We start from the raw sequence: 72,089 nt of genomic DNA, 5'->3' as shown, positions 1-72,089 counted from the left end.
CCTTAAGAATGCCCATGCTTATCAACTTAGTTTGTTCCATCATCAAAATTTCATTGAAAGCATCAAATGTAGGCATTTTGTAGCTTGAACCCATTGTCATCCTATGAGTTTGGAAACTAGAAACAAAAGCTGCATATTCTTGTGGAAGCTTCCCTATCAAGTTGAATATCAATTGAGTATCCTTTTTATCAATGCCACAATCTTTGAGTTGTGCCCTCAACTCATTTGCCTTAGTGACATAATCTTGTATAGTATCAAAGTTCTTGGGATCTAACATGGTGAGATCACTATCAATTTGATATCCCCTAATCTCATCAACTTGACCATACAAGTCTTGAAACTTTTGCCAAGCATCCTTGATTAGAGTACATTTCTCAATATGAAAAATGAGATCCTTTGATACATACTTTCTTAAGGTACCAATTGCCATGATATTTTTAGTGAGCCAATCTAAGTGACCAACTGGATCAGCCTTAGGATCAGCTGGAGCAACAATAGTTCCATCAATGTAATGAGTGAGTCCTTTTTCCATAAGTTTACTCCATGCATCAATTTTCCAAGTAGCATAGTTATGTGGAGTTAAGAGAGGAAACTTAGAAGAACCCATAGCAGCAAAAAGGAAAGAACACAAGAGCACAAAAGAACAAGAGACACCCCCCAAATTCAATCAATCAAAGTACCCCCCCAAAAGTGATGACTTTGGCACTTTATACTTAGTGCGATTACAATGAGCCACTTGCAAAACAAGGCAAAGTGGACTTATGATGCAAATTTTACAAATTCTCAAATGAGATACAAGAGACTTCAATCAATAGTGCAATGAATCTAACTAAGACTCAAGCAAATATACAAGTACCAAGATAGCCAAAAATGGCCAAAATCTGAAAGCACAATTTATACTTACAATGACATCAATCTAATAGCATCATGTGAAAGTAGATGAAAAAATACGCACTTTCAAAAAAAATGGCACCTAAAAGGAGGTTGGATGACCCCAAACGAAGCCTCTGAAGTTGCAAAAACTGGGATTACTCAGGGACAGTCACCAAAAACTGCATTTTCTGAAAAATCCATGCATCAAAATCAAAAAATTCTTTCATCGCTGCGGAGAGCACAAAATTCTAGCCCATTTCAAAAAAAATTGTACCCAAAAAGGAGCAAAAATGAGTAAGTTATGGCCATTTGAAGTTGAACTGCAAAATCAAAAATGCAAATGAGAGGGGGTCCAAAAATTTTCAAACCCTGCTGATGTGGCACTGACGTCAGCAAAACACTGTGTTAAATTTGACGGTCGTATGACCGTCGCCAAAACTTCACACCTATGCTGACTGTGTTGTCCGTACTATACGGACAGTTGGCTGTGCGATCCGTACTGTACGGATGCTGATGTGGCAGGGTGACTGGGCGATGATGTGGCACGCTGACGTGTCACTGTACGGAATAGCTGACGCTGCGTACGGAAGAGGTTGTCTGTCTGTACGGTCCCCCACGTGGCGAAGGAGCTGACCTGTCTGGACGGGCGGTGCTAAAGGCGGAGGGCGCCGGCGGCAACACGGCACGGAGGACGGGCGGGTGGCGGCGTTCGTGGCAGCGCCGCTGGGCGGAGGGATGGTAGAGCCGCCAGCGGGGAGGAAAGGACGCAGGAGTTCCTGGAGACGGCACAGCGGCGGACGGGGGGGCCACCGTCGGGGAGGAGACGCCGGGAGCGTGGCACGGCGGGCGGTGGACTCGGCGAGGATATGGTGCTGCCGGAAGGACGGACAGTCTGCAGAAAGCGGTACACCTGCGACCTACAGGTTACGGGAGTACGGGGGGGGTCTGCGGACCCCCCAAAAACCAAAAGTTTTTTTTGATTTTTTTTTTTTTCGAATTTTTTGCTTTTTCAAATTTTTTCAATTTTTTTGATTTTTTTTGAATTTTTGAAAAAACAATTTCAGAAATAAAGAAATTTTTTTTTGAAAAATATATGAATATTCGAAAAATCCGTACGATTAGCAAAATTGGGGAAAAAAAATTTTCTCACCAAAATAGGCCAACTTTATAACCAAAATTCATGGAAATGGCCTTCCGGACGCAATGGAGAGGTCGGATCTGGTCTAGGACGCCTCCAAATGATGCTGCTCCTCAGATCTGCCTCTTGACGTCACAATAATGCCTCTTCAAGACGAATCAATGAGACTCCAAGAGCTCTGATACCATGTTGGATTTTGCCAAGATCAAGAGGTCAATGAAATGTACAAGATAGAGACATAATATGGGACAAGAATAAACTGTATTCTCATCAATAGAAAAATGATCAACAATCAACTGGATTATTGTTGTTTTATACAATGTAGATGAGCCTGCTTATATAGGCAAGGCTAGGGATATGTATGAGCACACAAATATGATATGTGGCTCAATAAGAAACAAGGGTAGGTAGGAAATATGTGTGGGTAGGTAGGAGAAATAATATAATATTCCACATGAGGTGGATCACCCACCGAAGGTGGAATTATCACTCCACAATAAGTGGATATGATAGTGTAATAACAAGATCAACACCATAAGAGGTGGAATTTCTCCTACACACACTATCCCAATGTGACACAAACACCCAAGTGTCTCATATCCAAACTACTATGAAATGCATTATCCTAAGTAAACTTAAGTAAGTGTAATAATATCCATGATGAATAATTATTTACACCAACATATATTAAACATATATATACACATGTAAGTGTATCGTCTCTCCCTCTCAAATGAATACAAGGTCTCTCTCTCTCTCTCTCTCTCTCTCTCTCTCTTCTTCTTTCCCTCCATACCCCACTGCAACTATGTCTGCACTTCTATAGAAGTTAGTGAATTTATTTCTTGTCTGCAACTTCCTCTTTGATTTTTATCATGTATTCTCTCCTAAAAATATTGACCGATGGATTTTTGTGTGTATATTGAATAGGAGGAATAGGGTTTGAAATTGAACCACAAGTGTATTACTGTGACAAACAAGGAAACTTGTAGCAATATTCTTCTCGAATGTGTTTTTAATGAGCAGAGCAGATGTGGAAAATAGTGTCAAAAAAGCAACATGATGAGTCAGAGTACTTGCAATATGTTTTTCAAAAGAAAACAATAGGTAGGAAGAGAAAGAGGGAGAGTAACACAGATGATGTCCTGTAGAATGATAGTGGTGGGTATGTGAGAGTTCCCATGTTGTTACACAACACCTATCACCTAAAGAAATTAAAGTTCATTTTATGCATCACAGTGGTAGTATATGATGATCATCACTTGTCAAACAGCTTGGAATGGTACATACCCATGAAAGAAATCAAGTGTGTAATTCCTATAGTCACAATCAAGATCAGTCTTATAACCTTGTAAATTTAATAGCATCATATGTTTTAGAACTTAGGTAGTACTCTTAAGGTTAGGTCAAGCTCTTACACTTGCTTTTTAGTGAAGCCTCGTTGTTTGTTCACTTGGAGTCTCGTTGTATGATGTTCTATTCATAACTTTAAATTTAATATATCATTTTATTAGCCCACCATATGACCCCTTAGGTGTCATTAGAGGTTGTATTGTTTCCTAGGAGGTCATATGGTATCCTGTGAACCCTTAAGACCCATCCTCTTTCTCTCCCCCCTACTCTCCCCCTCTCCCTCTCTCTCTCTCCCTCTCCCTCCCTCTACCTCTCTCCCTCTCTCTACCTTCCCTCTCTCTCTCTCTCTCTCTCTCTCTCTCTCTCTCTCTCTCTCTCTCTCTCTCTCTCTCTCTCTCTCTCTCTCCCTCTCCCTTCCTCCATAACCCTTCTCTCCCACACCCCCTCTTCTCTCTCCATCTCCCTCCCTCTACCTCTCTCCCTCTCTCTACCTTCCCTCCCCCGTCTCTCTCTCCCTCTCTCTCCCTCTCTCTCTACCTGCAATATGTTTTTCAGAAGAAAACAATAGGTAGGAAGAGAAAGAGGGAGAGTAACACAGATGATGTCCTTTAGAATGATAGTGGTGGGTATACGAGAGTTCCCATGTTGTTACACAACACCTGTCACCTAAAGAAATTAAAGTTTGTTGTATGCATGGCAATGGTAGTATATGATGATCATCACTTGTCAAACAGTTTGAAACGGTACATACCCATGAAAGAAATCAAGTGTGTAATTCCTATAGTCACAATCGAGATCAGTCTTATAACCTTGCAAATTTAATAGCATCATATGTTTTAGAACTTAGGTAGTACTCTTAGGGTTAGGTCAAGCTCTTACACTTGCTTTTTAGTGAAGCCTCATTGTTTGTGCACTTGGAGTCTCGTTGTATGATGTTATATTCATAACTTTAAATTGAATATATCATTTTATTAGCCCACTATATGACCCCATAGGTGTCATTAGAGGTCAAATTGTTTCCTAAGAGGTCATATGGTATGCTATGACCCCTTAAGATCCCTCCTCTTTTCCTTTCCCCTACTCTCCCCCTCTCCCTCTCTCTCTCTCCCTCTCCCTCCCTCTACCTCTCTCCCTCTCTCTACCTTCCCTCCTCTCTCTCTCTCTCTCTCCCTCTCCCTCCCTCTACCTTCCCTCCTCCTCCTCTCTCTCTCTCTCTCTCCCTTCCTCCATACCCCTTCTTCTCTCCCACCCCCCCTCTTCTCTCTCTCTCTCTCTCTCCTCTCTCTCTCTCTCTCTCTCTCTCTCTCTCTCTCTCTCTCTCTCTCTCTCTCTCTCTCTCTCTCCCCCTTCCTCCATACCCCTTCTTCTCTCCCACCCCCCTCTTCTCTCTCTCTCTCTCTCTCTCTCTCTCTCTCTCTCTCTCTCTCTCCCTCTCTCCCTCTCTCTACCCACCCTCCCCCCTCTTCTTTCCCTCTCTCCCTCCCTCTACCTCTCCCTTCCCCCCATCTTCTCTCACTCTCTCCTTCTCTCTCCTTCTCCCCTCTCCTCTCCCTCTCTCTCCCTCTCCCCTCTCCCTCCCTCTCCCTCCCTTCCCACCTCTTCTCTCCTTCTCTCCCTCTCTCTCCCTCTCCCACCCCCTCTCTCTCTCTCACTCTCTCTCTCTCCCTCCTTCCCTCTCTCCCTCTCTCTCTCCCTCTCCTCTCTTCCTCTCCTCTCTCTCCCTTCCTCCATACCCCTTCTTCTCTCCCACCCCCTCTTCTCTCTCTCTCTCTCTCTCTCTCTCTCTCTCTCTCTCTCTCTCTCTCTCTACCTTCCCTCCCCCCTCTTCTCTCCCTCTCTCCCTCTCTCTCTCCCTCTCCTCTCTCTCCTTTCCCCCCTCTTCTCTCCCTCTCTCCCTCTCTCTTCCTCCATACCCCTTCTTCTCTCTCTTCTCTCTCTCTCCCTCTCTCCCTCTCTCTACCTTCCCTCCCCCCTCTTCTCTCCCTCTCTCCCTCCCTCGACCTCTCCCTTCCCCCCATATTCTCTCCCTCTCTCCCTCTCCCCTCTCCCTCCCTTCCCCCCTCTTCTCTCCTTCTCTCCCTCTCTCCCTCTCTCTCCCTCTCCCTCCTTCCCTCTCTCCCTTTCCCACATCCCCTCTTCTCTCCCTCTCTCCCTCTCCTCTCCCTCTCTCCCTCTCCCCCTCTCCTCTCCCTTTTTCTCCCTCTCCCACCCCCCTCTTCTCTCTCTCTCTCTCCCTCCTTTCCTCTCTCCCTCTCTCTCTCCCTCTCCTCTCTCTCCCTTCCTCCATACCCCTTCTTCTCTTCCACCCCCCCTCTTCTCTCTCTCTATCTCTCTCCCTCCCTCTACCTCTCTCAAGAGCATGTACGAGGTACTGAAACTATTAGTTCCCTTCCCTACCATAACTTTTTTAAGGCTTAGTAGCACGTACGCGGTACTTATTACTCATAAGCATGTACGGGGTACTATTCCCATTATTCGTTACCCTGCGATAACATTTTTAGGCTTAGTAGCGCATATGTGCTACTTATCAAGCCAGAATGGGAAAAAGGAATATCATTGGGCTTGTCAACATTTTATGGTCTAACAGCGCGATCGCGATTATTAATGTAGCGCATATGCGATTTATAGACATAGTTTTAGTTTCCCAAGAGCCTCAATGGCCTCAAAAGAAGTTTTTGAGGTTGTTGAAGGCCCCACTGGAACTATGTCTGCACTTCTATCACTGTTGTATACATAAAAGTAAGTGAATTTTTTATTTTTGCATGATTTTAAATGATTGAATTGTTGTTTTTATTAGTTTTTTGTTTTCACATGGTTTCAAATGATTGAATTGTGATTGTTTAATAGTTTGATTCCAAAAAATAGTGATAAGATGCATATTTATGGTTATTTATTTATTTTTGAACTTTTCTTTACATATATATGTAATATGATTCTATTTAGGTCAACTGATCTCAACCATGGGAAAGAACAAGCGAGGAACGATGGAACAACGAGAGGCTCAAAAGGAAAGAAAAAGGCAATGTATGAAGAAATTGCGTGACATAACAACAATGGGAGAAGAAGGTATGTCAACCTCAACATCTCAATTCGATTTACCAAATGAATATAATGCACCTAATGCAATTGAAGAAGAAACATTTGATAATTTACCATTTGAACCTAATGCAATTGAAGAAGAAACATTTGATAATTTACCGTTTGAACCTAATGCAATTGAACAAGATACCACATTGAATAATCAATTAAATGATGAACATATTACACCTTCTCTACTTGATGAATTGAATGTACATAATGCACCGATGTTAACACCTCCTAGAATCATTCGTAGGAAACCAAAGTATCTAATTGACATTGATGAGAATATATTGAAGTCAATGCCAAATAAAATGAATGAACGAATATGTAGGAGAATGGTTAAAAGAATTGGAAAAGCTATTTTAAAAACTTAAATCAAACTGCAAGATGTCAATTAATTGTTCAAATGATTAAAAATTTGAATTTTAGAGAAACAATGAAAATTCTAGGCCTAAGATGATCTGAAAGTAACAGTGAAAGAACTTTGTCAGAAATCTATTTGATGCATATCAATCTATTGGTTCAAAATCACATAGTAAAGATTCTAATGCCACTCAACATGTCATTACATCAACCATAATGAGCAAGAAAATAAAAAAAGATCGTTTGATAAGCAAAACAAGTAAGTCATTAAACGTTAGTAGAACAACATTAAGTAAAGCATTAAAGAGGCAAGAACAAATAGAGGAACCTAACAAAAATTTTCTTTGGGCATTCTCGGGTAGACTACCATGCAAAGACAAGGTTGTTGTAGATGCACTAAAAACATTAATTAAATTTTTTTGGCATGACAACACAAGAGTATCGCCCAACCAAAGAGATGTTAGATTGCAAATTGGGTCTAAAAATCATGAGCCACATGCGAAACACTATTTGGATATGACTCAAACTAAATTTTATGAAAGATTCCTTCAAAAGTTTCCTCAAATGAAAATTTCTCAAAGATTTTTTGAAATGGCAAAACCTTTTTATTTTAAGATTAATCATGTACGCACCACGTGTTGTTGTAGGATGCATATTGAATTTTCCATGCATTATGATATTTTTCATCATATTTGTTCTACTTTGCACACTAACGATGTTTTGCAAGAATGTAATATACAAGCACCTCCTAAGTCAGCAAGAGAATTTATTTCAAGTGTGCTATGTAATAGACATGATGGTTGCATTTATTATAAGATGCCTTTTTTGGAAGGTTCTTGTGCTATATGTGGTGGTTTGCAACATTTACCAAGATGCATACATTTGGAGAGCACACATGAAATTGGTACGAAATTAGTTTCTTTTAGAAAATACAAGACAGTCACCTATGGAGTTAAAGATGGAAAAGATTTGAAGAGATGTGAGCTAGTGAAAAATGATATATGTGTAGCTCAATTTATGAAAATGTTTCAAGAGAAACTAGTTTATGAGTACATAATGCATACACATAGAGCTCGATGGTTAGATGAGCAATTCAAGTTATGTAAGGACACATTTCCTCTTGGTACCATTGTCTCTATCATTGATTTTGCTGAAAATTATACACTACAACCTCAAAATGAAGTGCAATCCATGTATTATCACTCTACACAAGTTTCTATTTTTGTACACATAGCATTCATGCATGCAGATGATAGCATAGAGGAGGATAGAAAGGTTGTAAGAGAGTATCACTTCTACATAAGTGATGATCATACTCATTCATCAGAGTTTGTACAAGGATGCTTTAAAGTTTTCTATGATAGTTTAAGGGAAAGGACCATACGATACAACCGACACTTAATATGGTCAAGTAATTGCACCGCACAATTCAAGAATGCAAGGATGTTTTATTGGTTGACAAGGATGCATGTGACAAGTGGTGTACAATATTTTTGGAATTTCACTGAGGTTGGACATGGTAGGGGAGATCACGATGGTGCAGGAGCATGTGTGAAAAGAGCCCTAGCCAGGGAAGAATTGAAGTATGAAGGTTATGCATAAATAATTGTGCGATGGTGTAAGTCTACGATGGGTCCAGGTAATCCAGGTACCTCATTGGTTCATAGATATTTTTGGTTGATTACTGAATCTAACATTGAAAGCTATCTAGATTGTTGTACAGTTGCAGGATCAAGTGACATGCACTCATTTATGAGTTCAAATTCAAGTTCATTGGTAATTTATACAAGACAGATGGTATGTTTTTACTCTTCATGCATGTGTTGTTTGTGGGAAGAATGTGAATCAGAAGAGTGGGTTGACAAATGGTCTTGTAGACCATTGGTTCCCATTGATTCATATCAAATTCCTAAAACACTACAATTGATCCAGATGGAGACATCAGTGGATTTTGACCATGTATTCGACCTAGTGGATTCAGGTGATTTTTTGAGTTAATGTTTTTGCAAGTATTCTTTTTGGTTCATTTTGTTGTACATCATACTTTATTTTTGGTATTAATCAACACTATAAAATGTAGGTCATGTGTATGCAGTTGCTGCAGAAGAGAACAATGAAGAAGGAACAAATTACTATTTGTGTCATTGTGTTGAGTCTAAAAGAAAATTGACAACCACAATCATTGATGGAGAGGGTATTGAGTACCCAATAGGGTCTGTTATCGTGACAAGAACATGGCTTCAGAGATACCCTATCAAGAATTATGATGTTTGGTTGTTTGAGGACTTTGAAACACATAGATATATTCTTCATTTTTCTAACCTTGTTGTTGCAACAAATATTCATTTAATGAAGTATCGTGGTAGACCTCATAACAAGATTTTATGGAAAGTTCGTGAATCTAACCACGAGGCAATACTTGACACAATACGGGTTAGAGCCAATCCTGAAGGCTCATTTGATTGATTCTACGGTTCAGAGTAGAATGATTTTGAGAATTTTGTATAAATCATCGATGAATTGTTCTATATTCATTTTTTGTATATATAAATGCCCATGAGCTGATTTTTACATGTTTAGGGGCATAATTTTGTATATTTAAGTGGCAATGAGTTGATTTGTACATATGTACATGCCAAATTTTGTATATTAAAATGGCGATGAGCTGAATCGCACATATTGTAATGCCAAATTTTGTATAAAAGCCCATGAGATGATTTGTATATTAAAATGGCGATGAGCTAAATCGCACATATTGTAATGCCAAATTTTGTATAAAAGCCCATGAGATGATTTGTAAGACAATTTTTTGTATAATCAAATAGCCAAGAGCTGATTTGACCATATTTAGAGGCAAATTTTTGAATAATATGTGACTATTTTGTGTGTCAATGTTCTGTGACTATGTTTTTAGTATATGTGATGTGCCCCTGGTCAATCATAAGCATTCTTGATTCTTGTATAATCATGGATAATTATTTGAGTCATTATCGGGTCATGGGGGTCATAAATTGAGACTAGATACAATTTGAGCAAAAATTATCATTGTTGTCAAAAAAATTGTCAAAAAAGTTGTCAAACAACTTCTACATTGTGTCGGTAGGGTATGACTCTCGATGTTCTGGTGCTTTGGGATGCACAACAGGGCCATGCCTAGTGTAAACCTACTCATCTGGACTCGCTCGCGATGTTGGTTTGTGCATAAGATGAACCGAATCAATTCTAGCCAATCTTGCAACTTTTCCTTGCAAACAACTGACGGTGTTTGGAGCAAGCAAAAAAATGCTACTAATTGAAAATAGCTCCCAGTCACCAAAAACTGAGATAGGCCATTATAGAGGAGCCTCACGCGACCCCACAAGATCAAACAGGTTGACCGTATGTGTCGTGGATTGGAAAAAATAGTCCATCAAATTTTGACAATTTTTTGAACTCGGGGCACTTAAGAGATCACACCGGTATGGTATGACTCTCAATGTTCTGGTGATTTGGGATGCACGACATGGCCATGCCTAGTGTAAGCCTGCCCACCCGGATGTGCTCGCGACATTGGTTTGTGCACATGACAAATAGAATCAATTCTAGCCAATGTTGCAACTTTTCCTTGCAAGCAATTGACGATTTTTGGAGCAAGCGAAAAAATGCTATTAATTGAAAATGGCTCTGATTCATCAAAAACCAAGATAGGCCATTGTAGAGGAGCCTCACACGACCCCACAAGATCAAACAAATTGATCGTATGTGTCATGGATTGGAAGAAACAGTCCGTCAAATTTTGACAATTTTTTGGACTCGGGGTGCTTGAGAGATCGCGCCGGTAGGGTATGACTCTCAATGTTCTGGTGCTTTGGGATGCATGATAGGGCCATTCCTAGCGTAAACCTAACCACCCAGATGTGCTTGTGATGTTGGTTTATGCAAACGATGAACAAAATCAATTCTAGCCAATCTTGCAACTTTTCCTTGCAAGCAACTGATGGTTTTTTGAGCAGGCGAAAAAATGCTACTAATTGAAAATGGCTCCAAGTCGTCGAAAATTGAGATAGGCTATTGTAGGGGAGCCTTACACAAACCCATGGGATAAAATAGATTGACCATATGTATCATGGATTGGAAGGAATAGTCCATCAAATTTTGACAATTTTTTGGACTCAAGGCACTTGAGAGATCGCATCGGTAGGGTATGACTCTCGACGTTCTAGTGCTTTGGGATGCACAACAAGGCCATGCCTAGTATAAACCTGCCCACCCAGATGTGCTCATGATGTCCATTTGTGCATAAGATGAACCAAATCAAATCTAGCCAATCTTGCAACTTTTCCTTGCAAGCAACTGACGGTTTTTTGAGCAGACGAAAAAATGCTACTAATTGAAAATGGCTCCGAGTCATCAAAAACTGAGATAGGATATTGTAGAGGAGCCTCATGCGACCCCACGGGATCAAACAGATCAACCATATGTGTCGTGGATTGGAAAAAATAGTTCATCAAATTTTGACAATTTTTTGGACTCAGGGCACTTGAGGGATCGCACCAGTAGGGTATGACTCTCGGCATTCTGGTGCTTTGAGATGCATGACAGGGCCATGCCTAGTGTAAACCTGCCCACATAGATGCACTTGTGAAGTCCGTTTGTGCACACGACGAACAAAATTTGACCATTGCGAGCATGAGGGTGCTCTTGCACCAAACATATTGTTGTTTATATTCATATTGTTGATTACATATGCAAATATTCATTTAAATTTATAAAAGGACAACCACAAAATACAACGAATACAAAATAATAAACTCATTACACATTTATTGGATCGAATATCGATATTTATATATATAAAAAAAGGCATGTCTGCCAAGTCAATACAAGTATTACAAAAATGCGGCATATGCCATGTCCAAATCGATATACAATAAAAATGTAGAATATATATACATGTATTGGTCATTCTATGACCAAAACTAACACTATATGATCCTAAACTTGTGGTGGGTCATCAAAATCAAGCCTCTTCGGTGCAGTACACAGCTCTGTAGATGGCTACAAAACCACAATTCAAAAGCCAAGTTAGAATTCTTTTGTAGAAAATAGTTCACAATTAACAACATAACTATGCATTTAACTTTAATTCCTTTGCAATTGAATGTAGATTACCTCATCGGCTGATCCAGGAGCTAATGTCTTCGCTCTCCTCTCCTTGTCACTCTTAGGAGTTTTCTTGAAGACATACTTAAATGGATCCACGTTATGGTCGTACTGCGAAGGAGTCTATTGTAGATTGAATGTACAATTAATTCAATTTACTAACATAAAAGATCAAAAATACTTAAAAGCTATAATATAGAGAACAATGACGTACCTGTCCCTGAGATGCTTCTCCAATGGACTGAGGATGGCTCACCATCGATGTAGAAACTGTCGCTATTACCTATACAAAAAATGTACAAAGATTAAATACAATTAATATAATGATAAGTATTGAAGGTTGAAAACAATTAATTTTACATATCAAACAAAAGTGTACCGGATCCTGAGATGCTTCTCCAGTGCAAGGAGGAGGGTTTGCCATTGACAAAATAAGTATGGATATTTCCTATATGAAAAAATTATAAGATTATAATATATCACAAGTTCACATGTACGTGTGCATATAATCATGAAATCAAGAAAATAAAGTAGAGATACATACCTCTTCCCTGTCTTGATCCATGGGCAAATCAGGTGCATTCAACATATCCACAAAGCTCAGTGGCCATTGTACATGTAAAATAGACAAAAAACACTAATCAATCTACAAACCCCAACTAATAATTGATTTCAACATTTTCAAACAATTGTACAACTAAAAATATGTTCAATTACCTTCTTCACATGTTTTGGCATCTTTGAGGAATTCTTTTTCTTAGGACAAACCCTAGACGTGGAGGGGGTACCCTAAAAACACAAAATTAACATGAGATATTAGTACAGATATTAAATTAAACATAATTTTAAAAATCTAAAATGAAATGACTTGCATATTCCATCAAAACAATACATAAAAAGAGTTGTACAAAATATGATACCGTATAGCCTTGTAGGCCAAAATCGATCACTGAGAGTGTGATGTCATCAATCTAGGACATTTTGTCCCCTATCAACACCTAAAAACCAAAAATTGGACCAAGCATTAAAGATAGTTAGTATATCTTGTATTTTTTGAATTCAAAGTGTACTATTCTATTTTAACATGTTACAAAATTTATACCTCAGGCATCGAAGTTGCAGCTATGGTAACTGGGGGAGGCATATGGGATACCACTGCTACATCTTGAAATGCTTATTATTTGTCTCAATTTAAATCGATGTATAAATGAAAATTCATTTATGTAATTACAAATTTAAAGTGACTGATAAATAAAATGTTATGAATTCAAATCAACACACCTGTGTCTGTGGCTCATGGGCAAACACCATCTCCATCAACTCATCTATCAGTGCGACATCCTCAACCATGTGAGCCTGACATCTACAACCACAAATCGTGCACAAATGATATGAGTATCCATCTGCAGTGGCTGCATCATCTATCCCTGAGCATATCCCCGAGCATCTGGCACACATATGCTCGATGGGCTCTCCATTGCCCTCTAACGGCTCATCATCCAATACAATAGGGTGTGCTAATGACGTCCCATGCTGGATGATGGCACCAGTCAATGTTGTGGCCACCTGAAGAGTCTGTAGCTCCATCGACTCTTTCAGCTCTAATGGGACAGCCTAATGCACCTTGGGTTTGGGTGCTAGGGGGCAGCGACTCTCTACAGCTAATCGCCTACGAGTTCCAAGTCTATCTTGGGCAGAGAAACCACCTCTACCATGAAACTCTCTCATGTCAAAATTGTTGGCCGCACATTGAGCACAAACTCACAATATATTTTTCTCAAAAAAAATAATGGCACCTCATAATTATTACAAGGTGGATCATCAAAGACCATCCACCACCTCTGCCAAAAAAGATTCTTCATCTGCGCATTGGTACACCAACGTATGGAAAACCTCTTTGCATTAAGAGGTAATGACTGGCCAGTTTTGGGATCAACAAAAAGGGCACATATTTGTTGTTTAGAAATATTTTTGTTTTTTAACTCCATCGTATGATAGCCCATTGACATAGAATTGACGACACCTCTCCCTAAAGCTTCCCCATTTGGTAATTTATGTGGAAATAGCTATGGCGCCACTAGCTAATGCTTCTAGGCTAGTGGGGAGGGATTGATGATGGTCAAGTTCAGAAGTTTTCAATTTTACAATCAATCTATTGATTTTAGATGTATTTTGTCCTAACTGGTTAATTAATTCTTCCTATGTTTCGGTTGTGCGGTCAAAAGGAGGAATTGGGGGTTGTTCTTGTGCATTTTCAGGAGGTGCATTTGGTTGTTCTTATTCTGGATTAGAAGAATCTGGTTTTTTAAACAAAAAATAAAAAAACTTAATCAAAATTAATGAAATTAAATTCAAAATGTAAAACAAATTGCATAAACCGAAAAGAAAGATAAAAATAAACAAAAACTAACCTTGATCCATAGCTTGGAGGACAAATTTAGCACCCCATTCGTGGTTTAGGTGAGAAAATGGAAAAAAAACAAAGTTAAAAATGCAATTTATGGGTAAATGAGACCCAGTTTTTTTTTAAAAAAAAATTTACCAAGCACCGCGTATGCAGTTTTATTTGGATTATTAGTGCGTACGCACTCATTTTCCTATGAGTAGCGCATACACGCTCATTTTCCAAGGCGTAGCGTGTACATGCTCATTTTCCTAAAAGCAACATGTATGCACTACCTTTTCTAGGCTTGGGAAGAACAAACCTAAGCGCGCATGCAAGAATGTGAAATTTTAAAACCGCGTACGCGCTACTTGTTTTTCCAAGTTTTTTCTGGGTAGTGTCCACTTTTCTGACCACCATCTTTGTGCACACGCCCATTGATTGATTAATTTTTCCATGTGACATTTGATGATTTTAGAATTAATTATGTGCTCAAGATTTATTTAATTGCCTTTGGTTAGGACCTTGGTGACGTTGTTGAGATTAGAGGCTCATGGTTTAGATGACCATTTTTAGGGTATTACACTTAGAGTGTTTTCAACCTCACCATTGCATCCGGGAGGTCGTTTCCATAAAAATCGAGTATAAACTTGACCTATTTTGACGAAAATTGGTTTGGATGAAACAAAAGGAAAAACTGACTTTCTTGGACCTCCTCAATCCAATGGTGACCTCAAATTTGACCCATCAAGCTTCAATAATAACCTGCAATAGAAAACTCCAAAATACACAGCCCCAAATAGCATCAAATTTCTTCATGGTGATCTTGATGAGGAGATTTATATGGAGTAGCCACAGGGTTTCATCCAGATACTTCCTTGGTTAGCATACTAAGGAAATCTCTCTATGGCCTTAAGCAGGCCCCCAGGGCTTGGTACACCAAGATGGATTCCTTTCTTCTCTCAGCAGGGTTCACCAGGTTTCATTCTGATCTGAATGTCTATATTTTGTGATAGGCTGACTCTCACTTGATACTTGTGCTCTATGTTGATGATTGGATCATTATAGAGAGCACCACATCCATCATTAGCAAGGTCAAATCTTCTTTGCATGACAGATTCGCTATGACTGACTTGGGTCTTTTGCACTACTTTCTCAGGATAGAGATTTTGCAGTCACCTTCTGGGATTACACTATCACAGCCCAAGTATGCTCTTGTTCTACTTGCACGCTTTCATATGGCTAATTGTAAGCCTATACTAACTCCCTTTCTTTTAGGAGTCAAGCTTGAGGCTCAATGTTCTTCTCCACTAGTTGATGCCACATTGTATCATCAGCTTGTGGGTAGTCTCATCTACTTGACTCGTACACGCCTTGATATTTTATTTGCGGTTGGCATGGTTTCCCGCTTCATGCAAGAACCACATGAGCTTCATTGGAAAGTCACCAAACGCATCCTTCATTACATCCAAGGTACACATCACTATGGGATTTGCTATGCAGTAGGCACAGGACTTTGCTTAGTTGGTTACACAGACTCCGATTGGGTTGACGATGTTGATGATCGTAAGTCTACTTTGGGTTACAGTTTTCACCTTGGTTCAGGCCTCATTTGTTGGCAGAGCAAGAAGCAACATGCTATTGCTCTCTCTTCGACTGAGGTTGAGTGTCGAGGAGCTATTAACGCAGAGACTGAGACCATTTGGCTTCAACAGATTCTCACAGAGTTTGGGTTCACCACTCCATGACCAAAAATTCTATATTGTGACAATCAGAGTGCTATTGCAATCTCGAAGAACCCGGTCCAGCACCAGCTGACCAAACACATCGAGATTCATATGCACTATATCCGAAAGCTGATTCAAGAGCAGGTCATTTATTTGCAGTATTTTCCTACAGTAGAGCAGGTTGCTGACATATTCACCAAACATTTCACCGAGAGTAAGTTCTAGCAGTTGTGAGCTCTCTTGGGGTTGTGGGATGTATAATTAGGGGGGGTCAGCTAACTTCTCCTTTCTCTCTTATGGGGGGGACTTTTTCCTCTTTGAGGTTTTGTCCTTCTTCTTTGAGAGTCTTTTGTACATTCATCTCTCTTTTGGGGGGGAGTTTTTTCCCACTGGGTTTTCTCCCTTTCTTCGTTTGTGAGAGATTGCATTGCATAGTTTTGCTTGTATGTGCATATTGTACATGGGTACCTATCATGGCCTAGTATTTGAGACCCATCTTGCATTGTTGACTTGAGTCTTCATTTCCCTAAGTTGCACTTAAGGGGGGGTGTTGGTGTAAATAAATATTCATTATGGATATTATTACACTTTACTTAAGTTAACTTAGGATAATGCATCTCTTCATAGTTTGGATTTGAGACACTTAGGGAAGTGTGCACATAGGGATAGAGCTTGTAGGAGAAATTCCACTTTTTGTGGTCTTATTTTGCTGTTACACTCCACATTCGGTGGGTCATCCACCTCTTGTGGAATATTATATTATTTATCCTACCTACCCAAGTATTTCTTACCTAACCTTGTTTCTCATTGAACTACATGTCATGATTCTGTGCTCGTACATCCATATGGCCTTGCCTATATAAGCAGGCCTATATTCATTGTATTGGTGAATCCAGTTGATCATTTGCATATTGATGAGAATACAGTTTGTTCTTGTCATTCTTTTGCCTCTCTTTTATACTTTTCATTGTGCCCTTGATCTTGGCAAAATCTCACAAACATACCACCTAGAAGGCCGCCATGTAAAGGATAAGAAGACACATCAAATTAAAAGAAGGGGCAAATCACAACACCATACAAGCACATCAAGAAGTTTAGAATGACACTAATAAATCTATCAAGGAGATACATGACATAGGACATAGAAGGCCTAGTTTAAGACAATTGGCTTTTTTCGTGGTGTTGGTAAGGAAAATGGATGGAAACCTACAATTGCATCGACTACCGAAACTCAAAATAAAAAAGAAACAAGGGCTGCGTTGCAGCTCGAGTCCTTGCCATTTGCAAAGAAATTGTGATTTGTAATAAGGGTAGGTTTATAGTTGCAGCTGCTGGGGCAGGTGTGCAATATCATTGATGATAACATTCACACTTTATCATAAAGATGTTAACAGTGTCCAGGACAAAGCAATCTAAGGCAGCAATTAATAAATCTTTAATGACAGGGATTCACACAATGAACAAAAAGGATGACATTACTATAAGCAATTAAAATACAAGGAGTTTGTAGGGAAGACTGTTTTCTTACATCTCAGAGTTCAAACTGTGCATTGAAAACTATTTTTCACATTTTCTAACTTTATGCAAGGATCCTTTCACGTACGCTCTGTGTTCCTCCACGTTTTGCAAAGCTGTTAGTTCTCTTTCTTGGTTTGGTTTGGATGTTGGCGTGAAACCCTCTATGCAGCAAAGGAATTGTACCTCTTCTTATTAATAAATATAAAATCTGTTTCCATCTGCTATAGCAGCTATGTTAATTTTTTTGGTCTCTCTGCCCTACATAGGTAACTACCTCAATCAAGTTTTATTTATTGTTCAAATAACCCAAGCCTCTATCTGATATAAGCATATTTCCAACCTCGATCTAGCAGATTGTATGCATAAATTGATATAGTGTTATGATAATGAGCGTCTACACATCTCTTGTTGTGAATGGACTGGTGTATACAAGGAGCTGTAATTACTATCATCAATTACCCCTCTGACAGGGTCACAAAGAGTGACCTGAAAAATTAATACAAATTATTTCTATATGCAACTTCTCCTGAAGCTCTTAATTGTAATAAGTAGAGACTGCTGAACCTTACGGTCAAATGATACTCCTTTGAAATAACCTTTATTGATAACAATATAAACAATCCACTCAACTAATGACTGTTAATATTAATTTCTCAACTATTCTTTGTGTGCAGTTCTTTCGGTGCATTCAAACATTTCAATGTAATCTATTTTTAGTTTAGTTTTTTAGTTTCCTATAGGTGGTTAATCAATCTGCATGTATCATGTATGCTGAAAATTCAATGCTATTTCCTAAGTTTAGAACTGCTAGCTTTTTAGCTTTCTTGACCGATCAATACTTTGAGTAACTCATCTATATGTGTACGCTGTCTATACAGCTGTTTTCAAGGAAAATACAGATCAGTTTGTTTGTATTTCTCTATGAACAGCTAAAGCATTGAATTCTTTATTTCTTTATTTGAATCTGTTATCCAGTTGTCTATTTCTGATTTAATCTCTTTAGTGTAGTGTAGAATCCTAAAACTATCGCGAAACTCCATATTTAGATCTCCATAAGACATGTTATGTATTGGAATTGGGTACTTGTTGCATGGTACCGGATGGAAGACAGAGGACTCTGTTTGAATTTCATCGCTGGGAATTGGTTAGATTACTTCCCAATCGAAAAGATATTAAAGTTGACTACAGTACCGTATCAATGCAATACTTGTCATAATAGGCTCTTTTGAAAGCCCGTAACAAACAGCTCCATTTGAATTTTCTTTCATATCAAACCAAGTTTTTTACAATAACTGTGCTGCTTGTTTTCTGTTGTGTTTATAACACAGGTTTTAATTTTATCCTAGTGGAGATTTAGAACACTAGGCTAAGAAATTCAAGATTAGTTCAATATCCCAACCCTGACCTATACAAAAGAAAGTGCTTATTTGACGACTTGCCTTTCCATTGGGAAGAAAGATATTATCACCAATTGAATTAATCTTTCAGTCAACTTATCAACCAGTTAGTCAAAAATAAGTGTTTTTAATTGACTAAGTTTTCATACCAGACATTAGCATGTAAAAATTAATATTTAAAAGACCAAATGTTTTCCTTAAATTGAACCTTGACTAAGTATGAAATTACCTAATCTGAGTTCTTTTTCAACAATATCTTGTGAAGATATGGAGTACAGTGTAAAAGAAATCTGGCACAAGAAATATAGACCACTGAATATGAAAACTTCTAAAAGTTCAAATTTCTTTAGAATGCTCTGCTATTTCTATGGGCTCTAATTTAAACGAATAAAACCAGCATACAATTTACAACTATAAATACCATTTATAAAATATGAATTATGATTATGGACTGTTGAATCTTTTGAACTTCAAGTACAGAACTACAAACCTATCATTAAGGAAATTTTTGTCTGAGTGCAACCATTTAAGAGTTAAATATTTTGAACTTCAAGTACAGAACTACAAACCTATCATTAAGGAAATTTTTGTCTGAGTGCAACCATTTAAGAGTTAAATATTCAAAAGACCTAATATTTTCCTTAAAATGAACTTGACTAAGTATGAAATTACCCGATCTGAGTTCTTTTTGTTTCAACAATATCTTGTGAAAATATAGAGTACAGCGTAAATATGAAAACTTCAAAAAGCTCAATTCCTTTACAATGCTCTGCTCTGTTTTCACTTTGGTTTACATGTACATTATACTGTCCAGAAGTTATTTGAATTGTGGCAAGAAATTTTATTTCCTTTGAAGCCAGTGTATGCATTAGCATTAAATTTAATTTAATTGACATAATATATTTTATGTATCACGACACCATATTATAAAACAAAACAAATTTTATGATTACTCTATCTAATAAGATTGCAGATTACTTGGCAAATTTAGCCATTGATAGTAATGCTAATCAGCGAGAGATGGGTTTTGAGGAAATTCAGAGATGGGTTTTGAGGAAATTCTTTCTAGGGTATGGGAAGGTTTGCAGCAATAGTTATGTGATTTTCTTGAGTAATGTTGATGTAAAATTTTATGATGATAATGATTCTCGCTTTCCCTTTCATTTCAAGTATTCATGTTCGTTGTCTGAAGGAGTGTTCGAGCTCATGGTATTTGATACAGGCACAGGGCTTTGAAAATTCTGTCTTCTTCCATTGAAAGAAACTGTGGAGTCTACATTTGAAAATTATATGGGCTCTATGTAAAACTGATATTATATGTGTTGTGACCGCATTTTGTATGTGGTTTTGCACGGGGTGTATAAACTGATCTGCTAGATACTATAGGTTTATTTTATGAGCTGTGACCAGAAGTTTTCTTCCTAGGGTTCTTTCCTCTAGTATGCTCTTTAAATCCTATGTAAAAAATTAAAAAAAAATATTAATAAAAAAATTTAGTGGAATAATCCACTTTTATTAAAAAAAAAAGAAGACATACCATGTCACTAGACTACTTTTATTTTATTTTAAAATGACAAGCTCTCAAACAGGATTTGAGATTATGTAAGAATTAGATTACCTAGCGATTATTTTAAATTTTAGGTTAGGAAATCGTCGATAGTTGGTACCTAAGATCATGGATTTTCTGTGCAGAAGAGCGGCCTAGCTTTGCACTAGGTGAGAAAACATTGTGTTTTTCCTAGTTAGTTCCTACCTGTAGCGACTATAGCCGAGGCCTCTTTTGTTAACTAATAATTAATCCAATTGCAATGGGCGAATCAGAAATCAGTATTTGCAAATATTTTCCTCTTGCCTAATGTCAGGTTGTTCAACTTGCATATTATTTAAGCAAAATGTTTTAAGAAAATTTTGTGGCGATCTCTGATTGGCATTGCCCGCGGATGACAGAGGCATTCAGAGCTATTCACAGGTTCCCATAAGAGAGAACGCACGATTAACAAAGGTTGGCAGATCTTGGGGTATTCGCTTCTGAAAATTGCAAGGCAGAGAAGATGCGTGGCCTGCATGCAAATAGAACACGTCTTATCTATGTTTCCACATTTTCTATTATAGTTATTACATCACCAGTTTCAGTGGGCCAATGGCGCCTCTGATACAGAGTAAGAAACTGAGAATGCGGAGAAACTGAGAATACGGTTTGAAGCAATAATTGTTTCAGTCTGCAACTTCTACCACTTTGTACAGAGACTCTGATGCCCTCAGCACCATGGGTTAAAAACGTGAATTCCTTTGTTTGTTTTTCATATTTAGTGCTTTGTTGGTCTGGTTTGTGCATTTAGGGCTTAACTCTTGCCACATTTAGGGTTTGTCTGGTTTCCAGGATGTTTAAGTTATAGTAGCTTTATTGAGCTTTCTTGTTTCATTTTTTGTTTTATGAGCTTTGTGCGGGTTTAAGTTACAGTAGCTTTATTGAGCTTTCTTGTTTCATTTTTCGTTTTATAAGCTTTGTGCGGATGGCAGGATTCGATGTAATCTTTCTTTTAGACATTTTGTGTTGATGGCAGGGTCCCATGTATTCCTAAGTAAATAGAGTGTTAATGAGGACTTTTGTTTTTATGCCGAATTATTTTCAATGGATGTTTTTTGTGTTATGAGAATCACACTTTCTTTGATCAGGTTGTGGATGCCGGTAACCGCAATTTGTGCATCTCTGACTCTTCCTCCCGTCCTAAACTTTTTAATCAATGCAGAATTTGCTGGCAGACGTCAAATCTAAAGCACTCAAAAATGGGGGCATTGCTACTGATGAAATTAGTGCCAAGGGTTTACCAACGACCATTTATGGACTGGCTATGTGCAGGCCAACACTTGGCACAAATAGCTATGATGTCTGTCTCTAGCACACTCCAAAGCTCGTAGAGCAGTGCTTTTCACTTCAGGATGGAAGGGGCCTCGATGCTGGTTGTTTTTTGCGTTATTCCACATATGCTTTTTTCTTTGCTCCTTCTTCCTGTAAGTCTCTGCAAGTTTGTATTTAACTGTATTTGTAAGTTTTATGTGATTTTCCAGAAAATTGTTCAAAATTTTAACTATTAAAAGGTCAGTTATTATTTTCAGACTGATTTGCAGTCCGCACACTTTACTTAATTTAAGTTAATAGCACATCAATCTTCAAAGTAGTTCGCTGTGGAGGGCGGCGGGCTCCAGAACTAAATGCGAGGCACTAGTGTTTGGAACAGTTATGTATTCAAACTTTTATCTGCTAATGACTTGTACTGGCTCTTCATTTTTATACATTTGCAGCGTGGGATTAAAGGTGTGCCAAAAAGGGAAGCATTTCACTAGATTTGATCAGGCAGGGACTATAGCGGAGGCCTCTTTTGTTAACTAGTAATTAATCCAATTGCAATGGGCGAATCAGAAACGAGTATTTACAAATATTTTCCTCTTGTCTAATGTCAGGTTGTTCAACTTGCATATTATTTAAGCAAAATGTTTTAAGAAAATTTTGTGGCGATCTCTGATTGGCATTGCCCACGGATGACAGAGGCATTCAGAGCTATTCACAGGTTCCCATAAGAGAGAACGCACGATTAACGAAGGTTGGCAGATCTTGGGGTATTAGCTTCTGAAAATTGCAAGGCAGAGAAGATGCGTGGCCTGCATGCAAACAGAACACATCTTATCTATGTTTCCACATTTTCTATTATAGTTATTACATCACCAGTTTCAGTGGGCCAGCGGCGCCTCTGATACAGAGTAAGAAACTGAGAATGCGGTTTGAAGCGATAATTGTTTCGGTCCGCAACTTCTGCCACTTTGTACGGAGACTCTGATGCCTCGGCACCATGGGTAAAAAATATGAATTCCTTTGTTTGTTTTTTCACATTTAGTGCTTTTTTGGTCTGGTTTGCGCATTTAGGGCTTAACTCGTGCCACATTTAGGGTTTGTCTGGTTTCCAAGATGTTTTAAGTTACAGTAGCTTTATTGAGCTTTCTTGTTTCATTTTTTGTTTTATGAGCTTTGTGCGGGTTTAAGTTACAGTAGCTTTATTGAGCTTTCTTGTTTCATTTTTCGTTTTATAAGCTTTGTGCGGATGGCAGGATTCGATGTAATCTTTCTTTTAGACATTTTGTGTTGATGGCAGGGTCCCATGTATTCCTAAGTTAATAGAGTGCTAATGAGGACTTTTGTTTTTATGCCGAATTATTTTCAATGGATGTTTTTTGTGTTATGAGAATCACACTTTCTTTGATCAGGCTGTGGATGACGGTAACCGCAATTTGTGAATCTCTGACTCTTCGTCCCGTCCTAAACTTTTTAATCAATGCAGAATTTGCTGGCAGACGTCAAATCTAAAGCACTCAAAAATGGAGGCATTGCTACTGATGAAATTAGTGCCAAGGGTTTACCAACGACCATTTATGGATTGGCTATGTGCAGGCCAACACTTGGCACAAATAGCTATGACGTTTGTCTCTAGCACACTCCAAAGCTCTTAGAGCGGTGCTTTTCACTTCAGGATGGAAGGGGCCTCGATGCTGGTTGTTTTTTGCGTTATTCCACATATGCTTTTTTCTCTACTCCCTCTTCTTCCTGTAAGTCTCTGCAAGTTTGTATTTAACTGTATTTGTAAGTTTTATGCGATTTTCCAAAAAATTGTTCGAAATTTTAACTATTAAAAGGTCAGTTATTATTTTCAGACTGATTTGCAGTCCGCACACTTTACTTAATTTAAGTTAATAGCACATCAATCTTCAAAGTAGTTCGCTGTGGAGGGCGGCGGGCGCCAGAACTAAATGCGAGGCACTAGTGTTTGGATCAGGTATGCATTCAAACTTTTATCTGCTAATGACTTGTACTGGCTCTTTATTTTTATACATTTGCAGCGTGGGATTAAAGCTGTGCCAAAAGGGAAGCATTTCACTAGATTTGATTGCCTGAATGAATAATGGGGGCTTGATGAATGTCAATGACATTATTTTGTGCAAATGTTTGACAGTTTTGCTTAAGTCATAAATAACACAGAAGCTCCTGTGGTTCAAATCTTACCAAATTACTCAGGAGCACTTGCTAACGTATTCCACAAGTTGGCGATTGCTGTGTACAATGCCTGTCACAAGTTTTCCCATTTTTTGTGGGAAGACTTTGGAAGAAAAACCTAAGTTTTTTTTGTCTTTGTGTATTGCAGGGTTAGAAATGTGGAAGAATTATATTGTTAGGTTCTTGCCGCTGCTGGACAATGTTTGATGTAGGACATAAACAAGCATGGATATCTGCAGGGAAAAATAAAGAAGAAAATGACAAATTTGCTGGCACCTTATTCAGATATCTCCCAGCAGAATGAGTTTCTGTTTCTTACTGATTCAATCATTTCATCATCAATTGATTCTGAACCCAATTGTAGCAGCAGTTTGGATTGTATTAACGGTCTTGATTTTCTGATCTGAAAAAAATGATTTCTTAGTACTTAGGCTCGAACTCACAACAAGAGCAGCAAGAAGATAAGTATGATGGATTTCAGAACTGTCAATTGACAGTTTTATTAGATTCTGAACCAGACTCTTTTGGATGAACTTCTGGAGCCGTCAATTTTATTAGATTCTGAATCAGACTCTCTTTTGGATGAGCTTGTGGAGCCTTATACCAGATTTCTATGATACATATTCGCTTACTTGGAATTGTTTTATGTATTGTGAACACCTGTTTTGATTTTGGGACATTTATTCCATGCCCCATTTTAAGAATTAACTGTATGCAATGATGTGAGCATTATCTTGAACATCATATGAAATTCTCTTTTTTTCTTCATCCACGGTATATTTCACATAATTCTTTTGGTTCATATCATCCTTTTATTTTTCCTGAATCTGACAAATCTTTATTGATCTTTTATTTGGTATTCTTAGAACAGCCAGCCAAAAAACATATAAGCTTTCTTGGCATATTTATCTTTTTTTAATATGCCATACATCATAACCAGAAGTTAATTCTATATCAATGTCTCCATCACTTTGTTTCAGGGTTGGACATACTATGGAGCTAATTGTTGTCTTGGGGCATTTTGGGGGTTATGGAAACTATATCGGTGGCATCTTTCCACCAAACCTATTAATCTACCACAAAACTAAATCTGTTCTTCCAAGCATTGGCAGGAACTACGTTGCTTGCAGCCCTTGTTCTTTTAGGAGTGTGTATAGTAGCTCCATTTATATCTCCTACGTACTCAAATTATTATACCCAAACTAAAAGAACTGTATTTCCATATTATTAAAGACATTTTGAATGGTTCTTATTTTTTGAATTTCTTGTTTACGCCAGTTGAATTGAGAGTGTAATAAGGTCATTAGGTTTGACTTGACTGCACCCAGAAGCTTATTGAAACAAATCACTTTGTTGGAGTGCAGGGTTAATTCACGATGCCATACAAAGTGCAACAAATGAGGAGCATTTTCAAAGCTTAATTGACTTCGTGGAGATAACAAAGCCAAGACCTATCTTAGCCACGATTTAATGTGGAGGAGATGACATGGAATCATCCGGACCCGAGACAGAGGCGATTGAGCCCGCGATGGCTGCTAATGCCTATGGATTTATATCAACACCCAGTACAAATTTACAGACAACAGATCAATCAAGATTTATGACCTAGTGAGGTAAAACAAAAATACAAATAAAACCCTAAAGTTGAAGGTTGACGTGACTTTGAATATCCACGGCAGGAAGGGCAAAAGGGGAGGAAATAACTTCAGAGCAATGCAGTTGCAGAAACCGCCAGAAAATCCCTAAAATTTGGAATGAAATGATACCTGAATGCCTGCCGAAGAATGTTTGCTCTTCTTTTCCACCTGCGCATAATAGTTCTGTTTGAAAAGGACAGAAAGACAGGAGATTTAATTTTTTTGCTAGGCTGAATAGACGTAGGGATCGACGAGCTCGCGGAAATGAAACCTGCAGTGGGCACGCTTCCTTCTCTGCAGAACGCCATGCAAAACCATTGCCAGCTACGAAGACAAGGATATGTGAGCCCTATTTTTGAAATGATTTTCAGGCTATGGAAAAAGAAATACCACCAGGAAAAAGCCTAGCAACCAATCAAAAAATAATAATATTTATGAAGAAATCACATTTAATAGCAACATTCTTAAAACCATAGCTTAATTGTTGTATGCACGATTGTCGAGGGTAAAATTGATAAAAAGGAGCCTAGCGAAAACATTAGTCTCCACCTTAAAGGCAGGGACTAACAATCTAAGGTTTCTTGTGAGAAAGCAATTTCAAGGAGGTGGAGACTATAATATCCCCGTCCAAATTCTGAAACTAACCAAGCAAGAGGAACCTTGTATGATCTAGGAGTTGCATTCCTTGGACACTTTCATTTTAGTCAGTAGCAAGAAATGGATCGCTGTCAAGGAAGGGAATAAAAAGGTCAATTCTAGGCATAGGATCATCTCACATTTAACCGCTGTCAAACAAGACACTACATATTGCATGGACAAGTAAATAGTCTTCTGCATAATCATTGTCAAGGAAGTAATATAGATCGTCTCCTAAACAAGAGATTATCCTCTACCTTATTGCTTTTCAAGGAGGAGAAATCCAATCTGCATTAGTTGATTAACTAATTTCAAATTAAGTCATAGTGAAGAGGTATGAATTAACATTTGTTACAATGAGTTAGATCGCCCAAACCTTTCATTAGACGTGAGGAGCAACATAATTAATAATATCGTTGTCTCAAGAAAAAACAAATCAGATTGATCAAAGGGGTAATTATTCAAGTTAATATTATGGACCATAAGCAAAGGGATCAATTCTGATTAGAATTATGATTAGTTAAAGTCATTGAAGAGAGATGATTGAGGAGATACAACTCCTCAATTCATGACCGTCTGAAGAGATATTAATATAGGATCATGAGTTCTTACAAGGCATCGAAGATTTGTTTTTCATATACTTAGATTCAGATTTCAAGTGCTCAAAGAGCCATTAAGCAACCATGTAAGGTGGTATTGTTCCACCCATTTACAAGGCTAAGAATGCATAAGTAAAGAGTCATTTGAAGCAGAGATGGTGTCCAGACATTATAGGGTTATGAGGGAATAATACTGGTAGAGCGATCAGACATAACAACCAGATCTGTACGCATGGTCATAAGGAAGTATTCAGGAAGAGCGATTAAAGTTTGACAAATATTAAGAAACAAATCAATATCTTCTTTAACTAACTACAAATATATTATCCCCATACGAGTTCATTATCTAAATCCAATCACACCTATCTTAAAGTACAATGATCTAGCTAATTATCAGTTGACTTGCTTGTATAAGCTATTAGTTCATTGATATCGTACATTATATTAGTATTTACTCTTTAGGCATAATATAATCATTACATTGAATAAATTGAGTTCCGCAAATTTGATTATTCTTGGATTATCTAAAGGTTTGTGGCAGTCATATACACCGTACTATCTTAATTGTATTATTCCAATGTAATTCCCAGTGACAAATGTCCCGATTGCGTATACAAATCAACAAAACAATCTATTCAAGATTAGCTAAAATACCAAAAGGATCTACAAGGGACATTATAGTTGTATCAAAGATAGTAAACCTACCAGCTTATGAAGGTTTATTAGTGAGTGAGACAAGATATTATAGTAGGGAGATAAGAAGATAGTGGAAGCATGCCCAAGTTTTTCAGACTGAGATATAATTTCAAATATTTTGGTGTGTGGGGTGATAAATGATGATGACAAATTATTGCAAAATCACAAAGATCCAACCACAAACAATGTTAGTCCTAAAAAAAAACATTTACCATATATCAATGAAGATGCCTAAGAACATCTAAATCAATAAATTGAGCAATAATACCATTCACATGTTAAGTAGGTTTTAATTTCCATTGTCTCCTATCTCCATTGATCTTGTTTGATATATTTGCTCTCAGATTTTGTATGTGTACAAGAGCTCAACAAAGATTAGTAAGGGTTGTGAAAGAATGAGAGTATCCTCTTATATAGAAGAGACTCTAGAAAATGAAGGGACAAGATTAAGAGGTGAAAGAAAGAAATAGTCAGCTAGGATTAAATGGTAGGTAGAAGAAATAACAAAATATGAAGGGGGTAAGTAAAGGAAAATTAAGAGCTAAATGACATGTGTCATAGAGGAAAAAGCTAATGGATTAATTAAATAAATAAATATTTATTTAATTAATAGAACAAGTGGAGACCAATTAAATATATAAATAATTTATTTAATCCAGGGAAAGATAATTTAAATAAATAAATAAATTTATTTAAATGAGAAAAGGTCTAGAAGAGGATAAATGAATTAATTAAATAAATAACGATTTATTTAATTAATAGGAGAGTTAGGATAAAATAATAAAATATTTATTTAATTAAGCTAGGACAATTTTAGGTGTCTACACTTGGATATCCACCAAGGATCATCATTGAACAACAACACTAATAGTCCTAAATCTTCAAGTAGTGAACAAAGAAGCATAAATATGGTAGATATTTTAGATAGTGTGGATTGATTCATGGAAAAACAACGAACAACTCAAGAGTGAATGATGCAATTAATAGACATGTTGACTCAAACAATGATAAAAAATGATAACAATCACAACCAAAATAACAACCAAAGTGGTAATAAAGGGGGTAGGTATGGAAATGAAGACAATTCAATCCACAATAGAACTCCAAATAGATGTGTGCCTACAATATGCTCTAGACCAATGATACCTACTTTCCCACCCAGGGTAGAGCATCTAGAAGGAAATGAACCTATGTTGGTAGATTGACCAAAGGGGTGATTAGTCAAGTTGATATTATGGACCATAAACAAAGGGTTCAAGTTTGATTAGAAGCATGATTAGTTAAAGTCTTTGAAGAGAAATGATTGAGGAGATATAACTCAATTCATGATCATATGAAGATAACTTAAAAGAGGATAACAAATACCACCATGCATCAAAGATTTGTTTTTCATATTAAAATACATTATATATAAAAAAATTTAGTCCCATACATCAATTCATTATCTGAACCCAGTCACACTTATACTCTTATGTGGATGTCTGAAATAGACTCACCATTATTTATTTGAAGAGTCTTGAAATCAATATGAAGCATACCCACTACTATTCTAGGAAAAATGGCCTTTGTCAAAGGGGTAAGTGCACCAAGATGGTGAAAAAAAAGGGGCCTATAAGTGGCCACCTTTTTTATGAAATCAACTAAACCTAAACTCAGAGGAGCTATTTGAGACTCACCCACTCAAAGTTTGAAGATACCAAAAGAACAAGAATTATAGTACTCTATATCTATATTCCAAACTACTAAAGGTTTTAAAAAATGGATGATATTAATGGGGTCATATATTTCACACACATAAAAGTGTTTAATTTTTCATCAAAACATAACATAGTGTTTAATGTGTGCATAAAAAAAGTTATAGTTGCATTTAGTATTTTGAAAACCCCTTTGGTAGAAAGATAGTTAAGAGTGAGTACTAGAAGTTGTGTGCTTTTTTTTTACTTTTTCTCTAAGTATTTATTTTTTTATGATTTTTCAAAGTGGATGCATCCTAATCATGTGCATCACATAACTTGCACCAAAATAATAAAAAAAATCATTCTTTTAAAAGTATAGATAAGTAAGTGTAGAATAATAATATATAATTTGTTTCAAATCTGGAAAAGTAGTTCAAATGTTATTAAAAAAAAGGTATGCACGTCTTTGAGAACTTTGGAGACATTGGTAAAATAAATTAAAAATTAATTTGTTAATGTTGTTCAAATCTAAAAAAATAAATGATTAGAAAGCTTAGAAGATGGATGAAATTATGGTGGTAATTTTACTAATATCCACTTGATAACAAGTAAACCTAATGATAATGAAGTTGAGAAACTAGATTAGAAGAAGAAAACTCGTAAAAAGGAGGGAAATGAAGCTCCTATCCTAAGACTTGTCATCCAAGGCTGAGTACAAGGAAAAATTTGTGCATTTTATTTTAATTAATAACATGTGTGTGTTATTAAAACAAAACATGTGTATGCTTCTATGCAAAAAAACATGCACACATAGTAATGCTTACATGTTATGGTTAGTAAGCAAAATGCCTATGCATTTTGGTTACATTAAGCTACAAAGGGAACATAGCCTGAGATGTTAATTCCTTTGGCCTTCCCTTAGCTTTTTTGTCAAGATATATACATAAAATATAACATTTAAGAATAAGTTTGGTGCCTTCAAGAAGTTGAATCCACTTCTTGACCAAAAAGTGGAAGTGTTTTCCTTGTTTTTTAGAATTTTTCCTATTTGACCTAAAAATTTGAAGCACTTAAAGAATAAATTTTGAAAAAAGATAGTAATAGAAAATGTAGTGCTCGAAATCTAGTTTCCAAATATGTAATTTATTTTAATACTCAGATCTTAAAAATTAAGTTTGAATAGGCATCACTAAAACTTATAGTGTAGAAATCACTTTTTCAAGAACATACCATGCCCATGTACGCAAAGCATAATTTGACCCTAATGAAAGTATTTTTTTGAATCCTTCTGGTAAAATATTTTTAATTGATTCACCTTTGATGAGGATATTTTTTTGTAATTTTTTTCTACATATTTTTTTTGTTAATTATATTTTTATCGGGCATAATTGCTATTTTGAAAAACCCTCGGGAAGCATAATTTGATCTAAAGTTAATAATTTTTGAAATTTTTGTAAACTATATAAAATTGTCTCTAGTTTGATACCATTTTTTTTTTCAAAAAACTTAAAGACAAAAAAAGGTTATTAAAAAACTAAGAAACATTATTTCAAGTTTATGGACCTCTTTCAAAAGAAATTATTATTTTAAAAATTAAAAAATGTGTCTAATTTAAAAAAAAATTACATCTTTAGAATCTAGATAGTCTAGACTGTAATGGGTTTTCATTGTTTTAAAAAAATCTGCAAATTTGTTGTTTAGATATATTTTTGAAGTCATTATTTGTATGGAGATAAATTTGACCTTCAACTTGCGAGTCAAACCAGGGTCAAGCCAAAGAGTTGGCAATCCAAGCCAATTCCTAAACCAAAATCCAAAGGAGATACCAAGCCACAATTTAGATTTTTTACAAACGAGATACCATTTAGAATACGTGATCTCATTTCGCTTTTTAAAATAATAAAAAAAATATTTATAAAATGAGGATACCATTTTTAAACTAAACGAATCTCATTTTGGATACGGGATCCCATTTTTTGAAATTTATTTTCAAAAAAAAATTATATATATATATATGATTTTTAGTAATATAACATGTCCTTTTGTATGAGCTTTTTATGCATTATTTTATGATCTAGTTGTCTTATGGATGCTATTTTTTTGCAATTTTATATCCATTGTTTGAAGGTATCAATTATTGCATAATTTTCTAGTCATGGAATCTAAACAACATCAAAAGAAGAAACAAAGGAGGGACATGACTGTAGAAGAAATTCAAGCACAAAGAGATGAGGCCAAACATCAAAGAGATAGAAGAATGAGGATTCGATAAATGAATAATCTTGATGCTTCTAGATCCACAACAATGGAAGAGAGAAACATTCAAGATGATTCCTTGGGGGGATAAGATTGCAATTATGGATGATGTTGACGTGAAAGATAATATGATTATGGAGACTAATCCAGGTAATATATCTTCAAATCTAGGTACATATTCAAATCCTTCTTTGAAAGACATGGATAATATGATTATAGATGATATTCATGGTGATGATTTACTAGAAGCTAGATATAACAATGTTGAGATTGATATTGTTCATGACAGTAGGAAACAAATTAGAGATATTGAAAATGAAAACCCTCGTGTTGGTAAAGATGAGATTATTTTGAATGTTGAAAGTGAAAATCCTTATGAACATGGAGCAAATGAAAATTCTCCTATTGTTAAAGATTATCACAATTTTTTTTTTATATAAATTTTTTTAAAAATTTTTGGATAATATTCTTGGTAAGATTTCTTGGAGATAGATAAGAACTTATGCCAAAAGAATATAAATAGAGTTTTTTAATCACAAAAAACTTAAAATTCAGTGTCAATTGAGGATGCAATTGAGGAGAATGTGGAAAATGAGAAAAGTGATGAAAAAGTAGGCATCTTTGTGAAACCAACAAAAGAAGATGAGTCACTTAAGCATGCTATGTCTATTGTTGTAAGTGCCATTGAATCTATTGCAAAAAATAATTGATCTAAAGATAAGAATGTGGCACAATGAGCCATAACAACTACTATAGTAAATAAAACAACCTTGAATAAAAGGATGGTAAGAAACATTAGTGGAATTTTAAAGATGCATCGTAAAACATTGGTAAGAGCAACTAAAAGAAGAGAAAGTAATGAAAATAATCCAATCAACCAAAGTTGGAGATTTAGTGGTTGACTTCCAAGGTCAAATATGAAATTGAATATTGAAGTGAAATCTTGGTTGAATTTTTTTGGCATGATAATACAAGGGTATCATCTAATGCTAGAGATGTTCTAAAGTTGAGAGCGGAGTTGAAAATTCATGATCCTCATCTAAAACACCTATTAGACACAACTCAATCTAATTTTTTTGGATGATGTCATGTTACTTGGAAATATTACCATAAGTCAAGGATCATTTGAGAAATACAATTCTTGGTATGTGAAAATTAATAAGCAATGAATCTCTTGTTGTTGTAAAACACAAGTGTAATTTCATTATTATTATGATGTTTTTCAACATATACATTGTGTTTTGCATAGTAACATGCTTATCTAGGAATATGGTATTGATATACCACAAAAAACAATCAAGGAAACTGTAGCAAGTTTATTTTGTGAAAGATATAATAGGTAACTATTTTATTTAAGTTCGTGTATCTCTAGACAATGTTCTAGTTGTCATAATTTTTCATTATTAGTAGAATGTATGCATGAGAGTAGTGAAAATGATTTTGGACAACTAGTGGATGTTAGAAGATTTAAGAATGCTGAGTATCCTTTAAAGGATGGGAAAACTTGAAAGCATGCCAATTTAATAACAGAAAAGGTTATTGTACATGCATTCGTGTCAGAATTTAAGAGTAAGATTGTACCAAATATATGACACAATCTCAACATGCCAGGTGGTTTGATGGTCAATTTCGCACATGTAGAAATGCATTTCCAATTGGAAGTATACTATCAATGGTGGACTTTGCAAAAATTTATACTCTTAAGCCACAAGAGGAAATTAAATCTCAATATTACAATTCCACTCAGGATGCTATTTTTGTTCATATTCTTTTTAGATATGCAAATAATAGCACTAAGGATGATATAATTTTTTTAAGGGAGGAGTATTTCTATGTGAGTGATAATTGGATGCATTCGTCAAAGTTTGTTCAATATTGTTTCAACATATTTTATACAAATTTAAGAGAAAGAAGAGTCCAGATGACAAAACATTGTATATGGTCAGATAATTGTACAAGACAATTCAAGAATGCTTGAATATTTTATTAGTTAAGCAAGGCTCAAATGGAATACAATATCCAACATATATGGAGTTTTTTTAGGTTGGACATGGTAAAGGATAACATAATGGAGCTGGTGCATGTGTTAAAAGAATTCTTGCTAGAGAGAAATTGAAATTTGAAGATAATTTATAATTTAAATATGCACGTGCAATTGTGGATTGGTGCAATACAACATTATCCACTAGATCAAGTGTTAACTCTACAATTAAATGATTCTTTTTGTTAGTTGAAGATGATAACATTGTGCCTATAATTAATTATGAGACAATTAGCGGATCAGCATAATGGCATTCATTTAGGAGTTCAAATGCAAGCACATAGACTATCTAGATAAGGGAATTTTCATGTTTTTGTCAGTTTTGTATTTTAGGTTCTTTTGATATATGTGAGTATAATAAATGGGTTGAACAGTGGAAACAAAGATCATTGATACCTACTCAAACACAAGATCAGATTGACACAACAATTGAAGATAATGATCAACTGTTTGCATCAAATAATTATGATCATGTTTTAGACCTTGTACAATAAGGTAATTTAATTATTTTGTATGAAATTTTGATGAACGTGTTTAATTAATTTCTTTTTTTATATTTAATGTAGAAATTGGTGAAATTTAATTAAAAATTGATAAAATTAATTTTGTTTGTAGGACATGTGTATGCCATTGTTGCACTTAAGGACAATGAAGAGAAAACATAATATTGGTTGGTTCGACGTGTTGAGACTAAACACAAATGAGTTAAACCTCAAGAAGATGATGATGATGACTACCATTATCCAACTGATTTAGTGGTGGTTGTTACTACTTGGCTAAGGAAATATCTAACAAGGAAGAATGGTTTGCCTACTTTCAAAGATTATGAAGCACATGTAAGAAGATTATACACTACTCACTTTGGTTGTTGTAACAAATATACAACTAGTTAGATATCGTGAGAGACTTTCTAATCAAGAGTTGTAGATAATTTCTATGGAAGATCATGAGACAATTATAGATCCTTTGAAAAAAAATGAGGATACAGATGGTACAACGGAATAAGTATTTATAGAGGTATGTATATATATAGTTTTATTATTGTTCAAGATATAGGTTCACATGTCCTATATATATATATATATATATATATATATATATATATATATATATATATATATATATATATATATATATATATATATATATATATATATATATATATATTATTACCATTTGATCCATATTTTTATTATTGTTTCATACATAATTCCATCCCCTTAAGTACTTACTTGATGGTACAATGGAATAAATAAATAGAGGTATGTATAAATTTTTAAATCGAAACAATAGAAAGTGAAATATATGTTTTGAATTTTGAAATGATGTAAACTAATTAAATGTATAATTTTTCTGTATTTTATTTTTGTAATTTTTTTTAAACATTTTAAAATTATTTGAATATACTTTCGTATAAAGTAAACACTATAATTTAGTTGTTGATAAAATGTTGAACTTGAATTTACATGAGGCGTGACACTCTACATAGTAAATTTTACCTTTTTTTCTTTAATTTTTTTGTGTATATTGATAATTTGAAACTTTAGTGCAAAAATATATTTTTAACTATTTTTATGTATATATATTTTTTAATAAATTTGAAAAGTTGTGTGTAGTAAAAAATAATTCTTTCCATTTGGCATTAATTTTTTCTTAATTATTTATCCAAATTAGAAAAGAATTATATCATCTTGACATAGACTCTTTTCTCTAGTACATTTATTTTTTTCAAAAAGTTTAAATAAATTTTATTTTTTTTCCTTTACAAGATAATCAATCTTATATTTTAGTGTTGATGACCTAATTTTAATAAAAATAAAATATAAAAACTAATTAAAATATTAAACTATATATATTTTGGAAAATTCACTTGCAAATCTATAGAAGGGTATTTTTACATTTCAAAAAAAAAAAAATTATTTATAAGAGTAGGAGCTATTGAAACATCGAGTGTTTCAAAATAATTTTTTTGGGGGGTAAGTAGACCCAAAGTGGTATAAAATATACATTTAGTAGACAATTCCAATTCTAAAAGTTGTGGCTCATATATAAGATAAATAAAATGAATCTTTATAGACTATATGTTTGATTAAAATTAATTTTTAGTTAGAATTACTTAAATTCACTTGTACTCATAAGTTAGCCTAAAACATGACACAGTTTTGTGGATTTACTCATATTTATAATTCATTTATTGTGACCATTTTGTACTTTCATAGATTCTAATTTTTCTCCCTTTAAGCCATGTCCTAATTAGTTTAAATGATCTCATTTTAAGCCACGTGTCCCAATTAGTCTGATCCCCTTAAGCTCGATGTCCTAGTTAGGCCCATCCCCTTAAGCCATGTCCTAATTATTTCTTGAATGAGCTGCTTTTAAGCTACATGTTTTAATTAGTTTGATCCCCTTAAGCCACATTTCCTAGTTAGGCCCATCCCCTTAAGCCATGTCTTGATTAATTCTTGAGTGATACCCTTTTAAGCCACATGTCCTAATTAGTTTGATCCCCTTAAGCCATAGGTCCTAATTAATCCCATCATTTTAATCCATGTCCAAATTAGATTGACTCCCTTTTAAGCCAGATGTCCTTTAATTAACTTTAATTTCCCCTTTTAAGCCATGTCCTAATTAGTTTCATCCCCCTAGTTTCTATTTTTATATACATATCTAACTATTTTTTTTTTGTAGGTTTATCATAGTGATTTTTTGTAGGTGGCACGTTAACAAGTTCATGAATTTAATTATTTATCAATAATTCAAATTAATTGGTAAGCACCATTTTTCTTTAAATATTTAATTAGTTTATAATTTTAGCATGTATGTTTAATTTAATTCTAATTAATTCATTAAATTTATTGCATGTAGGTCTCCTACAATCCAGAAAATTTGTCTCTATGAGGATCTAATTTATAGATCTTTCAAGAACCTAATTGTCTCTATAGGGATCAATTTTAATGTTAAATTTCCTAGATTTAAATTGATTTTTTTAACAATGTAGGTGAATTTTAAACATTGAGTTGGATATTTTTACTTGATGTGGATCAAAATTTTAATGTTTTAGATTGAACCATAGATCTATATATCATTCATTGCTTCATATGTACATTAATGCTATTTATTGCTTCATGTGTGTACACGTTACTTATTGCTTCATTTATAATAGGCATGTTATTCATTGCGTCATTTATAACATGTATGTTTATGTTATAATTTATCAGCTTCATATGTACATGTATGTCCACCCCCTTAAGCCAAGTTCTAATTAGGTTCGTCCCCTTATTCCATGTCCTACTTAGGTCCATCCCCTTAAAGAAAGTCCTGAGTAGGTTCATCCCCTTAAGCCATGTACTAATTAGATCCATCCCCTTAAATCAAGTCCTTATTACTAGGTTCATCCCCTTAAGCCACATGTCCTAATTAGGTCCATCCTCTTAATCCAAGTCATAAGTAAGTTCATCCCCTTAAGCCATGTCCTAATTAGGTCCATCCCATTAAACCAAGTCTGTATTACTAGGTTCAACCCCTTAAGCCACACCCTAATTAGATCCATCCCATTAAGCCATATCCTAAGTAGGTCCCCTAGCTAGCCATTATTGACATGAGTTCATGTCCTAGTTAGTTCATCCCCTTAAATAAGCCATGTCCTAATTAGTCCGTCCCCTTTTAAACCATGTGTCCTCATTTAATTGCATACACATATTATCTAATTTATAGAAATTATAAATTATTGATTTCTTCATGTAATTTCACTGTGTTACAATATTTTATTCATTTAAATGTGTATATATTAATTAATAAATTTACATATGTTATTTATATTGCTTCATGATTTATTCAAGTTCATGTTTATATTATTTATTTCTTAATATGTGTATATTAAATTGATTTTGATTCATGTTGTTTGCTTAATGTGTACATACATTAAATTATGTTTATTATTTGTCAATTGCTTCATTTATAATGTCTTAATGTGTGGATATTATTTAAATTAAATTTGTGTATATTATTTAAAAGTTATGTGATTATTAAATCTATATTTTTTTGAATTTGCAATCAAGGTGCATACAAGCATTTTTAGAAATCAATATAATTTAACACATGTACATTTAAGAAGACATATAATATATTATAAAATCCATACATACATAGAAGAAAGTACTAGAAAGAAAGAATTTCCATAAATTTACATGTGTAGAAAGCACATATATATAATGTCCATGAAATAAGTATAATTTGTATGTGTGATGTGAAACATGTACTAAAGCACATACAAGACATGTACTAAAAAATTCCATGATGAAACAAACAAACAGTGAAATAAGTATAAAATGTAGGTCCTCAAATGTAAAATAAGCCCCTAAACTCAAGAGGACTCCCTAAAATCTAGACTCCTCTTCAAGCCATGTGAACTAGTTCGAAGAGAATCACTCTGCAAGATATTAATGAACATTCAAAATCAAATATAAATTAAAAACTATTTAAAATAATTTTAAAAAAATTATTCACTTTAAAATTTAAATTATAACTTATCAAAACTAGAACTAAAATGTACAACCACACATAAGTTTGGTCATCTCCTCTCTCGACCAAGTGCTTTGCATCTCCAATTGCTACAGGGACTGTAAAAATCTGTCCTCTCTCATTCTATAGGACCATAGCAACTAAAAATTAGAAATATTCAAATTTTTAATGAAATTATAAATAAATAAAATTCTACATCCTAGAAATTTTACTGGCATGTCCTAAAATTAGGTCAACTTTAAAATTTGTAAAATCAGATATATATATATATATATATATATATATATATATATATACCCGATCATCTCCTCCATGCACATCCACATGGTCTTCATCAATATGTGTAGGTGCTATGGTCTGAGTGGTTGTAATAGCAGGAGAAAAATTTGTATTAACTAGTTCATACAAGGTCAAAAAGACCACGTACATTAATGTGTATGGGCTAAAATTTATATCTATGCATGCATATAATATTATTTAAAAATATTTTAAAAATTTAACCTAAAATGCAACCGATGTTTCTAGAATTTCACCAAGAGGACCACATGGGTGTGAAAACCCCATCCTAATAGTCATGTTCACTTGTTTACAAAATTCAATTTTTAAGTTACAACTTAAGTTCTAGATAATTTGTACCTGTGTATATATACATGTGTACATGTTTTACAATATATAATTTATATCTAGATACAAAATTGAAAGGTTATTTTCAATGTACACTAACTTCAAGCTCGTCTATAACAACTGATGCTAGAGGAGCACTCACCACAACTGCAGGTGGATAATCCAATGTGGAAGTTGGTGTCACGGTTTCCTTTTAAAATTTCATACATACCAACAAATTAATATATATACATGTAGACATTTTAAAAAGTTACATGACTTAAAATCAATATTTGAATTTAAAATCAATCAAATTTAAAATATCACCCCAAAAGGCATGCTGAGATCCAAGGTGTCGATAGTATACTAAATCAATCAATAGATCTAGTCGGTGTGCCCACAACCATGGCCTAGAGAGACAATTGACACATGTATGATAGTTTATTTAAAATATATATTTAATTTATATATTTAAATTTATATTTAATATTGAACAAATGATATCTATATTATGTACTTGTCTATCATGGTGATCCATCAGATGATCACCAACACATATGAAATCAACATATCAACCAATATTATCATGATCATCAGATGCTTCCTATGCAACAACTAAAGAGGATGGATCATGATGTGAACTGGATGCACTTGATCACTGTCAAACACATAACATAATCGATGAAAACTAGTAAAAAAATGGGGCGTTGTTGTACAGGGTATGGATGTAATGTCATCATCATCTCATCTTAATGCTTGACCAACATTAGGGCTAGCTACCAAATTAGATGTCTGGTAAGGTTAGTAGTGAGCGAAGTCAATGTGTCCAACGCCAAGATCATAAAATGTTGGTGAATAGGAATAGGTATAATAGTAGAAGGGGGATCCAGGATGGATTACCGAGGAATAGGTCAGTTGGGGTCAATATGTGCCCCCAACCTATGTTGTGGAATGCCACCTCCAACACCATGGAATGATCTCATATCAAAATAGTTGGGTTTTAAACCTAGAATAAACTCTACATATAATTTTATGAAAAACTATAAGGGGCACTCTAAGTTAGTGTGTGGTGGCTAGTCAAAGACCATATACAACCGGTCCCAAAAATTATTAGCTATCAACAAATGTATACACCACCTCATCGATATGCATGATTTGTTCGGAGGAATCGGATGGTTTGTAACAGGATCATCAAAATATGGAGTTAAGTGGGCTTTAGTTATTTTCAAGTCTAAAATATCCATATAGGAGAGGCCATTCGAATAGAACCGATGTCTCTTATCCCTCAATGCATGATATAAGTCAAGTTCTACATCAATGGCCCTAATAGCATCAAAAACTTTTTCCATCTTCAATAAAAAATACACTAGATGGGAGGAAATGTATGGTGCATTAAGGATCTCATTAACTCTTTCTTGAATGGATCCAATATTTTCATTGATCCTGGCTTGATATCGAGCCTCGCCAGATCTAGGGGGTGGAGGTGGAGGTGGAGGTGGAGGTGGAGGTGGAGGTGGATGTGGGGTTATCTAGGAGGAGTGGAGGTGGTGGATTAAGTAACTCATCAATGTTAAATTCATCCATGATATCTAGATGTGTTTGTGATATATGGGTAAAACATCTACTTATATACACACAAACAATAAATATATGTACAGAAATTTAAAAAATGAAATTTAAAAATTGACATTTAAAATGAATCCTAGAGATCTATGTACACATATATATTTAATTTAAATTATTAAATAAAACATAATATTAAAAATTCTAGGTCCAAATGTACACGTGTAGATTAAATCCTATCTTGATCACATACATACACATGTTCAAACTGCATATTGAATGTATGAAATATATACACATGTCATGAAGTACCTATATATTAGTTAACATTTATACCATGGGTTTAATATTTCTGCAATATATAATTTGTTTTCAATTAATATGTTCTCAATGGGTATGTGCACCAAGTTGTGGTACCAAAAGGGTGTCTTAAGATGCCACTTTTTTCTAAAATCAGCAAAGTCTGAACTTCAACGACAAATTGGAGATAGTTACACTCCAAATTTGAAGATGCAACAAGAACAAAAATCAGAGTGCTTTGAGTCTACTTTCTAAACTACTAATTTGTTTTGAAAATGGCAGAAATTAAGGGCTTAAAAAAGGGGGGCCACAAAAAGTGGTCCCATTTTTATGCAAAAAACATAACATAGTGTCTCTTGTGGCCCCCTCTAAAATGTTAACTTTTTTTTAAAATTTTTAAAATTGCTTTAGTGAAAAATTATCTAACATCTTGTAGTTTATGCCAGATTTTTCAGCTACAAAATTTGAGTGTCCTCCCCCCTAAAATCATTGATAAATAATCAAAAATCAAAACTTTTTTTTTAAATTGTGTAGAATGGAGTCTAGTTTCTAAAAATATAAGTTTCTTCAAAATACAATGAAAGTGTAAAAACCTATACCCAAAATAGTGCATGTTGGTTTTCGACCAAAAATGTACACACTAACAAAAGAAATTATAGATGAAAGCCTTAATGAAATCAAAATGCGAAAAATATTACATGCTTGGATAGATAAGAGAGAGATTGAGGTCGCTATGGTGTTTATTTTAGTTTCATTGAAACACGTGCAAGCCTAATGGAGAGCACGATCAAAAATATGTAAAAAAATTTAATCTTCTGATAAAAACACATCTCAAGCCTGAAATGGTCATACAACCCTTTGGGTTGGATGCCCATGTACAATCCAACCCAAAGGGTTGGTGGTTTCCAATCCAAACCATTTGGCGAGTGCCAAATATGGCGCTCACCAAATGCAAAATTTTGAATTTTCACATTTGGCGCACGCCAAATTTGGCACCCGCCAAATGTGAAAAGTTATTTTTTTTGCATTTGGCGAGTGCCAAATATGGTGCACACCAAATGTTCTTCATTGTCCAATGTAAAGGTTTTGTGAGTGTGTAGATTTTCCAATCTGGGCACAACTTATATTCACCCTCAAAGGAGAATATATACATGAAATATAACATTTAAGTATAAGTCTTTCTTATACTTTAAGTTATATTTCATGTATATATTAGCAAGATGTTTGAGAGTTCTTTAAGCTCTATAGGACTTATAATGTAGATTCTAGTTTTAAGAGGATCATATAAAATTTTAGACTTAGTCAAATTTCAATAATCAACATGCTCCTATTAGCATTCTTCAGCTATGTATCACACTCTCTTTATCGTCCCCAGACTCTAGACCTATCTCTATCCCTCTCTTGTCTCTCTTACTTCTCTCTCCCCTCTCTAGGTAAACCCAACTTCTCTACATTTCATTCCTTCCTTAACCCCATATATATCCTTGACTCCCTCCCTCTCTCTTCTTCTCTCTCATTCTATTATTATTTCACTTCCCTCCCTCTCCATTCTCTTGGTCACTACCTATCCCTTCTATCTTCTCTCCCCCCATATCTAGGTCTCTTCCTCTCTTCCTATTCACCTCACTACCTCTCCCTCCCTATATTATTACCCACCTCTCTCTCCCCCTCTAGGTGTCTCACCTAATTAATTGTCCACCCTCTAGTTCTCTCCCCCCATCTCCATATTTCTCTCCCTCTCCCTTACCCCTATCCATTTTATGAACTCTCTCCCTCTATTCTCTCTCTCCAAACCTATCTATCTCTTCATTCCTTAGGTCTTTTAATCCCTCCACGTGTACCTCTCCATCCATCCTCTCTTAGTCATCTCTTTTCTCTTATATCTATTCCCTCTCTCCATTGTATAGGTTGTCACCTCTCCCTCCTACTCTCTCTACCTCCCTCTCTCAAATTTCTAGGTTTCTCCCTCATTCCCTCTCCACCTCTATACTTATCCATTAATGTCTCATTAGGCACCTATCTTTATGCCCCTCTATCTCTCCCATCTAGGTATTTAACCTCTCTCTCATGCTCTACATATCTCATCTCTCTATTTATCGCCTCTCTAGTTCTCTCCCTTCCTCTCCACATCTCTCTATCCATCATCCCTTACCCATCTCCCTTTATGAACTCTCTCCTTCTCTTATCTCTCTATTCACCACTTTATCTACCAAAAAATGTAGACCTATTACTCCCCCTTTCTTCTCCCTATTTCTTCTCTCTCTCCTCTCTAGGTCTCTCCTATATTCTCTCCCTTTCTCTCTCACCTTCCCTCTTTATCTCCATATCTATCCTTCCCTCCCTCCATCTCTCTTCCCTTCTTATTGTTTCTCCCCACTCTCTCTGTGTTCTCTTAATGAATACCTCTCCCTCTGAACCTCTCTTTCCATACCTATTTTTCTCCTTCCCTCCATCTATACATATCTACATGTCCCTATTTGTCTCTTAATCCCCATGTATCCCCTTCACCTCTATCTTTCCGCCCTAGGTCTCTCACCTCTCTCTTCCTAGCCTCTAGATCTCTCACCTCTATATCTCTCTCCTCTCTAATTCTTTCCTTTCCACCTCCTTACCCCTCTTTCTCTGTTTGTGAACTTATCTCTCTTATTTTATTTTGTCTCTCCCTCACCTATCTGCTCTTTCATCTCTAGGTCTCTCAGCCACTCCCTACACACATCTCCCTTTCTTCATGGATATCTCTTTCTCTTTATTCTTCCCTCTCCCCTCTTTTTTTTCCCTCCCCCATATAGGATTTAGATAATAGGTTGTAGGATATAAGGTTTATGGTATGGGGTACAAGATTGATGGAACATTGTTTAGGGTGGATAGGGTTGAGGGTAGTGGTTGTATTAATACTCAAGACACCATATGACTTGTAACAACACCATATCATTTCCTAAGGGGTCATATGGTGTCGTTAAGGGTCATATGGTGTCCTAAGGGGTTATATGGTATCGTTAGGGGTCATATGGTATTCTATGATCCCTTAGGATACCATATGACCCCTAATGACATCATATGGTATCCTAAGGGGTCACATGGTGTCCTAAGGGGAAATATGGTCTTATATGACCCCTTAGGATACCATATGACCCCTAATGACACCATATGGTGTCCTAAGAGGTCATATGATGTTTTATGACCCCTTATAACACCAAATGACCCCTAACAACACCATATGGTGTTTAAATGGGTCATATAGTTTCCTAAGGGTTCATATGATGTCCTAAGGGGTCATATGGTGTTCTATGATCCCTTAGAACACCATATGACCCCACACGACACCATATGACCCCTAATAACATAATATGGTGTCCTAAGGTGTCATATGGTGTCATTAGAGGTTATATGATGTCCTATGGGGTCGTATGGTGTTCTGTGACCCCTTACGACACCATATGACCCCTAATGACACCAAATGGTGTCCTAAGGGGTGACATGGTGTTCTAAGGGGTCATATGGTATTATATGACCCCTTAGGACACCATATGACCCCTAATGTTATCATATAGTGTTGTTAGGGGTTATATGGTGTTGTATTGGGTCATATGGTGTCCTAAGAGGTCATAGAACAAGATTTTGTAAGGGGTCATATAGTGTCCTAAGGGGTCATATGGTGTTCTATGACCCCTTAGGACACCATATGACCCCATACAACACCATATAACCCCTAACGACACTATATGGTGTCCTTAGGGGTCATACAGTGTTCTATGACACCTTAGGACACCATATGACCCCTAATGACAACATATGTTGTCCTCATGGGTCATATGGTGTTTTATGACCCTTTGGGACACTATATAATCCATCAAGACACCATATGACCCCTAAAAACACCATATGGTGTCCTAAGTGGTCATATGGTGTTTTATGTCCCCTTAGGACACCATATCACCCCATATGACACCATATGACCCCTCACGACACCATATGGTGTCCTAAGGGCTCACATGGTGTCTTAAGGGGTCATAAAACATCATATGACTCGTTAGGACACTATAAACTCCCCAACAACATTAGATGACCTCTTAGGAGACCATATGGTGTCTTTAGGGGTCATATGGTGTCCTAAGGGGTCATAGAACACCATATTACCCCGTAGGACACCATATGACCCCTTACGATACCATATAGTGTCTATAGGGGTCATATGGTGTCCTAAGGGGTCAAATATTGTCCTAAGGGGTCATAGAACACCATATAACCCCTTAGGACACCATATGATCCCTTAGGAAACCATATGACCCCTAACAACACCATATGGTCTTTTTAGGGGTCATAAGTTGTCCTAATGGGTCATAGAATACCATATGACCCCTTAAGACACCATATGACCCCTAACAACACCATATGACATGTCCTAAGGGGTCATATGGTATCGTAATGGGTCATATAACACCATATGACCCCTATAGACACCATATGACCTCTTAGGACACCATATGGTGTCGTTAGGGGTCATATGGTGTCCTAAGGGGTCATAGAACACCATATGACCCCTTAAGACACAATATAAGCCCTAATGACATCATATGACTGCTAACGATGCCATATTACCCCTCAAGACACCATATGGTCATATTAGGGGTCATATGGTGTCCTAAGGGGTCATAGAACACCCTATGACCCCTTATGACACTATATGACCCCTCAGGGCACTGTATAACCCCTAACGACACCATATGGTATCAGTAGGGGTCATATGATGTCATAAGGGGTCATATGGCATCCTAATGGGTCATAGAATACCATATGACCCCTAACGACATGATATGACCTTTGAGGACACCATATGACCCCTTAGGACACCATATGGTGTCCTAAGGGATCATATGGTGTCCTCAGGGGTCATATGGTGTTCTATGACCCCCTATGACACCATGTGACCCCCTTTAACATCCTAGTACATGACTTGACCACTTATGACACCATATGACCCCTCAAGACACAATATAGTATTATTAGGGATCATATGGTGTCCTAAGGGGTCATATGGTGTCGTTAGGGATTATATGGTGTCCTAAGGGGTCATATGATATTCTATGACATATTATGACACCATGTGACCCCTAACGATACCATATGACTCCTTAAGACACCATATGACCCCTAATGACACCATATGACCCCTAATGACACCATATGGTGTTGTTAGGGGTCATATGGTGTCATAAGGGGTCATATGGTGTCATAAGGGATCATAGAACACCATATGACCCCTTAAGACACTATAGAATAGAAAGAAGATGTGTATCCAATGTCATTGAAATGAAAATATAATTAATAAAATAATAATAATATTTATCATGTTTTTAATGTAAATTTGAATGCATTTTTATTTTGCATTCTAAAAGAATAGTTTTATTTATGAACAAAGAAAGTTTTTAGTGTAGATTGTCAAATATGAGCACATGTAGAAGTTTTCATTAAGTTAGTAGCAAAGTTTGTTTCTCGAGCAAAGGATCTAAACATTACAAAATTGCTTTGCACTTCCCAATGTGAATAACAATCCCACACAATAATCACTTTCATCGTTCAAGAGAAACAATTATGAATATTAGACTATAAAATCAAGGATTCTATTTTAATTACTAAATATAAGGGACTTGGTAGAAAATAGGTATACAAAATCCCCAAATCAAGCAATATATAATCATCTTACTCAAACTTAGAAAGATTTATTGAGGGAAAACAAAGGGAAGATTAAAAATGCCCTATTTTTCAAGGTACTAGAAAAGTGAGGCTAATGAGGTTACAAATGTTAAAATAAATTGGAAATATGCAAATGAGAGATTTTGAATCTATGCATGCTCACTTTACCCATGCACCAAGTGTTGTCAAAAAAATAGAATGAGTGGAAACTCTATTGTTGATCAAAGAGTAGTTAATAGAATACTGATGATTCTACTAACAATATTTGACACCATTGCTATTACTATTAGATAATCACATGAACTTTGGACCTTATTTCTTATATAAAGTTTTCAAAAGGTTGATTTAGGAGAACATATCCTATTTTTATATTGATTGTGATCTTTGAAATGTATTTTTCAATAGAACAAGTTATAATATTTTTTTTTTTATATTCACTATCGTGGAATCTGGAGGTGTCCTTGCCAAAGCAAGACTAATCCCCTAGTGTGTACGACCCGCTCACAAGGTAGCAACACACACATAATCAACACAGCCGGGGACTCGAACTCAAGACCATGGGGAGCATACCCACGCCTCAAGTTGCGATCCACGACCAGGTGAGCTAGGGCTGAAGCCCTTACAAGTTTTAATATTAGAAAAAGTATAAAAAGTAAGAAAGAACTAACAAAAGAAAAATATAAAAACAAACATTATACACTCATATCAAATTTGGATGTGAGGGACAAATTTCTAGTTATAGAATTGACCTAATTTGTAATCTTAATCTAAAAAATAATTCAGAGAATCACAAAAAAAAATCTATTTTAATTTATAAAATCCTAAATTAATCTATAAATAAATTTATATGCATCTTATTAGTTTAACCTTGTAATGAACACTTATGAAAAAGTACATAAAATTAGTTGGTACCGTAATTATTTGACATCAAGGATGACACTCATCGCCGACAAACTCTAAGCAGCCATAGGACTGCACATTTGTTCCTATTAATTTATTTAAAAACAACATTTTTTTTGGGGTTGGTTTGTTCATAGACCAGAGTCCCATCGCCCTTGCTAGAATCGACCTGGAAAATTCGTGGGCGGATACTGCTAGGAAGAGGAAACATTGGAATATACCCCTCTTTGGAACATGTAAGCTTAATTAGCGATCAAACCAGGTGATATTTATTCTAAGAATTAAAAGCATCTAAAAATTTAAAGCTGCAGGCGAATACAGATACCCAAGTCTCGAAATTTGAGCAGCTGCAATGATATCGTTGAGATCAAATGAGGCCGAGAAACGTAAGAAAGCAGAGCAGGCTGCCATGATATCAAATTTCAAGGTATGAAACCTTTATTATATTTTCCTGAATGCAAAATATTGTTCCTCTGGTAAACTCACCTAATTTTTCATAGCTGCTTTCAGAACAATAGCCAGAGAGAACGAGGTAGCGACCTCGCTTTTAAAGCTTTACGAGCACAAATGCCAAAGCCTTACAAGGCGACGAAATGAAGTCGAAGAAGAAATTCAAAAAATGGTGGAGAAACTGACATCACTTGGAGCAAAACTGAACGAATGCTCCCGTGATCGACACGAAGCCATGCTGGAGGTCGAAGCAATACGGCAGAAGCTCGCCGCAGTGGAGGAGAAAAACTACCGAATTTTGCAACAAAAGGACGCCGAAATTCAACATCTTCAAAATTGCTTGCTTTCAATGCCGCGAGTCGAAACCCCGATCTCCTCTTCCTCCTCTAATAACCTTGAATTCCGCGAATACTCTTTTGAGGAAATAAAAGCAGCAACCTGCGATTTCTCCGACAATTTCAAACTCGGAGAAGGCGGCTATGGCGATGTGTACAGAGGCAAAATAAAACAAACAGCTGTTGTAGTCAAAATCCTCGGGGAGAACGGTTTGCAGGGTCGGCAGGAGTTCCAAAGCGAGGTTTGCACACTAAAATAATCTAAAGCATTGAAGATTTCCTTTTCGTTTTTCTCTTACAGGTTTCGTATAACCTTGTTTTGTTCAGATCGATAATTTCAAAGAAATCCGGCATCCGCATTTGATAGGGATTGTGGGAACCTGTTCCAAGCGAGGTTGTATAATATACGAATATATGTCCAACGGAAGCCTTGCGGATCATCTCAGAGGCAAAGATGCCTTTCCACCGCTCCCTTGGAACGCCAGATTTCGTATTGCCGCCGAAGTATGCTCAGCTTTACAATATCTGCACAGTTTAAGGGCGGATCCAATCGTCCACGGCAATCTGAAACCCCAAAATATACTCCTTGACGAGAATTATAGAAGCAAAATAAGCGACTTCGGTCTGTCTCGTCTTCTGCCAAAAGATCTACACTCAGAATCGGAGCCAAAAGGCACATCTTTGTATATGGATCCGGAATACCTGACAAGCGGTGAATACTCTACCAAATCTGATGTTTACAGCCTCGGAATCGTCCTTTGTGAGCTTCTCGCCGGAAAACCGGCACTAGGACTCGTCAAAGAAGTGGAACGTGCCGTACAAAGTGCAAATTTTGAGAAAATTTTGGATCCTTCAGCCGGTGATTGGCCATTTGCGGAAGCTACTCAAATGGCTTATCTTGCCTTAGATTGCACGGATGTGGAAAGAAAAAAGAGGCCCGACCTTCAGCCGACTGTGATGAAAATGTTGAATCAGATTCGTAACATGTTTGCTGCGACAAATCTTGGCAGACTTGTTGAAAGTGGGCAAAAGTGGGAGCCAGCGAGTGAAGAAATACATGTTCCCAGCTATTTCCTCTGTCCAATCTTCCAGGCAAGGATAAATTTGTGCATTCTTTCATTAGTACTTCGTAGTTCAAATTGCCCGTTTATCTGATTCCATTACTTCACATTCATCTAACTTCGTTGGTTTTTCATTATAATTAAAGATTAGGCTTATGGTTTCAAAAAAATTCTTCCGATTTGCAGGAAATTGTGTAGGATCCAATTCCCCTTTTTTTATCTCATTCTGATACTTCATATTTACCTGACTTCATTAGGTTTTCGTTGTTATAAAAAATTAGGCTTATGACATGAGCAAAATTGTTCCGATTTGCAGGAGATTATGCAGGATGGTTTGATTGTGGACATGATACATCTCCCATGACAAATGAAAAACTTGTGAGCAAGAATCTGATCGCGAACTTTTCTCTGAGGTCAGCCATTCGAGAGTGGCAGGAAAGAGGCGATATCTTGAAAATTTAACAGAGGACAATTTTATGCATTATTATAGAGATTTTTCAATAAGATTAAGAGATATTTTAAATTATTATTTGGGAGAGGGATTAGTAGTTATATAGGGTAGGGTTATCTCCTTTTGTTTATAATATCCAGTCTTTTTACTTATTTAGACTATATATTGTAAATGAATAGTTTACATATAAAGAATAAATTAATCAAATGTTGATAAAATAGACCAATATTTAAATACATGAAAACTTATTAATGTTATATGAAAAAGTATAAATACATTCATTACCAAGTCAAATATATATATTTTTGTTTCAAATAAAATATCATAGCTATCCACTATAAATATGTCATTTAATAAAATAAGATACTCATTTAAACAAGTATTGTTGTCATAGTGAAAAAATATTATTCCTCTGTGTACAACTATTGGGATAGCAATGTATATGCATTGGAGTATTTCATATTAATAATTTGTCCTATCACAAGTATTAAAGGTGAGCACAATAAATACCTTGTATTTTTTCATGAAATGTGAAGGATCATAAATAGGTTTTAGTGCTTAACTATTGGTCCATTTGTATTTGATATAAGTTGTATTTAATATATTAATATGTTGTTTTCACAAAAAAAAAATTGTGTTTAACTATTGGTCCATTTGTGTTGGATATAAAAGTTAAAGATAACAAGGATTTATGGTTACTAATAGATATTTGGTCAATTTAGGTTGCGTATAAGTTGCAATTTACATTAAAATATGATATTTTACTCACAAAAAATGATATCGTGTTGATCAACTACTAGAGATTTTTAGATTAAGTTTTGATTGAATCTTTAAAAAGTCATTTTTTGGACACTTCACACTAGATGTGATATTTTGATGAGTTGAATGATGAGTCACACCTCCAAACCTTAGTTATGGACAAATAAGTCTCCATTTTACATTTATAAACAAAATACGGAAGTCTTATGATATTCAATGTGGTAAATACATGTTTATGAAGTTAGCCCACATGACTACTGGTCCCTCTCCCCTATTAAATATTATTTTATTTAATAAAATTTGAAATAAATTTCTTAATAAAACGAAATAACTATTTATTAATTTTTATTGTTATTGAGCTATAAAATTACTATTTATTATGTGAATATTGAAATCAAATGATATTTAGTAGTGATTTGAAATATTAACAATAAAATAGAAAACTTTATAATTTCTTTTCAATACATCTATCTTTTAAGTTTTTGAGAACATCTTATTTAAAATGGTTTATTCTAAAAAAATAAACAAATCATGAAATTGTGACTTTTTTTGTGCTATATACACATTGTTAGATGCATTATTAGTTCTTGAATACATTTCAAATTATGGTGTTTGTTTATAATAAACTCTGATACTATACATTTATAATGTGTTGATGTAATATAAACACATGAAAAAATATATTTTGTCAAAATTAGTAGTCATGATGATTGTCTTGTATGTAGTTGGAGTCAAATATTGGAATTGATAAGGCTATAATTCACTTTTAAATTGATTCAAGTGATATTTTTGATTAATTAAAATGAGATATGCCTAAAAATTTTACATAACCATATAAGAGAAACTACCTAGGGTGCATGAGGAATGCACATCCAACCAAAAAACTATAGCTAAGAACCAAAAAATGCAAAAGGCCAATTGATGACTAGAACAAAACCACTACACAAAGAGACAAAAACTAAACCAAACAACCAACCACCTACCATAGACATGAAGGAATGACCTATTGAGGGGGGGAATTATTATCTTACCATTAATGGTATAAAACTTTAACTTTATTAGGCAAATACAATTTTTTGTTTGAATAATTCTCATAATATAAATCTACAAAATGTAGAGTAGTCTTGATATAAGAGGTGAGGGGATTTGACGTTGTAGAAGGAGACTCCAAATGTCACTTTCTCTTTACCTCCCTTCATTCAATCTCCTCCCAGATTGCATTGAGAGAGTTAGAATTATTCATCACCATTTCCTTTCTTAAAGTAGTCATCTCCTCAACTTTTGTTTTTAGAGTCCCATGATTTTACTTTAGCTAAGCCATGTCTTCCTCTCGTCCCTCTAACTGATCCTTGGATTGAGTTCCTTAATCTTCTCCTCCATGGTCTCCCAATTTTTCAATTTTTCAGCCATGTCATTAACAACTTTCCAAACCCTCTAATCATTTTTTTCAAAAGCCTAGCTATCACCATGAGCCTTCACCTCCATTGACGCTTATAACCTATTGATCTTCTTCTTGGGCACACTCATCTAGGAGAGGAGTTAAAAAATGGCTGCATCCTATCTGTCAACAACCTTAGGTAGCATATTTACTTTATTTACCAAAGAAGGGGAATCAAGTTTAAGAGTAGAAATACCATAGAGCAGGGAAGTAGAGCCTAATGGGGAGGTGAAGGGGGCTTTCTCTATAGAAATAGTTTGAGACCAATCAAAACCTACAGACAAAGAAGAGTCAAAATCCTTAGGTTTAGTTGGAGAATTATAGTGAACTATATAACATTCTCTCTTCTAAATAGTAATAATATACTTAGCCTCTTTCTATGGTGGAGACACAAAGCATCTAGTGAGATAAATATTTGAGTGGCTATGGTTTAGCCACCCATGTTGGAGCTATTTGAAGGAAATTATTATTATATTATGTCTCATGGATGTCCACTTTCCTAGGCATGGGTTTTCACAATTGGTTTCTTACCTCTTGTTTTTGGGTTTACACAAATGGTTTCTTGCCTCTTGTTTTTGGGTTTTTGTAATTGGTTTCTTACCTCTTGTTTTGGGAAATAACATTCTTTTTATCTCTCTTATTTTGCCATAAATTGGAGCCATGACATGGTAGGTTCATCATGAGTTAAATTTAGGTTTCAAGGTGATTCTAGGTTTTGTTAAAGAAGTGTAGTGAACTGTATTGATGTAGCATTATCTCTTCTAGAAATTAACAATATACTTGCCCCCTTTCTTTAATGGAGTTTTTCTCCAAAAGAATTTCTAAATGTAAATTTAGTATCTCATTTTCTATTTTGATTCTATATTATCACCAAATGTTCTAATCACTTTTTTATTTCAGATTTGGTTATCTTATTCCAAATATCTAATCACATAGAGAAGTTTTTATTGTAAATATCCATGATCTATAACATTCCTACAAGATTATTTAAAGGATATGTAGTTATTAATCTTAATATTGATGACTTGATGATAAACATTTTTTAAATTTCATGGATGTAGCTTAATTTATAGATATTTATATTGTCAACTCTCTTTGGAGGAAATATTTTCTCAAGGATAAGCCAAAAATAGAATAGATTAGGAGAATATAGAATATGATCTTATGTTTATAGATATTTCATAAAAAATATTCACAAATGGATATAGTAAAGTTGGAGATTTTGGAATAGGTCCATGTTATGTTTGAAATTCTACTATTTTCCTAAAGAATTAGTGTGTGGGTTTAACTCAATTATTGAAATCCTATAAAAAAATAGCCTAGATTTAGAGTTCTAGACTTAAATTATATTTTTAAGATAATTATGTTTGTACTATTTATATGCATATATTTTCCTAAATTTGCTAGAGTTCCATTTTTTTGAGAGACTTTCCTTGTTTATATCTTCTCTTGTTTAATATTTTCCTTTTATTATTTGTAGGGCCTATAGTTGCTTTATTCTTGTGGCCCAACATATGTCACTATTTTGCCAAAAGATCTTAGTTCTTACACAATATTACTGCTTTTTTAACAATCTTGGTTTGATGTTATTTGAAATATTTCATTTTTTGTGACCTCTATTGTAGGATTATATTCTATTTTATGGAGGCTAAATACTATTTGAAGGCAATTTTTTTATTCCTTGAATGTGGTTTAGGTAAAATATTCATTGATTTGAAATCTTGCTACAAAGTGTGTGTTGTCGTGTCAAGACCGATGATAAATGCCAGTGATAAGAGTGAATTCGCTGTTGAAATATTTTTTTATGATAAAAGGGTTGATATTCTATTCCTTAACCAATATGTTAAAAGTTGTTCCTTTTACTATACATGCTACTCTTAATGGGGGTTTTTGATTGAGTTGTTCTTTACTATACTTTCTCTATATTGTGATTCCAGGAGAATCCACTAGCATTTAGCAAGCTGTGATTTGCCAGGTTACATGGTATTTTGATTGCTAATGGTGTGGAATTTTATTTTTTTACCACACTATTTACCTAAAACATGATGCAAGGAATGTTTTATTTGTTATTTACAACATATTTTTCTTGCTATTGGTTTTGCATGGATAATAGAAGGTCAATATTTCCTCTTTGAAAACTATTTGCAAATTGATATTGTTGTTTTGAAATATGCTCAGGACTTCTAAGGTACATATTTCCTTGTGCAAACCTTCATTGCCTTCTTATCCCTCTTGTGCAAGCTATAGGTCAAACTTAATATTGTATTTGTGAGTAAAGTTCATTACAAATTTTTAAATCAACTCTCTATAAAGGTGATTACCTATACACGTATTGTGTGATATAGTGGCAATATGAGTTTGGGTGGGCCACAATGAATATGATGTGAAGGATCCAGTCATCTTGGTGACAATGTCTTGTAGAACTTTTATTATTCATAGAGAATGTGAGACCTTGTTTTCAAGAACAAGTAGACTATATGGATGAAATCATTCCCTTCCTTGCACCAAGCTTGATGTGAAGACCACAAACTTCTTGACATCATTAATATGGAGTAATTTTTGTGTAGCTATAACCTTTATTGTTTGCATGTAACTTTCTTTCCTCTCTAGGTTTTCTTCTATTTGAAGTCATAAGATGAAGATGCATGTCATGATATAAATTAATTTCCACATAAGATTTTGTCTATTTTTTTTAGCTTTTTTGTTAAATTATAAAGATTCATTATATAAAAGTAAACAAGATCTTATCTAATGTGGCTCTTGGTAAAAGAAATACTAAGGGATGTGAAAATATATTAAAAATGAGGAGTAAGATAAGGCTTAAGATCTTATAACTATAAGGAAACTTGCAGCGAACTTTATGACAATTTCTACATAACCATATTTAGATCTTATTCAAATAAACACATAGAATCCACATGCAAAAAATAAACAACATACCCATCAAAGATGACACAAGATATACCTTGGGAAAACCCTTATGAGGGAAAAACCCATCCTCCAAAATAATTCATCACCATGTATTATTCAACAATGTCACATTACAATACAAGCGTGAAAGCTTCTAAAACCACAATCATTAACAAACACTCACTGTGAACAAGAATGTAACCACACATCCCATGCCATGCTTCCAACCTCCAAAAATGTTGAGCTTGGCTAACTGGCTCTACTGGCTAACCCAAACAACTACCCTTGTGGTTTCTTTTATAGACATAAGTTCCCATAAAACCACCAAGTGGTATTACATGAAAACCATGTGCAAATACCATGGGATAACCACTCAATTGACCCCACATCTAATATTGGGTACTTTATTATATTACATTCCTTAATATTAAATAACTATAATATAATATCTCAATGTTACAATACAGGTCATCAAGTGGTCCCAAGAATATTCCCAAGGAATCTATACAAGTTACATGTCCATGTGCAACATCAAATAAATAAATATTACATTACACGTCCATGGGAAACTCACGTAATAAATAAATATTATAATTATAATCATTATTATGCAAGGTGTACAACACCCATTTTCCCAACAATAAATAGATAGTTAGCTCTTTTGTGACCATCACTTTGTTATCTTATCAAAAGGACTTTGATGGATATGATGTCATGTTTGAAACTTCATCACAATTTGCATGAAAATTTGATGTGACCCCTTACAATTTTTGTAAAAGTGAACAATATAATATCATATGATGCGGCTCTTGATAAATAACACACTAAGAGGTGTCAAACTATATAAGGAATATGAACCCATCTATGACTTAGGATCTCATATAGGAGGTAGTCATTGATCTTCTGAACCTAGATTTGACATCTTATTGATAGGACTTTGAGTAGCATTTAAGATGATGAAATCTACATTGAAAGAGTACATGTATAAGTGAGTTTAAATTAATTAGCATGCTTAGAATGGAAAGAAAAAATGTATTATAAAGTAGACCTTACTATTTAATATAGAAACATCTATTAATCATACTTTTCTTAAAATTTATTTTTATTATATCCTTCATTTGTTTTGGTTTTAATTCTTTATTAAATGTTAAATTATATATTTATTAATAAATATTAAATATTTGACATATGTATATAATTGTAAATTTAAAAATAAAACATAAAATTTATATTTAAATGGTTAAAACACGAGACTCCATAATACAACTATACAATTATAAACTAATCAATATTTTATCAATTAATTTTTATATTTTTATCATCAAAAGACAATTTTTTACAATAGAAAATAAACTATAAAAATTCTTTACTTAGACAAGAAAAATAATTTGCAATTAATTATGTTGAGAGGCATATTACCCTAACATATGGATGTAAGAACGTTCGTCAATTAAAAGTAAAATTACTTCATTTGATGTGCTTGCAACACTTAAATGCATAAAAATAAGAATTGACAATATGTCTTGTTGTTTCTTTAGATTCTTTCATGCGTAATAAACTTCATGTGTAGTATTATTAGAAGTTATAATCAATTTTATTTTTAGTCTATTTGAGTATGGATTTAATTTGTAATACATGGTCCAATCAACTTGTAGTTATAATAAGAATTTTGTAGTGGTTGGCATTATAAATGAGTTAGAGGATGATAGTGATGTAGCAATTGGCATTAAAAAATAAGGAAATACTACAAGAGTCACCATAAACTCATAACTCACCATCTTAAAAAAAATAAAAAATAAATGCATTCATTTTTTATTGATTTGTGTAGGGTGTCAAAGTTGTGATAAACATTTTGTTTGTAGGTTTTTGATCTAAAACTTGTAGAAGGTGGATGTGATTTATAAACTCTAATGTATTTTGCTTATATTGGATGAGTTCATATGCTTTGTCAATGCTTCTACATTTTGCATTCATATCCATCAAGGCACTTCCATTTAATTAATTAATTTATTTATTTTCTCTACAGATTTGGATTAGAAACAAGTCTTCATCCTTTTATTTTATTACAAATATCTTAACACATTTTTATTTTGATAGTATAATATTTTCACAATTCAACTATGATCCTAACATAAATTGAGCAAAATAATTTAGTGAGGCCACCATAAGTCCTATTGTAGAGGGTAATATTTTACTGTTTTGTGAGTAGCAATAAGTGACAAACTTAATATTTTGTTTTATGGTTTTAAAATGAATTCTCATTTCTTATTTTTTTTAGTTTTGAAGAAATGAATGAGATTTAGGAGGAGGAAGTAATGATGTTGTTTCAAACATATAAATTCCTTTTTTTTGACATCCTCAATATTCTCTCCCTAAAAATAAAACAATTAAATAGCGTGCTCGTGCAATTTTTTTGAATTAGAAAATAAAGAAAAAAAAATACCTCTTTTTAGTAGTTGCTAAAATATAATTTAGAAAAATATCATCCTTAAAAAATGCACTTGACTTTATGTATAATACTTATATATAAAAACATATTATATAGTTCCTAAAACCAACCATGCCCTAATTTTGAGCACATTGTAGAAGAGACAAGTTTGACAAAATCACTCTTTCAGTATCTCTTTTCTAGCAACATCGTGTTCATTTGGCATTAGATTTTCCAATTTGAAATACCTATATCTCCAAAACAATCCAATATATTAGAGTGCATTATTGTTGATTATCATTTTTTCATGATATTTGTTAACTATTTTTCTAACTCAATATTTTTGAAACGAGGAGAATGGGACGTGAGGTGAAAGCGAGGGTTTCAGGAGATTCTGATGGTAGAGATGATGAAGTAGATTATGGCGATGATGGTTGGATGATTTCCCTTGGGTTTTTCTTGGATGTTGGGCTCTACTCTGTGGTTTGGCCACTCTGCCATTGGAATATTTGGATAGGGGCGCCTTGGGCTAGGACTCAGGAGGATGTTGTTGGTGAAGGGGTTATCAAAGTTTTAGATGGGGTTGACGGTTGTGGGGGATGTGCTCAGGTCTTCCCATTTCCCTTTCTTTTCTCTATTTTTTCTATCACTGATGAGGGCTCTCTTGCCTATCTCCCTTCAATGCTTAGGGAAATTGTTCTTTCCTCAACTGGGTCTTTTTTTGGAGGTTCTCCTTTTGCAAAGACACCCTTAGCCAACCTGTTTTTCTTCCATACGACTGGTATAGTTTGTTGGTAGAGTGTATGGGCTAAGTTTGGGGTTTCTTTTGCTACTTTTGTTGTCATTTTGGGAGATGTTGTCAACTTGGTTGTGTGGCCCTATTTTTTGGAAGGAGGTCTCTTTTTTTTAGAATTTTGGGCCTGATGTGTTTCATGGGGGATGGTAACCTTTTCTTTGATATGGGTTATCCTCCTTGTCTTTCTTTTTTGAAGCCCTTCATTGTGGTCCCCTAGGTTTTATTGGCCCTTGCATTGTCTTCTCCTTTTTTCTTTAGTTTTTTCCTTAGTATCTCTAGTTTTCTATTGATTTTCTTAAGAGGTGGACCTATCTTATTTTGAGGTGAAGATAGATGGTTTTGGACAAGACCTATCTTCTATTGAGGTGAAGGTGGATGCTATGGTTGAGATTGGGAAATGCTATTAGGAAGTTGTTGATGTGTTATCTCTTGACTATTTGGGAGAAAAGACTAGTCTTCATGTTGATTTCCTTCCTTATTCTCCTATTAAGGTGGAGAGGATGGAGGGTATTATTTTCTCAAAATTATTCTTCCTCAAGTTTAAGGTTAAGGGAGCCTTATTAAAACCCCATGTCACTATGTCTCAAATTGTTCTTTCAGGAAGAGATGTTGTTGTCTAGGCCTTAATAGGTTGTGGGAGCCTTGCAAAACCCACTCTCAAGGTTGAGGGAGACTAGAAAAACCCTATGTTTTTTGTTTCTTTTAGAGACTAGCTAGACTGGCTAGATGCTAGAAGTTTTCAAGGGCCCAATTTGGTCAGTGTTTGGTTTTGGTTAGGTTTAGGCTTCATGGCTTTTTATGGCCCAAAGTTTCTATTACAAGTTATGGGAGCCTAGGAAAAATTTTCTTCTTGGCTAAGGGTGCTTGAAAAACCCCCGTTCTTGGTTTTTGGAGGTCTAATGTTTGTTGATTTAGACCCTCTGCTTGGGCCAACCTATTTTGTAATGTTTCACTCTTGAAGTTTGGCTAGTGTTTGACTAATTGTGGCTACTCTGTATTGTTGTTTATGCTTTGTGTAGTCTTTGGGTTTTGGGTTCTAGACGCTCATAAGTCCAGAAGGTTTGAGGTCCTTTCTAAAATCTATTGTTTACTGTTGGGTAGTCTAGTCCATTAATCGATGGTAGTTCTCTTATTGTAAGGGTTTCGGGGCCCCTTCAAAGCCTATTTTATCAATAAAAAACTTTTTCTGAATTGAAAAATTGAATTTCAACCCTTTTTTTTTTGTCTTGTATCAACCTTTTAATGTAACTTTTATGTTGATTTCTCAGCATTCTTTTCACCTATAGGTAGCAATAGGATGGGGATTATATTGTAGGTCTAAGAGATTCTCATAGTTGTATACACACACACACACATGTATATGTATATATATGTATGTCTGTGTGTGTGTATACACACACACATATACATGTGTGTGTGTGTATATGTATATGTATATGTATATGTATGTGTATATGTATATGTATATTTATATGTATAATTTATTGCTTATAAAATATATTTAATCTTCCATATGAATTGTTTATTTTCATTTATAATTATTCCACAAGAGGCAAGTGTTTCATTTACAAAATAAAATAATTAATCATTAATAAAATGAAATTTCCATAGACATGAATATATGTGTACATATCTTTTATCTTATTCATATTTGTATTTATTTACAATTAGAATAAAAAGACCCATGTTTTGTGACATACCATTAATTAGTTTTAGAACTATTGAAAACCATTAAAGGATGGTGAGTGTTGCCATTATTATTTATTTGATTTGCATAATCATGAAAAGTTCTTGCAATTACCATCAACAAGAGTGGCTCTATTTTTTTGTGTTTGTCATTGCATTCCTTACATCTATTTTATCGGGGTATGCAATTTTGTATAATTGACCACAATTTTTTAATACTAGAAAGACTATATAAAAGATGTCCTTTACTTTTTAATCCAAATTGTTAATTATAGATTATTTATTTTTTCATTGGGCAACAACATTAAAAGGTTCTAAGGAAAGGATTTTTTTTTTCCTAAAGATTTGAAATCATTTAATTCTTAGTAATAATTTTTTTTCTTTCACGTAATTCAAATAACAAAATATGAATAATGATTAGAAGGTGTCTCAACTTTCTTCTATAATATTTGATCAGATTTGTTAATGTTATTAATTAATCATAGAAAAATAATCAATTAATATTAGATGTGTACCAAAATGAAAGTAGGTATTCTCTTCATGAAGAGAACTACAATTTGAAATCATTTTAATTATTTATTTAATTTGTTTAAAAGATAATTAAAACTTTCAAACTAACTTATTATGAGCAATTCAATATTATTATACTATTATTTCCTTGAGAATTGGGTAGAACATTTTTGTCACTTTCAACATTCATCACTTTGATATTCTTCTGTTTTTTTTCTAGATTTGTGCAATGTACAGCAAGATAAGCCCTTTTTTAAAATTTATTTATCATTATAATAGATAATTTAATTGAATAGAATGTTCAAATGGGCAAACATTAATCGACATTTGGCCTGATTTGTCATTTAATATTAAATACAACCATTGACTTGACCATTTATACCCATTGAATTTGTTCGCTTATGGAAAAGTATTTCAATCCTTACACAAATGCATTGTTGCGTTGCTGCTGCACTTTCTATTTGGTTGTATTGGGTTCATTTTATGGTTAGAAATATAATCTTTTCGTTTAAGTTTCACTTATCAATATATTATCAGTGATCTTAGATAAGAGTATAATTAAAAAATAATATAATCGTATCCTTTATGTTTTTTAAATATATGTATTAATGATTGTACATTATAATTTAGAAAGAAGTTTCTAGAGAGTTCAGTTAGAAATTTAGAGTACAAGTCATAATATATAAATTGATATTAAAAATTTATAATACAAATAAAATTAAATACTTACAGTGCAAGTTATGTATAATGTATATAATTTATATATGTTAGTTGTATAATTTAATAGAAAACAATTATATAGACTAGAAACAAGATATTTATTTTATGTAATGTCATTTACATTTAAAAAGATTAATAAAATAATGGTAATTTTTATCTTCTTTTTTTTATGTAGGTTTGAATGAATTTTTATTTTTCATTCTATAGTAATGATTTTATTTATGAACAAAGCAAGTTTTTAATGTAAATTGTCAAATATGAGCACACATTGAATTTTTCATCAACTTATTATCAAAGCTTGTTTCTCAAGCAAGTGATCTAAATGTTCCAAAATTGCTGTGAAATGACTCATTTGAATAAAATTCCCACACATTAATCATTTTCAAGAGAAAGACATCAATATTAGACTCTAAGTTTAAAGATTCTATTTGAATCACAAAATCTCAGGAACTTAGTAGAAAATAGGTGTACAAAATCCCCAAGTCAAGCAATATATAATCACCTTACTTGATGCCTCCTTACACTACAACTTCAACTAGTCTGGTTTTCTTGGATGTTGTTTCTTCTGCTATTGTCATAGTTCCTAGTGAATTGGGAAGTTCTCCTCTCCCTTTGATTGTACAAAATTCTTAGTTTACGTTACGAGAAGTTTCTCCCTCTAAACAAGGCTCTCATTTGGGTCAATCTTCTTATGTTTATTCTTATGGAGGCTCCTCCCCTACTCCCAAGTTGTCTACTCATGTTGATGTTTCTTCTTGGATAGTTGTTCATCATAATAAAAAAAATTATTCCTTGAAGGACACCCTCTCATGTCACTCCTCTAGGGGTAAAGTTAGAACCCAACCCTGATTTAAATTGATCTTTCTAGTTGTTGCTATTTATTTAGTTTCATTACAAGATAGTTGTCTTGTTTGTTGGTTGTAATTTTTTTTTGGATTATGTCTACCTATTATTGGTTACTCCTTTGGTATGCTCCTTGTTGTGTACCTCAGTTTTTGCCTTGTCAAAAACCCACCTTGCCTTAATAAAAAACATTGATAATTCTGGGCCAGTCGGGTGCGGGGGAGTGGCTAGGAATCACTCTGGTCTATTAGTTTCCCCTTAGGCACACAGACTAACCATTATGCAGAAGCCAGTTCTACCCACGTCGGGATACACATGGCTAAAAGAGAGGGGTTTAGTAAAGTTTGGATGGAGTCAGACTCACTAAACACTGTCAACTGCTTGAGTGGTCGCAGGGATCCTAGCTGGACGATTGCTAGCCTGATCAAGGATTGCCAAAATATAATTAATGACTTGGTAGATTTCAAAATCTCGCACATATACCGGGAAGGTAATAAGGCGGCGGATCTGCTAGCCAATCTGGCGGTGGGATATGTGGCAACCAACTAGTGGAGTAGCAGGGATGCTTTCCCCCAAAATCTATGCGATCTAGAATGTAACGATTATTGCATTAAACAATGATCTCTCATCATGACATGACTGAGTTGATAGGGAAATTCTCTTTCTGGTTTTCCCTAATCAAAATTGTAGAAACCTCCTCGGCGATTGGTTTTCTCGTTGCATTATGTGGCTTTTCGGCTACTATTTTGATATCCTTTGGGCGTGGCTCATTTTCTGTGATTGGTTGGTGATTGTGACCTCCTATTATCTCATGTCTAGAAGCATAATTGGAAGGGCTAAGAATAGACAAGAGCCCTCTACTTGTGATGAGTGGAAAAACAATAAAGATGTCTAGCAATAAGTTGTCGATGGTGGTCTCGTCCCCTACCTGGCCAGGCTTCATGGCCTCTCTACTCTGATTATGGAGGCCTTTGTTAAGGGATGGAAAAAGGGAGTCTTAGGGATTATGGTGCTGATTATCAGATTAATGAAACTCTGGTGGTGACGGTCACTGGCTTGGCTACAACTGGAAGAAGGTTTTATAGAGACAGAAAAATGGGGGAGGAGGACCCATCGAGTTTCTTTGACAAAATAATGGAGTGCTCTAGAGTCACCAAGATGGCAGATGGTGGCTACAATAGAAAAGACCTCATGACCTCATGGGCAGATATGGTTGAGTTTACAATGAGATATATCACCCTTGAGGGTAGGTATGCTAGTCTCTTCTCCTCCCATTTCACTATTTAAATCATTTCCTCCATGGTAAAATTAGCTCTGTTCCCTACTATCTAGCCTCCTGTCTTGATAATAGCTTAGAAAAGCACCTGGAAAACCCTAGCAACCCTATTCTTCATGAGGGACTTATCATCCTCATCATGGAACATGCCAAATCCCCTGAAATTGTGCCCTCGCTTGCCAAGATTTGTCTACAGATGGAGGTCCAAGACCTCTCTAACTCAGAGATGGACCTGGATGATAGTGGGGTTCCTATTGATGACCCTGAATATGAACCCATGAATGAAAAGGATAAGATGGTCACTCCTAAGATGCTCGAAAACAAGAACCCCTCCAAATGGGCAGCTAGTAAATACAAAACCAACAACAAGCTGATCTTCAAGGCCGAACCCCTCATCAAAAAGAAAAAGTTGCCAGCGAAGGATCACAACCCGAATATTATGGACCAAGGGATTAAACTAGACATCCCTATCAATGTCCAGGAAGATAATCAGGGGAAAGATGGTAGTTTGATAAATCTTGTCATGGAAGCCACCAGAAGCTAGAAGCGCTACTGGGAATGGGTTGAGTGCGAAATCGACACCCTCAAGACGTGGGTTAAGGAAATAATTGACATTTTCACTGCTTCCCCTGAACCCAACAAGCCAAAAAAACTCATGATCATGACTCAAAAACTCTCTTAGAATGTTGAGGTCATGAAATGTAACCATGAACAACAGATTGATAAGGTGGAACAATCCATGGCTAAGATTAAGATAAATATCAAGAATCTAGTCGACATTAGTAAAGAAGCCATGAGCAACATTATTGAGGAGCTTGAAAATATTAATGAGATGGTTACTGATTACAGATCCTTCCACAGTGACCCAGTGAAAGACATTGGAGGAGATGATGTGGCTGTTGGAGACAACAAAACCACTAGACCCAGTTTGAGAACTAGGAGAAGAAGCAATAACAAGGGTACCTCCAGATTCAACATGGAGGAACTTGAAGAAATCAATAGGACTTCCATCCAAAAGAACAAGGATCTGGTGCTATTGCTCAACTGAGATATTTTTTTCTTTAGCTTGTCTATCTGCATTTTTTGTCTCTGTTTCTATTCGGGGTTGATCCCTTATTTTTCTTTGTTTCTTGCCAGATTGGCTATTGGCCAGCTATTGTAAAACTTTAGGTTTTGGGTCCTTTTAAAACCCGTTTACCCTTATCAAAAACATTGATAATTCATGAAAAATATTTTTACATTTCATGGATGTAGTTTAAAATTTAAAGATTTCTATATCATAAACTCTATTTAGAGGAAATATTCTCTAAAGGAAAAGACAAAGCCGCAACACATTAGGATAATTTGAAATATGATCTTTTTTTAAAAGGATATTTCATAGAAATATTCACAAATGTATGTGATGGAGTTGGCATTTTAGGAGGAGTTCCATGTTTCTTTATTTTTTAATTTTCATGAATAATTACTGTATGTGTTTTGTAGTGTTGCAAATTATATAATTTAACAATTTCTATCATAAAACCTAGATAACATACACACACTTCAAAATTTGTTTTCTTTTGCAACAAGAGAATATGACCTTAGTGCTTATCTATCCTTTTAGGGTCATAGCTAAGCCTATTCATGTTCTAATGTTATGAAAGGAAAATAGGATCTTTAATTTGCATTGATAGGCCTAAGATCTCATTTATAAACATATCAGGTCTTAACTCATAAAATAAAATTATGTACATTCCTCACCTAGAATTCTAGACTCAAATTATGTTTTTAAGATTTATGGATTCCCAACGAAGGATGTTGACCATAGCCATGTTCAATATATTTATGTTAAAATCAATCTGAAACTATATTTTTCTTATTTATTCTCAAGAGTGTTACTTTATATTCTAGATATTTTGTATGGTCTTAATCTCTTTATTATAAAAGTATTCCAAATAAATATAGTAGAGATCTTGAACATGTGTGTTTTATGTAGGAATCTCCTAGCGTTTCAAGTCTTTTTAAAATTTGATTAAAAAATGATGATGGAAAAGGATTTCCTATTTGAAAATAAAATAAAAATAAGAACTCCTTAAATTTCAAAATGAAAGTTGGTTTACCATTTGATTTAAGAAATAATTGATGGTTTTTGAAATTAAAGGTGATCTAGATCAACTTTTAATTGGAAGAGATATAATATTTAAAAATAATAAAGATGTGGGAAAAATAATTAATTCCTCCTAGTTCACCTTTTATTTTAATTTTTTTAATGAAATATTGAGGTTTCTAAAGAATCTTGTAAGGATTCTATGATTGAGTAATAAATTTTTGGTGAATAGTTTATTAAATGAACAATAAAGATGAAGAGAGATTTAGGAATAATAGTAAAGAAAAAATTTCTCTTAATTTAAAATAATTTATATGCTACCTCAGGGAAATAACCATGATGAAAAGATAGTAAATAGGCATCATGTTAAACATCCATGAAAAACTTTAAAAAATAATAAATAATAAAAATAGTGAAGATAAGAAACATGCTTTGAGGAAAATAACCTCTATTATCTTCTTGAACAAGTGTCATTGTGAAAACCTATTTGTGAGAGCCATGTGTAATAAACTACACTTCACAATATTTTAGGTCTTCCTCTATTTTATCATCATCATCTCTCCATGTCTTTCATTCATACAATGTACTTATATCCATTGTATTTCATGCATTTTTATGAATTGTTGGTATGTGATTACATCCTACATTATAATAATTATTGGTTTATGGCTTTTTTCTGATTTCGAGAATAGGATACCTTCCATGGTAAATAAGTTTCATGCATTTCTAATTAATTCCATAAATAAACAAAAATACAAACACCAAATTTATTTATTTATTTATTTATTTTCGATCAGTAATGGAGACTTTTTAAGGTGTTGAACACTATTTCTATTCAAATCCACGAGCACACTAGCCCAACAAAAGTACCAAGTCTATGAGAATAGCTACCCAATGGATATTTTAACCTTGGTGGCAGTTTCACCAAGCAAGTGTTTATACTGCTAAACGAACTTTAAAAATCACAGTTAAAAGATGTACCTTTAATAAAATACCTTCAAAATGTACATCAACGTTGATAACATATAATTGTAACAAAAGTTTTCATTATGGAATCACCCAAACATCCATCACTTGTCTTAAGTAGGATGTTTCCTTCCCTAAGCTACATATGATCCTATTCTATATTTTTAGTATTTTGCACACCTTGGCATGAGGTAACCATGTTGTGTATCAATTGTTAGTTGATTTTTTTTTATTTGTTTACATTTTCAATGTTTTAAATTTTTTATTTTGAACTATCTTTTGATCCATACTATTGGTTGGTTCCACCAACTAATTGCTTAAAATATTTTAGAGATTTGTCACTTTTTTGTGCTCAATGATCTCAATTTAGCTGCTAATGACGATGAAACAATCATAGGGTTAGTTTTCTTTGCACTTTTCACACTATAAGGCTAAGAATACTCGTCCCTTAATAATACATAATGATATACTTACTTGGAAAATTGGGTATTGCAAAATAGAAATTCTCTCACTTAATTAGACCAAGAAACATAAAATACGCAACAAATTTGGCTCAGTTCCTAGAATATATGTATTGTTGGTCTTGAGAACATATATCCAAACTTTAAAGAAAGAAAATACTGAAGTTAAACATGTGATTTATCAATTTGGAGTGTGACACCAAATAATAGAAATAGGACTTCCTATACGAGTACCTTTTCATGGCCTATAGAGTTAGTCATAGAGAGAAAATAACACATACCTAGAAAATTTAGCTTTGACCATTGAGTTCACAACAAAATAGATAGAGAAAATTAGACACAACCTATGTAGGAGAAAAAAGTGGAGGAGAAGGTCACCCTACACACCCATGTCTAACTAATTTCCAAGAAATCTTTAGTAGATCAATCTCAACTTTATTCTAATCCTAAAAAAATATCAATTGCTTGCATCGGACATTCTGAGGATAGGGTCACATAGAGTATCCTTGTCCAACACTTTCAAGGTCAGATTCCAGACATAGGTTCCTCTTAAAGCTTTTGTATTCCATATTTTTTTTCATTTAGGCATATAACCCTAGAACTATCATTCAAATTACATATTTCCATAGCTCATTTTCAACTCAAAAAAATATATATAACTAGAATTCAATCAACTTTCATCCCTTGGGAGTGAATCTATTGATTTAACTTCCCTTTAATGTAAATGGGTAGTAGGAATATGATTATTCCTTAATTGTATAGCTAGACTAGTGAATACCCTATTTTCATACCATTACAAGTATAAATCAAGTTTCAAAAGTACATAGTTTTCCAAATAAATCACATGGGTTACATGATAGATTTTCAAACCATAAAATTTCTATTGAGCATAAAATCAATTCTGATGATTTCACATTCAACCTATAGATAATCGAGTACACTCCAATTTTGAGGCAATAAATAAATCAAAGGAATGTATTTCTAGACATTGATGAATCAATTTTGTAAAAAATCAACAATTATTCTTCATCATTATTCAATAGATAAGTATCCTATCCTCATACAATTAATTTCTTAAAATAACATTTACTTTACCTTGACTTTATCTAGGTTTATTATTCTTTAATATGTTGTATATTTGATTATCCTAGGGTATCCCTAGTAAAAGGGTATTTAATAGCTTACATTATAGTAAACCTATATGCCTTACACCCATTTGAGTGTGGTTTTAAGTTTATACTTTCATTTCTTTTGGGGTTTTAGATCTATGATTACAAGTTTTTATCTTTTCTTAGATGTTCTTGGGGTTTGTATTTCCATTTATTGCCACTTCAATGTTTTATCCTTCCTTTTAAGGTTTGAGTTTAATTGTGTGGTATTCCTTTCTTCTATACTATCCACCCTTTTATGTTCCTCTAGAGTTTCATTTTGATCATAATTTTATTATTTAAAATAGAATTGTGGTGTTGTAAATTGTATGCCTTAATTATGAGCCCAATTTCACACTTTTCTAGTGCTTTATTTAGTTTTCAATCTCATAGAAAATTTAAGAAGCACTTTAGCCTTGAATATAACACCAGCTCAAGGAGATATGTCATATTTTATTTTGAAACTTAATTATCTTATTCTACATTTAATAATCATCAAAAACCAAAATTAGGACTAGATTCTAAATTCTAAATTCTAACAACTCATTTTAGTGGGACTAGGGTGCCCAACACGTGTTCTACCAAAATCTTTCAAAATTCCAAATATTTTGAGTGTCGGCCTTTAAATTACAAAATCTTATCTCAATTTTTGTTTATGTTAACTTTTTATCAAAAATCAAACTTATGATATAAAAGTTAGTATATTTCCTTGTTTGGACATACAATCTCTATGATAATGAAGCGAGCTACCAAATTGACCACAGAGTTCTACAGATTTGAAGGATAATTAGTAACATCAAGTCTTGAATATAGTCTATTCACCATTATTGAAAACATGATTGAAGCTTCAAGGATTGTTGGAGAATAATAAGGAATCACTAACTAATGATTGTATTGTACCTCTTTGCAAGGGATTGGTATGATTCTATGTTATTCTTCAATTTCTTGGTTTCAAGGCTTAGGTCTAGTATTTAATCATTAACTTACACATTTATGCACTCTTAAGTTGGTTTATACATTGTAAGGTACATAACCCAAATTCATCATATAAATCCAAATAAATATCATAAATAACATGTTGGTCACAAATTTCATTTTTAATTACATCAACTAAAGAGAAATTTTTTAATACATGCTACATCATCACATGTCACAATATCCAAATCAAGAATCATAAGTACATGATTAAACATGGTATTGGCTACATGATCTAACATATCATTGACACATTTGGAAGGCACATTACTTCATATGTAGATTTGTATTCACTTTTTTTTAATGCTTTATAGAAACATAAATGAATAATATTTCTTCATGACTTCATAGGCCTATGTATTTTAATATTCCATGTTCTATGATTTAAATAATGCATGTATAGGACAAGGATATATATATTTTCTTTGTCTATAGCAATAAGATGAAATAAATCTTCTTTCTTCTGCTATACTATGAGTTAAAACAGGAAAGCCCCAAATATCTTTCTTGAGAGATAAGCCATTAGCTATAAGATTGGCATGCCAAACGGAATAAACTTTCTCTTCACTTGAACAATTTAACTTTCACCCTACACACTGTAAAAATATTCTTAAGTCTACATTTCAAAATAACCAAGTGGTCTTGAATAGAAATTTGTCAAAATGAAAATTTCAATGAAGCGCATACTCTCAGCATGCAGGATAAATCTTAAATAGATTTCTCATAGCCTAAAATGTAAAATCTTACACAACTTTCTCTTTTATTAGATAATGACACTCTTTGACCAAATACATTAAAAAATCCCTTAAAATTCCATGCCAAAACAATCATACAGGTTAATATTATAACCACCAAAAACAAGACTAGCCCTTCTATTACTTAATAAATTTCTCAAATTACCATTTTCAAATCAAGCATATAATCATCATTAGATATATTCCAATGTAAAATAACTAAAAAAAGCTTTCTCCCAACCCCGCCTTAATCACCTCATGGAGCCTCATGGGCTCTAGCCATACCCCTAAGCAAGAAAATTTTAGTCCCATGTCAAATTCATAAAGTATTTTCTCATATCACCAAATGATCAAAGATAACTTAATATCCAAATTTTCACATGACCACTACAAGTTTCAGAGAAATCTAAATATATCACTCACTCAACATCCCATATTAGAATTTGTTCCTATCAAATTAAAGATGGACCTTGTAAACCTCTCTCAATCTTACAACACATAAATAAAAAGGGTAGATGGAGTAGGGAGTACTTATCTTTCCAAATTTATACATCATTTTTCTCTATCTCTACATGCAAGGGCTCCTTCCTTTTCTCAATTCTCTCTTTGTTTCTCCAAATCTTCAGGTTTTCTATAGAATGAAGAAGTGGGTAACACCTTACTCTCTCTTCAAACCTAATATAATGGAGTTTCAACTTGGAATACTTGGATGGGGAGGTGAAACTTGTCACATTCCCATCCAATCCTCCATGAGATGTTTTCCTCATTTAATAGGGGACAAAAACTACAACAGCCCATCCCCAAAGTCTTCCCTCTTAAATGAGGTATGGGGATGGAGTTGGTACCCTCAACCCTTCTATCTTCCAATCTCATCACTTATCTTAATGAGGAATTTTGGAGTGTTAAAACAAGCCTTAGGGCTTTGATTGCATATCCAATAGGGCCCTACCTCAAGGGTATTGACCCCAATGGGGGTCTATTTTTTGTAATTTAAACATTAAAAATTGACCCAAAAACTCTAAAATTTAAAGACCCACAATAATAAACCTCATAAATACATCCATATCAAATAATAAAACCTCATTTCACTCTAAGTCAAAATGGTTAAAATTTTCACTTATCTAAGAGGTAATTATTTGGTATATAAGATTCTTCATCCTCATTGTTTGTCTTTCTTCCCTGCACAACACAACCATAACTTATAATTAAAACCCAATAGTAATCCATATTAAATGATAATCAAAGTCCCATGACTTTAATTGTCAATCATTTTCCTAGCTAGTCACTAATCAAATTCTAACCTGGCACTGCAATCCTCCTTTTTATAAATTTCAAGTCATATTGATAATTTACATGTACATATATTTTCATTCTATAAAATAATAATAGTAAATAACAATGTCACTAGGTGTGGGGGAGTGGTTTGGGCTCTGCTAGTTGCAAGCGGACTTTCTAGGCTTTCGGTCTTCTGTCTTCCATTTTCTATTGAGGTGGATAACTCTTCTATTGAGGTGAAGAGAAGGAGTGAAGAATCTCTTAGACTGATGTTGTTTGGGTTTTCCTATTTCTTCTCTTATGTTGTTTTTCACATAAGGGTTTGGGATCCTTGTCATATCCTAGCCTCCTAGTTTATTTTTTGGGTTGAGGGAGCCTATAAAAACCCTCTTGTTTTTTTCTTGTGAAAGGTTCTAAGTGTCTTTTCAAAACCATGTTGCCTAGATGGTTTCTTGAAGTTATTTTGTTGTGATCTAGGTTTTTTCTGGTGTTGGGAGCTAAGTAAAATCCACATGTTTGGCTGAGGGTGTCTATTTTTTCCCTCTTTTCCTCTGGATCTAGTTTTTGACCTAGTGCTTATCTTTATGGATCTGTTTCTTTTAGTTTTAATGGTTGAGGGGGCCTAGAAAAATCCTATGTCTGGTTGTGTGAGCCTCATAAAACCCACTGTCAAGGTTGAGGGAGTCTGGAAAAGCCCAACTTCAGGTTGTGGGAGCCCTGTAAAACCCACTATCTTGGTTGAGGGATCTTGGAAAAATGCTATGTTTTTTGCTTCTTGCAAGGACAAGCTAGATGCGAGCAGTTTTCAAGGGCCCAGTTTGGTAGGTGTTTGTTTTTGGTTAGGATTGGGCTTTGTAGTTTTAATGGCCCAGAGATTCTGTTACAGGTTGAGGGAGCCTAGGAAAACCCTTCTTGTTGGCTAAGGGTACTCAAAAATTCCTTTGTTCTTTGTTTCTCTTGAGGTCTATTGTTTGTTAACGTAGATCTTTGTTTGTGCTAATATGTTTTGTAATGTTTATCTATTGATAGTTGTTTGGCGTCTTTCTGGTTGTGGTTGCCTATGCCTAGTGAAGCCTTTGGGTTTTGGGAGCTAGATGCCCGTAACTCCAAAAAATTTCAAGTCCTTTCAAAAACCTATGGTTCGCTGCCAAGTAGCCCTATCCATTTTTTGATGCCAGCTCTCTAATTGTAAAGGGTTTCAAAGCCCCTTCAAAACCTGTCTATCCTAATAAAAGGGTTAGTGCAAGAAGATGAGTCCACTTTTTGGCCAAAAAGTGGAAGTGTTTTCCCTGATTTTCAGATTTTGTCTCATTTGAGCTTAAATTTTGAAACACTTAGAGATTGAATAATGGAAAAAGTCAGTAATATAAAAGATAGCCCTCTGAGTTTACTTTCCAAATATATAATTTATTTTAATACCCACATAACAAAAAATAACTTTTTAAATGGAGTTCTGAAAACTATGTTTTAAAAATGCCTGTTTCAGGACCATACCATGCATGTGTACGACCCACACTTTTTGACACAATTAAAATTATTTTCTCAAACCATTTTGGGAAATGGTTTGTAACACACTGAAGATTGATGAGCATATTTTTCTGTATTTTTTTTTCTAATATTTTTTTTTTAATTAATTTTTT

The 72,089-nt window shown here is 34.4% G+C and overlaps 1 protein-coding gene and 1 long non-coding RNA gene across 7 annotated transcripts; both read left to right on the top strand.

The window, feature by feature from the left end:
* The first annotated feature begins 20,774 nt into the window (after positions 1-20,774).
* On the top strand, positions 20,775-24,785 carry LOC131053644 (uncharacterized). 6 transcript variants are annotated; one of them, XR_009372392.1, is made up of 5 exons: positions 20,775-21,245; positions 21,726-22,827; positions 23,310-23,574; positions 23,667-23,801; positions 24,168-24,785. It is a non-coding gene; the product is annotated as an uncharacterized LOC131053644 (long non-coding RNA). The 6 variants fall into 6 exon arrangements; XR_009372391.1 differs by having other exon boundaries at positions 21,652-22,827; XR_009372388.1 differs by lacking the exon at positions 20,775-21,245 and having other exon boundaries at positions 21,252-22,437; positions 22,523-22,827.
* Positions 24,786-47,760: 22,975 nt separating this feature from the next.
* LOC131875371 (U-box domain-containing protein 33-like) lies at positions 47,761-49,449 on the top strand. Its single transcript, XM_059219474.1, has 3 exons — positions 47,761-48,168; positions 48,254-48,971; positions 49,304-49,449. Exons 1-3 carry the CDS (start codon positions 47,761-47,763, stop codon positions 49,447-49,449), a joined length of 1,272 nt encoding a protein of 423 aa, XP_059075457.1.
* The last annotated feature ends 22,640 nt before the right edge of the window (positions 49,450-72,089 follow it).

Source organism: Cryptomeria japonica, chromosome 4, assembly GCF_030272615.1.
Source record: "Cryptomeria japonica chromosome 4, Sugi_1.0, whole genome shotgun sequence".
Lineage (NCBI taxonomy): Eukaryota > Viridiplantae > Streptophyta > Pinopsida > Cupressales > Cupressaceae > Cryptomeria > Cryptomeria japonica.
This window is presented reverse-complemented; position numbering and strand designations above follow the sequence as displayed.

Coding starts and splice junctions, on each gene's coding strand:
- LOC131875371 (XM_059219474.1), top strand. CDS start 47,761: ATGGTGGAGAAACTGACATCACTTGGAGCAAAACTGAACGAATGCTCC. Junction 48,169..48,253: donor GGCAGGAGTTCCAAAGCGAG/GTTTGCACACTA, acceptor TGTTTTGTTCAG/ATCGATAATTTCAAAGAAAT. Junction 48,972..49,303: donor GCAAAAGTGGGAGCCAGCGA/GTGAAGAAATAC, acceptor TCCGATTTGCAG/GAGATTATGCAGGATGGTTT.